At 41.2% G+C, this 60950-nt stretch overlaps 2 protein-coding genes across 9 annotated transcripts; both read right to left on the bottom strand.

Annotated features, from left to right (window-relative positions):
• Nucleotides 1-18755: 18755 nt before the first annotated feature.
• On the bottom strand, nt 18756-19902 carry gnrh3 (gonadotropin-releasing hormone 3). Of its 2 annotated transcripts, XM_015944861.3 has the most exons (4): nt 19800-19902; nt 19476-19618; nt 19171-19248; nt 18756-18875 (listed from the first exon to the last, which is right to left on the bottom strand). In XM_015944861.3, exons 2-4 carry the CDS (start codon nt 19611-19613, stop codon nt 18822-18824), a joined length of 270 nt encoding a protein of 89 aa, XP_015800347.1. In that variant the 5' UTR covers nt 19614-19618; nt 19800-19902; the 3' UTR covers nt 18756-18821. The 2 variants fall into 2 exon arrangements, with proteins under 2 accessions (XP_015800347.1, XP_054606311.1); XM_054750336.2 differs by lacking the exon at nt 19800-19902 and having other exon boundaries at nt 19476-19793.
• Nucleotides 19903-20082: 180 nt separating this feature from the next.
• LOC107375994 (protein tyrosine phosphatase receptor type E) lies at nt 20083-58446 on the bottom strand. 7 transcript variants are annotated; one of them, XM_015944858.3, is made up of 21 exons: nt 57646-58446; nt 47165-47270; nt 32592-32663; nt 31538-31939; nt 31172-31245; nt 30611-30747; nt 30386-30476; nt 30190-30266; nt 29694-29730; nt 29504-29601; nt 28875-28994; nt 27942-28105; nt 27292-27427; nt 26972-27121; nt 26499-26592; nt 26153-26229; nt 25880-26014; nt 25620-25745; nt 25335-25486; nt 22753-22888; nt 20083-22622 (listed from the first exon to the last, which is right to left on the bottom strand). In XM_015944858.3, exons 4-21 carry the CDS (start codon nt 31687-31689, stop codon nt 22548-22550), a joined length of 2031 nt encoding a protein of 676 aa, XP_015800344.3. In that variant the 5' UTR covers nt 31690-31939; nt 32592-32663; nt 47165-47270; nt 57646-58446; the 3' UTR covers nt 20083-22547. The 7 variants fall into 7 exon arrangements, with proteins under 7 accessions (XP_015800344.3, XP_015800341.1, XP_054606307.2 ...); XM_015944855.3 differs by having other exon boundaries at nt 31538-31634; XM_054750332.2 differs by lacking the exons at nt 47165-47270; nt 57646-58446 and adding an exon at nt 34038-34426 and having other exon boundaries at nt 20083-22443; nt 22522-22622; nt 31538-31634.
• Nucleotides 58447-60950: the final 2504 nt, after the last annotated feature.

Raw genomic sequence — 60950 nt, 5'->3', positions numbered from 1 at the left:
CATTGTGGCATTAACAGAGGGGTGCCAGCAGTCAGGGCTAGGGGGCCCCTAACATAAGGAGGCCCCAGGCAGCCACCGACCTTTGCCCAATGGTAAAACCGCCACTGTTTATGTGGCCCGCGAGAGATTCAAGTGTCTTTAAATAAGTCTATGCTGCTTCAAAGCGCACATTGACTATAAACTACATTTCCCATAATGCATGGTGATTGTGTTCCCAGTGCAATGACTCGCCAGTAGGTTACAGTGTATCCACTTCTGTGTTTAATTAATGCAATAAGTGAAACTAACTGTCCACACATCATCCTAAAATGTCCAGGCAGAGAAAGATTGATGCAGAAGGAAGGGTGTTTCAACAAAGATGGAACATGTTGATGCTTCAAGGAGAAAAACCGGTATGTCTTTAGCGTCCATGCTACTAGCATCAGTGTCTGCAGCGTTACCTCGTCTGCCTCGGACAAACTGAAAACACTCCTCTTACTCAGTGCCACGTTTAATCAGCAATTAGCCGACTTTGAAGCCCAGAAATGGATTTTAACAGCTCAGTAATCTGTTTGCTGTTGACATAGGAAGCGCACGACCAACTTCCAGACCAAGATGATTTAACTTCAGTTTAGCGACACTCTCTTTTTTTTGTATGACCTTCTTCAACCCCTCTCTCTTTTTTCTGCTCTCCCCACCTATTCCACCTTCCTCATGATCCACTGATTTCCCTCTTTCCTATTCACTCTCTCTCTTTCTTATCATTTTGTCTTTTAAATCCCAATTGTCTATTTTTGCTGATTTTAAATATATTTTTAAACATTTTCTAAATGCTTTTTTAATATTTTTACATACTTTGTTTTTGTGAAGCGTCTCGTGATTTTTATCTTGAGAGGCGCTATAGAAATGATATTTTCTTCTTCTTCTTCTCAAGTCACGTGACTCTGTGGCTGCTGCAGCTTTTATCCCCCTCCCCAACACAACTGCGTGATCCAGATGCTCGCCGTGTCCAGCAGCACAAACCTGTGTGAGTAACTGATTCTCACTGATGAACTCCTTCCTCAGCTCGGCCCAACCCCACAGATGCAGGTCTGGCTGGAACAGGTGAGCATCACAAGAAATCAGAGTGGAGAAAACTGGGATTGAATTATTTTGGTTTTATTAACATTTTCTGCTCCAAAGTTAGTAGGTGAGATATTGTATTTTCATTTAAAGTCCCCATGTGTGAAATCCATTGAAATGAGGATAAAAAAATTACGACTCTTTAGCGCCATGCAGTTCAGAGAAAGTATTGCAGCTACGGTCAAATTATACAGTCAAACTCATGAGTTTGACTGTATAATCAATTTCCAACCTGTCTAGTCTAACCCACACAAAACTTAAAACAAGCTACTCGACCTTTTTTAAAAAAAGTATTTATAATTATGACTGTTTATCAGCCCACCAGTTCTGAAGGAAGTAAGCTAGTTCTGTTCTTGAAGCTGTCACGATTCACACACGGAGGAGGGGTGACGTCAGCCGGGAGGTCAGGTGTTGTGAGAAATTGTGTTCCCCTGAAATATCATTCCCCCCGTGTTGGGAGAGCACACCTCTGACTATTTTCATGATATTTGTGATAAACCTTTATGGTAAAATGATGTAATGTCATGTAACAATGTTATGCTTGTGATTTTTTTAAATCTGTATTTCCTCCTAAAAACAATAAAAAAGATACAGTAAAAACTTTCTTGTTCACTCTTTTGCAGCAAGCTTATTTATCAATTAGAATGTTATGTAAAAGTATGTAACCTCACTCAGTTTAACCATCTTTTATTTGAGGTAGTTTAGTCCTCATTGTGGGCAATAAGTTCTGTGGATTTGGTAATATTTGCTCTTGACTGCCTTAAGCCGGGCGTACACTTTGCGACTTTTTCACTTTTTTGAGCCGATTTTCCAGTCGTGCGAGAATCCACGACATCGGGGCGAGTTTTGCGCCGAGCGGTCGTGTAGTGTACAGGGGGTTACGAGAGGCGATTAACACCACGTGACCAGCTGCCGATCAGCAGTCGTGAGCTCGCACGGACTTCTGGCGTGTTTAATATTTTGCTCGTCCCTCGTGAGGGTATCGCACTGTTGAAGCGGCGCTGCGAGCAGCTGCAACCCAAAAAGTATCAGAACCTCTCACGGCACATGCGTAATCCTGCATCAACGCCACTCGCTATTTCCCTAATAACACATGCTGTTCGTTTTTGTTTCTACACGTTTTTTTACTCACAAAGATTGTCAAGAAAGCGTGTTTGTTGTGTTCCTGTCAAATTAAACTGATCACAAAACACAGATTTACTTTATTTCGTTTTCCTCATCCAACCCCCATAAATCCCTGTGTGTCCTCCTGCAGCACTCCCGAAGGACAACAGGCAAGACAAGACAAAAACGTCTGACGTGTTGAGTAAAAACTGCTATTTTTAGCATATTTTTAGGTCCGACATGTTGCTACCAGACGTACAGTGTGAGCAGTCAGGTCGCATGCGAGAACTGGGTCGTACAGTGTGAGTGCCTGGCTCGTGAGATCTGCCCTGCGAGGAAGTCGTACACTTTGAGCTGAAGCTGAGTGCTACGAGTGAAAAAGTCGCACAGTGTACGCCCGGCTTAAGGGAAACAGAGAATATTTCAGGGGAACATAATTTCCCACAACACCCGTTTCACATGGATCACGGAGCGCACTGCTCAATGTAAACAAACTGGCTGCCGCTAACAGCTTATATGGATATGGAGCGATCACTGGCTGATCGTTAACTACCGCTGGTCAAGGAGTGTTGGTGAGCCAGGGACTGGATATCCAGTAAACAATGCTGACTTATACGCCAGCTAATCGTGGCTCACGGCTGGCATGGTGGAGATCGGCGTCAGGAGCTACCGAGCTACTAGTTAGCCATGCCTAAAGCCGGGGGACACGCTGTGTATGCTGCACGTAAACTCCCACGGATTACCAGCAAAAGGTGACCAAAGTCCAAAGGTAACATTTGAGAAGAAGCCCTCTGTGTCGGAGCGTCTCAGTAAGGCGTGGAGAACTACATCGCCATTAGTAGAGTGTTGTGGAGATAAAGTTAACAATGCTGATTTAGCCACTGGGTAGAGGACGAGCATGTTGGGCCAGACGGCAGGCTGCGGGAAGAGAGGGCAATTGAGTAGAAATACTTTGGAACGGACACGTTGGGACCGAATCAGGAGTTCTTGTACTAGGAAAAGAGGTGAAAAACTAGAAAACTTGAGGTGAGTCTGGGAGTCAGAGACACTAATCGGAGGCTGGCGTCCAGCTAATAGAGGGTGGGTGTCTGAACATGTGCGGCTTTCTTAATTTGGACATGATGAGGAACTGACAAATTTTATGTCTTTTAATTTAATTGTTTATTATTCAAACTAACAAATACGGCAGCGGTGTAGCTATTCTTTTCTATTTCTTAGTTGAATCACCAGACTTCATGCTTCCAGGGCACACTGCTGCCCTCTGCTGGTTCTTTCAGGTTACTGTCATAGTCCAAGGGGGTAACGTGGAGCTCGTACGTCCCTAAACAGCTACTGTATTTTAAGATGGTGGATGACCATGGAGCTTCTACCAGTCTATGAATTTCACCCTCCCACTGTCTTTTTGGGTGACCCTATGAGGAAAGTTGATCATTGAGCTGGATTGATGGTTTATCCCTTGAGGTCCATGTGGCAGGGGTGAGGTGGTGCTCATTCCTCACCCCTGCCACATGGACCTCAAGGGATAAACCATCAACCCTGCTCAATGGTCAACTTTCCTCGCGGGGTCACACCCATTAGGACAGTGGGAGGGTTAAAAATGTAAAATTTCAAGTTGAGAGGAATATTTAGAATTGATGTTGGTGAGAAATATTAGTGAAAAAGGACAAGTTTGTGAACTGGAACCACAGGATTTGATGGTAAACAGGTAAAAGTATCACACACTGTGCCTTTAAGAGAATTAAATTTTTTTTATTTATGTTGTTGGCCTGTGAAAATAAATTAAACCTACTTTAAAACAGGAAAGATTACAGATAGAAGAAGATAATAGAAATAGAATAGAAAATCCCTTCATTGTCTGTCAATGGGGAAAGCTTGGTGTCACAGCAGCAATAACATTCATTACAGGAGCAACAAAGGAGAGTAAAAAATAAAAAAATAAACAAGAAAACATAAAATAGAAACACTTAAAAAATTCTAAAGATAAAAAAATAAGAAGAAATGCTGAATATATGCAGATTTTAAGGAGTAAGATATTTAAACAAAATTGAGACATAAGTAATGAGTACCACTGATGTGTGCTTTATTTAACATCGACTAGCTCGTGTGTAATTTGGTTATTTCACATTCAGTGTTACTGCAAAACTAAGTTTGTTTCCAAAAGAAAAGGTTCAGCCACTCATATCTGTAGATAAATGAAAATGTGCACATTTGCCATTACTTAAAAAAAAAAAAAGAAGTTTGGTCCGCAACTTCGTCCCAGCCAGTTTTGGCTCAGTGTGAATTTGAGGTCAACACCCCTGGTCTAAAGCAATGCACTGATGAATAATGCAATCTTATTTAAATAAAAGTTGAAAGTAATAGTTACGTTTCTCAAAGATATCAGACTTTGCCAACAAAATCTCTGATGTTTCCATATTCAGCATTTCAAAAAATTGCAGTTGCAACTTCAGAGTGCCGGTACAGTCCCTGTTGGAATTAGCAAAGTTGAGCTTATATGCCTGGTGCTGCAGTCTGTTTCCTGCATGTTTTATATCGTGAACACAGCTGATTTGTTTAATTTAGTGATGAATCACTCCTGTAGACACTAATGAAGACTGGGGAGACATTTCAGTTGTTAGATGAAGATGTTAAAAAGACAAATGCACAGCAAGGAGATATGTTTCATCTTTGGTTTCACTCACAGAACAATATGGAGTGCAAAAAGCAAAGAAAACTGCCTTTTATCCCTTTAACAAACCACAGTTAAGAACAAAATATAATATTTTCTGCTGCTTTATTCGTGCAACAAGGCTACTATAATAAGAAATTATCTTCACATTTTACTACAGCATCGTTAAAGCGTTCGATGCACAGATTAATAAAAATGCCAGCTGTGACATTAGACGATTGGCTCAATGAAAAAAAAAAATCCGTCACAGACTCCGTGGAAACTTTCAAAGAACCCACAGTTAGTGACTTTCAAAACGTCTTTGTTATTGACAGATTTTTGCAAGTTTAGAAAAAAAGCAGACCAGACAGCCTGTCTGACAAATATGTTTTTCATCTGACAATGCTAGAATATGTCAGTAATGTCCAGGGTGTTTTTTCAAACCCTGTATAGTTAATAGTCCAAGATGAAAACCCATCCATTATCGTCCGCTCATAAGTGGTCGGGTGGCGAGAGCAGCAGCCTAAGCAGAGAGACCAAGACTTCCCTCTCCCCCAGCCACTTGGGCCAGCTTCTCTTGGGGAATCCTAAGGCGTTCCCTGGTAAGATGAGAGACATAGTCCCTCTAGAGTGTACTGGGTCTTCCTTTAGGTCTCCTCCCGGTTGGGCATGCCCGGAAAACCTCACCAGGGAGGCGTCCAGGAGGCATCCTAATCAGATGCCTGAGCCACCTCAACTGGCTCCTCTTGATAAGCCTCCCAGATGGCCAAGCTTCTCACCCTATCTCTAAGGGAGAGCCCAGCCACCCTGGGAGAAAACTTTCAGCCGCTTGAATCCGCAATCTCGTTCTTTCGGTCACTATTAGGGTAGGAATGTAGATCGACCGGTAAATCAAGAGCTTCGCCTTCCGGCTCAGCTCTTCACCACGACAGACCGGTACAACACCTGCATCACTGCAGACGCAGAATAAATCCGCCTGTCAATCTCACAATCCATCTTTCCCTCACTCATGAACAAGACTCCGAGATACTTAAACTTCTCCACTTGGATCAGGACCTCGTCCCTGACCTGGAGAAGGCATACTACCCTTTTCCAACTCAAGACCATGGTCTCGGTCGGATTTAGAGGAGCTGATTTCATCCCAGCTGCTTGAAACTTAGATGCGAACCGCTCCAGCGAATGCTGGAGATCATGTTCTGATGTTGTTGAGGCGATTTATTTTGGTGGCCTCAGTTTGAACGTTTTTTTTATCAACACAGGAACCCACCCACGGACACTCCTGACAGAGGGTGGAAAGTGGACATGTTTAGGAAAAAGAGGACATTTGGTCACCCTAGATCTGGCAGTCTTCTAGACTCAGGTTCAGGTGCATCATGGCTTTTTGTACCCAGAGTACAACTTACAAAAGATTAATTCCTCCTATGAGACCACTGCAAATGTATTAATTAAATGAGTGAACCACAACTTTAAGTTGTGTCTTTTGTGTGCACCATTTTTTTTTATCCTTTCATTCACAGAAAGTAAGGTAAACATTGTGAAATTCAAGCTTTTATTTAGAAAATGTCACTTCTGGTTTGGCCATATATTTTTAGACAGAAGAGAGATTCTAGAAGGATTATGGATGAACATATCAATTTAGCTTTTGACCTTTTGAACTGTGATTTACTGGAAATATGGAAAGTCACTTGTTAAGTTTTGATGTTCTTTTTTTTATTTGAAATGTTTTCTAGCTTGTGACTTTGTTAAAATTCATAGTTTTGTATTTACCCTTCAAAGGAGCTTCCAGAACAACGCAAAGATTTCATCTGTTGTCATAAAACAGAGTGATGCTGTGTGACAGAACAAAAATAAAAAAAATCCCATAATTTTTTTTTCGGTCATACAGTCATGAAAGACTCAAGCAATTAGTAAAAATATATTGAATTTTCTGTTTATTCTGTGCGTTTGATTGCAGAAAATTTGGCTAAAGTGAGATTGCTACCTCTCTTTTTAGTTTGCAGGCACACATTTTTACAAAATGTTGTTTGCTTAAATCACAGTGATTGTTCAGATATTTGTTCTGTACATTTTTTGCTGCCATGTATACCCATTGCTTCCATAGACACTCCAAAGGTGATAAAAAAATCATATATGCATTTCTGACATTGTTTGCTTTTTGGATTTGAATGCTTAAAACGAGACATTTCAAAACGTTTCTTATTGTGATGTCCCAATAAGGGAAATTAGCATAGAACCTTTTCTCATATATCAATGCTGAAGGAGCATCAGCTCTAATCTGAGCCCCTCAGTCCATGTAAGTTCTCTTGTTCGCTCTTCCTTCTTCCATCTCAGGAACATTGCTAAGCTGAGTCCCATTCTGTCTCGGTCTGAACTTGAGACAGTTATCCGCACCTTCATCTCCTCATGCTTAGACTACTGTAACTCTTTTCACGTGTCTGAGCAGAACCTCCCTGAACCGTCTACAGGTGGTTCAGAATGCCTGTGCTCGGCTTCTGACCAAGTCCTCCAAACACACCCACATCACCCCGCTTCTCCTCCAGCTTCACTGGCTGCCAGTCAACTTCAGGGTTCATTTCAAGATCCTGGTTCTGGTCTATAGGGCCTTACATGGACAAGCACCATCTTACATTGGTGATCTTCTTAGTCCCTACACCCCCAGCAGGTCCCTGAGGTCCAGTGATCAACGCCTACTGGTTGTGCAGCGCACCAGGCTAAAGACCAAAGGTGACAGATCATCTGCTGCTGTGGCCCCCAGACTCTGGAACTCTCTCCCCCTGAACCTGAGATCAGTGGACTCAGTGGTCTCCTTTAAAACACAGCTGAAAACTCACCTGTTCAAGCTGGTTTTGGTGTGACCTTCCTCACTACCCTCTCCTTATTCTGTTCTTTCTACCAATTCCACCTTTTCTGGGATCCACAAATTTTCCTTTTTCCTATTCATTTTCTCTCTCCTTTTCCTCACAATGTTTAATCACATATTTTTTTCATTTTAACCATGTTTTTTAATAATTAAAAAATATCATTTTTTATATTTTAACTTGTTTTTTCTTGTGAAACACTTTGTGATTTTTATCTTGAGAAGTGTTATATAAAAGATTCCCACCCAGTGATCCAAACTCATTACATCAATCAGGGAATGGGTGGGTGTGGCCATCAAGAATCTGAGATAAAATATATGTTTCTTTATTGTAAAAAAAAAAAAAGCAAGAACAAAAGCACCTACCTTTTTTATAATAATACCAAAGGTGTTACATTGTGTCAACACATTGACAAATTCTGCAGCAAAGACCCTTGTTTAGAGATCAGGTCCATAGGTTTTGGCTAGGCAAAATTTCCTGCTACGACACGAAAGTTCTTCTTAATCTAATCTAAAAAAATTAGCAACTTTTTTTTAAATAATACTTTATAAACAGGTATCAGTTTTGGATTACAGAGTCGTTCTAGCAAAAAAATCCTGAAATTCTTACTAAAGATTTCACACACCGACCTGAAAATGCTACGGCTGCTAGCCATGCAGCTAATTAGTGTTGGAAATTTAGCAGAAATTGCATAAAAGCTACGACATCTTTGATGTTAGAGTTATGTAAAGGCTAATTATTTTGCCTTATTATGACTAGCCAGTAGCTTGTCGGTTTAATAACTAATACCTGTTTCTCTAAACTGAGGCTGTTCAAAGAGTTTTCTCAAATAGGTTTTAATTTTACCCAAAATCACACCATAATGAAAGTCTATGTTAAAAATAAACAACCCACAAAATCTGAATAAACCCAATAAACGTTAAATGTTAAGCTAGTTTATGAGCAACTCTGATAATTTAAATTCCAGGGTGAGACCACACTGACATGTGGGCTTGTTTTTATGTGAGTCTGGAGCAGATATGGTGGGTAGGAAAGGGTCTGTATCAGAGGGCAGAATGAAGGAGGACATAATAAGAGAGGCACTGAAAGGGAAAGGGAAGGAAAAGTGAAGGAGGTTGGATGTAGGGTGGGGGTGTTCCTAGTAGATTACCCAGTGCACCTTGCGTAACTCTGCAGGCCCACACACTCACATCAAAGTGGTACCCCCTATCTGCCCCAGGCTTAGTTGGCCCCTGTCCACCCCCCATGTCACTCCATACATCCTCCTGTTCATGTTGAATAATTGACAGTTCTGTTTTACATGCTCAGCATTTGCCAGGACATGGAAGTGTGACTCCAAACAGGGCATGACTCTGAGAGGTGCTCTGCATTGGGCTGACTTCATTAGAAAGTGCCCTACCGATGCTCAGCACGCACCCCGAGACGAATCCCGCTGAGCATAATCCACACAGGAACTGTCTGTTGAATCAGAGAGTGGATCATCACAATAAAGACACATTTTCCATGTAGTTTTTGCTGTGCTTTTAGAAGAACCTAATTGTCCACACAGAATTGGCCACATAGAAAGACTTTCCTCTCCCAAATGAGAGTTGACAGCAGGTTTCATTTTCCACCAAGGTTTATGAAGGGAGCACCAAACTCCCTTCATTACACTTTTTCTGCTTCTTCTCTGAAGCTACGACGCAGCGTCTGGTGTGCATTTACATTCTGAATCTGCTGAACTTGTTGGACGTCACTCAAGACTGCCAGAATGGCCGTGCACAGCAAAGGACAATGACCACCATGGGTACGTGAAGGGGCTGGAGTGTTTGTGCCAAGGCAATCTCTAAAGTCAAATAAGCCATTATCAGTCTGTCAGGCTAGGTCTCATTTGAGGTCTCTTAATAACAGTTTGGTAAGGTCCCTATCAATGCTGCAGTAATTGCTTTTTACAACAGCTGCAGAGAAATGAGAGAAAAAAGAAAAAAGTGCAAGTACTGATGCAAGAGTTAGTGGGATTATAATTTATTCTTGTGTATGCACGCAAGAAAACATATCAAAGAGTTTGTGCTTTAGTGGGAGTGCAGTATTGGTATAACCCTTAAAAGTAAGGGCGTGAAAGGCCTGGCTGTTTTTGATAGTTTACCTTGACCCCTGAAGTGTGTCGCTCACACCCTTAGGGCTTGGACTGGCAAAACCTTTCTCACTCCCCCCTGGGAATGATAATCTCAACGTGGGCGTTTACCACGGACACCAGACACAACACCATTAGCTACAGCTCCACGGCTGCTCATTAGGACCTGCGATCGATATAGGCGGCCACAGAAATCGCCAGTACTGTGGAACTGGCTATCACTCTTCAGAGTTATTATTGTAAACAGCGCTGGCTGAGATTTAGGGCAGAACCCCACTTTTTTTCTGTTTCTGTTGGAAATAAAGGGTCGGGAGGGCAATAAGTGAGTGAACGTGGTCCTTCCAAGGACGTTTTATTGTATCACTTGTTCAGAAACTTTGCACCGTGTGGAGCCATTGGCTTGCTGTGAAATAAGAAACCGTCAGGAAGCATTACCGCGGACATGGCTCTGTTCTCTGGGGTTTGCAGCTTGAAGCAGAAAAATACTGACGCACAAGAAGTTCATTCATTACTGTGAAGATTCCTTCGTCGTGATGGCTCCTTTATTAGGAGTTGCAGAGATGACTGCTTCATACAAAATATAAACACGTTTACGCAAGTATATGAGGTGGTGTTGCAGAAATGAGCAAACGCAACCAAAAGCAGGCTGACCACGCTGCTTTTAGAGTCTTTCAGCATGCCGTAGCTTTAATGTTTGCTATCTCCATGACAAGATAATTTAATTCTTTTCCAATTCTTTCCCTTGAAACTTGAGGTATGGAGACATTAGTCACAGGAAATTGTAGATGAAAAGATGAAAAAAAAGAAAAGGAAAAAAAAAAAGAAGAGAAAAAGCGCCCACTAGTTTCTGGCAGAACAGAGAATAATATTGAGGCAAAATTGTGAAAATAAGAAAAAGGGGAGATGTATTGATTTTCGGTGGAGCCGAGGAAAGAAAAGAGAGGGAATAAAGAAGTGCTCTTTGGCCGATGTGTCCAAATGATGTCTCTGGGGAGGTTCTTAATGGTAGGGGGAGGGGTGGAGGGGGCTAAGGGGGTGAGGTGGGGGTGACGGGGGCAGGTGCCTACCCTGACTAAGGCATGGAACTGCCCTTAGGCTAGGGCTAATGGTATTGGCTGAGCTTACTTTAAGCAGCTCTTTCCTAATGGCCAACTATGAGTGTGCCACAGGATAGACAGGTATTGATTGTTTCAAATGCTCTTGAGTTGACAAGAACTGAAAGTCCCTCAAGCATATACAATCTTGCAGCAAATTATGTCACACGGAAAGGTGATTAAAAACAGGAGCTCGCGGCAGGAGCACTCATTAAAAGTGTATATGATATTTCTCTGGTTGTCCTTGCATCGCTCTTTTCTCCTCCTCATGTTTACTCTTTACTCTGTCAAAGTGTCTCTGGTGCTTCTGTGTGTTTTCAGATGATTTTTTTTTCTCTGACTGAGAAATTTCTGTTTATGTGCTGTGAAATCCCACTAACAACAGTCTTCAAATGCTGTTTTCCATCACGCAGAAAAGAATCATCACATTGACGGTTGAATCGTTGCATCAGGCCGAATGGTGCACATGCTGGAGTTTTGGCGTTTTGTCAGTGGTGTCATTGTTATTTGAGCCCAGTTAAATGGTCTGGTTTTATCTTAGGGGGAAAAAAAGGACAAATACAGGTGTGATTCTTTCATTCTCTGTCTTAAAAGGTGCAGAATGCAGGTTTAGGATACGGAGAACAATGCCATATATTTGCTTTGTTGTCATGCACCCCCCCCCCCCCCCCCTTCTTCATACACACATACAAAAAACGCTGTGTACAAGATTTTCTCTTATTCACAGGGGGCGCTTTCTAGACTGCTTGAGGCATCTGCTTTGATTGCATAATTCCCAGGAGATGAGCAACACAAAACAAAAATACTGACTGAATTCATACTTATAATATACCGAACAAATAACATACCAGCTCCACTCTTCAAAACCGAGGATCTCTAAAGAAAAGGAATCGGAGAGTAAATTCAAAGTTGAAAGCTCGGCTGTTTTGCAGTGAGTGTGGGGATGGGGGTGACAGATGAAACAAACTTTTTTCTTTTTTTTTCCTGACTGAGACTGCTCGGGATCCCTGAGACAAATAGGCCATAGCATTCGCATTTATGTATACTTTAACTTGAGCGGCACATATCAGAGACCATTTTAAAGCCATGACTTCTGCACATTTTGCAGAAAAAAGGGGCGTTTTTATTATGTCGGGGTTGCACAACAGGTCTCCCACGTCATCTGGTGCTCTACCAAGTGCAACATGACAATCTCAAGCAAAGTAAACAGAGTTGAAAAAAATTGAAAGTTAAATCAAATGACTGGTCCTTTTTTTCCTCAGAAGAAAAAGAAGGAAAAGATTTCTGCATCCGAATGATATGGCTGTGCTCAAAGCTCACAGTTTTCTTCTCTTTCGATTAAATGCTCTTTCTCTGGCTGTTTGTGCTTTACAGTGGAGTGTGCTACATCGCTACTTTCTTCTCTACAGGGGCCCCTGGGCTCCCCAAGCAATAGGAGTAAATTAGAGTGCACCTGTTCCAGCTCCAAGATAAGCCATCTCCAGAGGATTTCCTCTGAGTAAAATGAAGTGAGTGAAGAATAAACAGAATATCACAGCATTACTCCGCCAAGGTGAAGTTGCTGCAGCTCTGGGGACACGGTTCGTTTTGCACAACACCCAGCAAAATATCCTCTATATACCTCTGGATGTAAGACTGTAGGAATGGTCTCTGCTCACAGCGGAGAGAATAGGCGCTGCTCTTTTGTGCTCCAACCACGGCAGCGAGTCCGCTTCTCAACTGTATCTACTCACAACCTTGACTTGAAATGCTGTTATTTGTGGTCAGGGTTTTGTGGTTTGTTTCCAGCATGTTTTGACTTTGTGTCAACACATCTGCGATAGTCAAACATCAAAAACCACATACCTACCCATCCCCCCCTTTTCCCCCTCCTGATTTCTGTACTGTTGCCAAACATTTTAGAAAGTATCTAATTAAGTCCACGAGAAAACTGAAAAAAAAAAAAAACGTTCCTACGTTTCTTGCTTCCACCCGTCAGCTTACACAAGCGACTGCTTGTGTGCTTCTTGGAAGAAATAAAAGATGTAACCCCAGTGTGATGCCCAAAGACCGCTGACCATAAATGTCTAGAATGCAAAACTCACCCAGTTGGTTTACACATAAAAGGCGTGGATAATTAGAGGAAAAATGTAATTTATCATACGTTTGATAATCAGTCTGATTCGGTCTCCTATCTGCACCGGGGTATTCAAATATCTCCCCCCCTACCATTAGCACCCCACTCTGCCTCACAACAGTAGTCTGTTTTACCCTCTCTTTGTTCCCATACAACACATTATCATTATTGTAGCTAATTGCATGGTTTGCCTTGAAGTCTTGCTGGAGACTCGTGATCTGGGGTTGAAACGTGGACGGGGATTCGGTCTTCTCCACAGCTTGCTTTACTCCGCTAATTGCTGTTACCACAGGATAAGGCGTGCTCCACGCTGCGGCCAGCCGGACAAGGATGGAACGAGCAAGGGGCTGGGCTGGGTGGGGGATACTATCACACAAGGGTGGTAAGATGTGGGAGGGAGAGCAAAGGGTGGCATAACTGACGTGGGATGGGTAGGCCAGATTGGGGAGGGAAAGGGTAGCAGTTGGGGGTAAGCAGGAGGGCTGGAACCAGCGTTAGATGTATGTCAGCAGGAGTGGAGTACCCTAAAGATTACAGTTGGTTAGTGCGACCCCTCTCTGACAAGATCTGAGCCTTTTCTCCCAGCAGAGGTGGACCCTGGCATTTGGGGAAGCCAGCTATTAGCGAGGCTAATAAAGCCCGAGCTGAAAGTTTTGAACCTGCAGTGGCTTAGAGATATTGTCCTGCTGCAACCACAACGCTGAAGATTTCTTTAGACGGTCCAGAGCAACTAAACACAGTCTCTGAATAACTGTTAATAAAGCAACTAAGCCATGATGTGTTGTAAAATGCATCTTTAAGCAGACGCCCACTGCCATTTTGGAGTCTCTCCCAATAATTGCACTATTTTTTTTCTTTTACGAGCGCATCTTTTTATTAGCGTTGTTTATTAAAGAAGAGCAATTTAAAAGGCAAGTTCATTTTAGTCAGAAAATCTTACATTTTTGCGAGCTCTGATAGTTTCTAAATTCACGTGGGAACGCCAGTTTTACACCGCAGCATCAACTTCCAACTTCAAAATGAGTCACGGCTCCCTGATGGGGTTTTAGAAAAGGAAATGGAATCACACACATAACTAGCGACAAAGCCTCCATCACCTAACAAAAGCTCTCATTCCATCTCTAAGAAGTTTGGGTCTACCCCAGAAAAAAATGATAAATAACCTCCTTCTTTTGGTTTTGTTCAAAAGTTGTTTTGATGACCAAACAAATGAAACCGCGTCGTTAATGACATGTTCCATGAACTGGGGTCTTTTAGAGCAGTTTTATGTAAACGCACGGCTAAGAGGCTGATCTCCACTCCAACAAAGGAGCTCTAAAATATGAAGAGAGAAGCAACCCGAGATGAAGCTGGTGAAGAAGCAGGCGAGGAAGAGCCTATTTCCACAACACAAACAGATTTCCTGGCCTTTAGCAGTCTCTTACTGGGATACTTTGAGACATATCCATCAAAACACAGCTGTATTCATTCATATTTCATACCTCCTCCTTCTCCCAGTGCTTTAACACTGTTCTTTGATCAAAGAAGAGAAGTCGGATCACAACAGGAAGACACCCTGCCAGCCAAGAAGGAGAAGGAAGGCCAATCCACCGCTGTAACACACCGTCGTATAGAAAGATGTACACCGACTCAAATAAAAAGTAAATAAACACGATTTGGAAAAGTAAAATGTAAAATCTTGAGAATTCCATGATTTTTCACTTATATTTTTGTTTTGTTTTATTTATTTCACGCTGCGCTAAAGTTCTGCAAAATTACAAAAGTTCCACTTTTAAAGTCTAAATGTGGGAAGAATTTAGATTTTTGTATTTTTTTTCTTGTTACTTTTCACAGTTTTGCGTAATTGATTGAACTCTTTGTTGGATTTAAAAGGAATAACAGTTTCAGGAACTTAGGCGATGGGATTGCAGAGGGATTGACACGCACAGGAGGGGATTCAAAACACGCAGCTCAAGAGTGTCACCATGTGGAGACGAGAGGACATGGCAGATAAAGTGACCGAGCAGCTGTCTGCACTGATGCTTTAAACAAGAACCACACAGATCTGGAGGAGTGCTGATATTTTTCACCCATTTGAGAGATTACCAGCTAAATTTTAAGTCAACTTCTTACCCTAAACCCTTAACCTACCAATTTACCTCGCATCCACGGTGTCAGTCCCAAGACACTGCACTTCCAAAGACCCTTTTCAGAAAGGCTGAGGGAGAAAACGTGTTTGAAGACCTCCCTGACATTTAGAGTCTCTGTGAAGATGACTTTGCCTTCCACTATCGCCTGCGGGAACATAGTAAGACCCACACTTAACTTCAATTGAAATGCAGTGCCAGATTCTTCCAGGGGAAATTATCATTCTGTTCATAATAAGAGTCACAACAAGCACCTGGAAAATGACTTTATTACACTCCCTGCTTCAATAAAAGTTTCCTCTGACCCACTGGAAAACACACACGAAGCAAGGAGCATAACAGTGGTGAAATGAAAGATATCATGCATGTGATGGAGTGCTTATTTGACGGCGTGAGGATGCACAGCTGCTCTGCTTGATTGGCGTGTGTTGACGCTGCTCTGTAGCCTTGGCTGCAGGTGCTCTGAGACCCATCTCCTTCCTGGAGCTATTATCCAAATATGTTTTTTTAGTAAATGAATGGCAAAAAAAAAAAAAAGAATTAAAGTATCAAAAATGCTTCGGCCCTCATAATGGAAAGCCCTCTGAGCAAGGACATGTAACAATGGGCCATTCTCGGCTTCCTGTCCTTTCCCTCTCGATGCCAGTGGACGTGACCTCCGTGGCTTTAACAATGAGGCACCCAGCCGCATAAGCACTTGGCTTCCCTCCACAGCCGCTCCATGCAGTCAGGTTGCTTTCATCCGTGTTGTTATATTTAAGGATGACATCCTAGCCCGTCGGCCTCTACCCATTGTTTTCCCCGTGATTATTTTCTATCCGTTGTTTAGCCCCAGTTGTGGCTCTTTGATGAAAAGGTCGCCACTCAATTGGAAAACAGTCATTAAAATGCGGTTGGTACTATTCACCAGTGTGCATGGGGGAACCAACTCAACTGAGCTGGTTAATCAAAAGTTAATTATATAATTTTCATGCAGATGAGGGAAACATTCAAATGAATCCCAACTCTACAATCATTACAAAAAATAAATAAAGAAATAATTCTAAAAGGCTATAAAATGTTCAGGGACCAGGAGGCTGTAAACAATATGAAGTTTAATTTGAGGTAAACAAAGTGAATATCCACCAGGGGGTCTGGGAAGGAGAAAGTGAGGTTAAATCAAATTTGGAAACACAGATACCAGCAGGTTTTGTTGTCCTGATGTACGTGCAATTAGGCAGGTCCTTGATGAGGACACTGGGAGAGAGCGAGCTGCTTTTTACAAAAAACGCTTTCGGGGATTTTAAAGGGGAATTAATGGGATTTCGAGCTTCATGAGTAAACATTAAAGATAAAACATGAAGATGAAACACATATTTTGGGAAAGTCTCTTTTACCAAAAATATCACACATCTAAGTTTACTCTCAATATGTTTTTTTTTTTTGGTGGTACACTGAAAAAACTGAAAGGAGTTTACTTTAAAAAGTGATGACAACGAAGTGATATTTAATATATTTAAGTAAATTCTAATTTCCAAAAATGTGCGAACAGTTTAGAGAAAAAGTTTGTTAAATCTAAAAAAATAAAGAAAGTAGATGTTAAGTAAATCCACCGGTAAATATGTTTTATCTAAATTTGGTGGTTGAAATTATTTAAAGGCACACTTGGCAGTTTTGCTTGCCTTTAGCACCCCCTAGTGTCCGTTATGAATTATCTGTGGTCAAAGCAAAAGTGAAACTTATCTCCTCGCTGTGTCTTTTTAACACCTTAATCTAACAGCTGAAATGTCTCCCTAGCCTTCATTAGTGTCTACAGGAGTGATTCATCACGAATTGAAACAAAGCAGCTGTGTCAGTGATCTAAAACAAGCAGGAAACGTGCTGGAAGCAGACTACAGCGCCAGGTATGTAAGCTCAATTTTTTTCTAAGTCCAATAGGGACCAGATCGGCACTCTGAAGTTGCAAATGTGGTTTTCTGGCCACAGAAGGTGGTGAGGGTCTGAGTGGCATCTCATAAACCCTGTAAACTGTCATTTTAGCACATGCTGGCTCACGAATAGGAACCATTAGCATTATTCATGCTCAACGTAAAAAAATAATTTAATTTTAAATCTCTGTGAAAAAAACTTTGAATTCATTAAGGATCTATAAAAGAAACACTTTCATTAGCTAAATTTAACAGATTTTGGTGGCACTTGTATATTTTATTGGAATATGCTTATTTTATATGGAAATAAATAGTGTAAATTAAAATTTATGGACATCTCAAACATTTTCAGTTTAAATTAGATTGACTTAAAACAACACATACACATATTTACAGAGGAACAGTTACTATTACTTTTCTATTAGATACTAATTAACATTTTTTAATGTAGAAAATGTTCTGGAAAAACAAACACCTGAGTTTGTCAAAAAGGTGAAAGAAAACCAAACTCTTTCTAAAAAAAAGCTGCGTATTTCAATTGAAATGATCATGTTATGCAAATTCCAAGCATGAATATTAAACCAATGAGGTGAAGTATCACAAATGAACAAGTATTGTTCTGAAAGTGCACTGGAATGGGGTTTAATTTCTCCTTAATTCTATGTGCTCTTATAATGTTAACCTTTTTCCCAGTTGTGCCAGTGGGTTTGGGTTCATTGGTGTGCATTACAACCACGCTCTAACAATGCGGGGGCCTCCCAGGTGTCAGCACAGTTCATGAATCCTGGCCCCTTATGCACCAGGCGATTAGTATGGTGCTCTGTCTGTGGGGCTTTGCCAGAAAATGAGTTCTCTTTACAACATATGCCCCCTGCTGATTCTTTTCCGTTCCTGATATGAAATTCCAATTTTTATAATGAACACCAATTGCATATACAGAAAAGCAGCAGAAGACAAAAACATAAAGTCAGGCACTTAGTGTTGTTTTGCATGACTGCGGTTACCCTAAATTAGGTGGAAAGCTGCTCTGGACGTGGCGAGCTGAAATGAGATGAGTGTGTTTTGTCTGCCGTGCTAATCAGCAGTCACATTTATGAGCACAGAAACCAAGACTGTGTCGTTTTAAACATCGTATAAACACATGACTGGCGTGGCAGAAAATGAATTTTCCAAAAGTGTTGCAAATTCCATTAAGTCATTGATTTCTAATAAATTGGCTTAATCACCAGCTGTTGTCAGGCTAAGATTGTTGTGTCACAAGTTTGTCAGGCTTGTCGGTCGTGACTGCTTTACAAAGGCAATTTATTCTCCTCATAACTTATTAAATAAAATTTATAATGTAATTTTTGTGATAATGAACAGATCAAAGATGTTATTGCAACTATCGTTTAACAATAAGGTAAAATCAAAAATAGTTTATAGATGTGTTATTAATGAATCTGTAGCTTTCATAGATCATTAAAAGTGTTTATTATGCATTAAGTAAGAGTTAGGAAAGAGTTGCAACTGACCAGTTTATTGCAAAATACGGAGCATTGTTTAATTCATAATTAACATCACAGTGTTACAGATTCCCATCTATAAACTATTTATTAGCCATTTATAAGGGGAGCCTTGTGGTAAGTGTTACCAATATGATTATAAGCCAGAATTCAAAGTTTTATAGCAACTTTAAAAGAGGCAAACATGCATTTTTGTAACAGTGATTTATTGAAGTCATCAGTGTAAAATAAAACTGCCTCCTTTTCTTGCTCTTCATTGGTTCGGGAGCCTTTTCTTCCGGTCAAAATGATGAGATTCATCATAAACCTAAAAAAATAAGAATAAAGGATTAGATGACCGATATTTACATGAAGCACTTGGTTGCAAATTAAAGTTGCGACTTGTAAGATGAACACGTGAGGATCTCAGCTGCCTCCTCGCCAGTAAAATTACCCATGCACGAATTCAGTCGTGCAAAAGCAGAAAAATAAAAACAGTCATTGAGAAGTTTGTATATTGTCATTGCCACTTAGGAGCATGGTGGCGAACGTGCCATGGCTCACATTAATATTGTACGATCGGAGCAAACATCGTTGATAAATAATGTATGATAAGCACTTACATTGTATGGCCTAAGTCTCTCTTGGGTTTGGACACTGGCTTCTTCAGGAAGAGACACTACTCCTCCTGTGCCCATCATCTAACGCAACAAGAGGCAGTCAGAAATAAAATATTATGGTCACCGTTTTTCCCTTCTTCCTTTAATATCTTAACTTATTATTTACAGCAATAAAAAAGGGAAATAAAACGCCAGAGTCAGACTTTATAAAGCCATTCCATGGAACTATTCCTATTCAAATGTGCTTTTAATTTAATAAAGTGAGCACATTTCCTGAAACTGAAACTCCTCGTAAAATAATCACTCACCCTGATGGTCGCCTCGAGCTCTCCCACACTTCTCTTTCCACCTGGTAGCCATCCGTAGGACCAGTGCTGGCACAGGGTGACCTGAACCACCAGCGCCAGCAACAACACCTGCACCATAACTCTGCTGCTTGCCTTCATTAGAGCTGCAGGGGAAGCCAAATATGTCATAAAAACAATAACGGCACACCCGACTCCTTCACAGCGCCACAGCTCGCAGATCAAGGCTGACTCTGTCGCCAAACACTAATAAACAACAGTAATTAATAAAGAGACGGAATCTAAGTTATTGAACATTTAACAAACTTCAGGGGAAGACTATCTCACCTCTGTATTTGACTTGTTAGCATGTGGCACATTAGCCAGAGGGGGATTTTATAGCTGTTGTACAAGGCTGCTGTCAGGATTATAATCCCCTCTTTGCAGGTGTGACACATTTACGGACTAATGGGACACAAAAAAACAACTAATGGAGCTGCCTAAGTGCTCAGATATGCTGACATCACCGTAAGGGTTTAGTGGCATTAAATATATATCACAAAACATCTTCTGCGGTGCACTGAATGCATCTGCGTGGAGGTGATCAGAGAAAAGAAAGACAACATTTGGATGAAATCTGACGTTTATCTCCATTTATAATTTATTGGATTCTGCTTTTAGCAAAGAGATACAAAAAAGCAGAAACATCACTGAAACAAGATGCTTTTGCATTTATTACACTGGCTGTAAGGCTTTACTGTCGTGTTTGTTATTTCTTCAGCATAAGAAAAAACTGAAGTCTCGATGAATGGATAGAATAGATATTTATGTACAACGAATAAAGAAAATATAAACCAATCTTACAAATGAATTAGAGGCACAGACACAGCAGAAATAGCTCATGAATTATCTAGATAGATGCACAAACTTGGCAAAAATAAATGACTTTGTTTATGCAGCAATGATGAAGTTTAGATATGAACATATGATATCAGTGATTTTTAAATGACTGGAAAAATGTCTATTACATGCCCTCAGAAATTACTAAGTTTAATGCATATTAAATATAAAATAATTATAATTTCCATACAAACAAAACGTTCTAGTATTGTTTACAAGATTTTTAACAAAATGATCATTTACAAACCTATATCAAACTAAAGCCATTTTATACAAATACAAGTGTTGCATGAGCATTTAACTACGGATGACAATTGGGGCCACAGAAAATAAAATACAATAGAATTTAGACTTTTTTCCTCAGAATTCTGTCTTTCTGTCAAAATGTCAGAATTTTGAGATTAAATTCAGAATTCTAATTTTTTGTCTTCAGATTTTTTTCTTTAATCTCAAAATTCTGAGGACAAAAAGTGAGAATTCTGACAATTTTCTCAGGATTCTCACTTTTTTTTCAGAATTATTAGTCAGAAATCTGAGAAAATATGTCAGAATTATTAGATTAAAGCCAGATTTTTGAGATTAAACTCAGAATTCTGAGCACAAAAAGTAAGAATTTTGAGAAACAAAACGTGAGAATTTTGACATTTTTCTCAGAATTATTAAAGGTAAAAATTCTGACATTAAAGTCAGAAATTTGAGAAAAGATGTCAGAATTTTGAAATTAAAGTCAGAATTCTCACTTTTTGTCCTCAGAATTCTGACTTTAATCTCAAAATTCTGAGGACAAAAAGTGAGAATTCTGAGAAACAAAAGCGAGAATTCTGACATTTTTCTCAGAATTCTTTTTTTCTCAGAATTATTAGTCAGAATTCTGAAAAAAGAGATAAACGCCAGACTTTTGAGATTAAAGCGATCAATCTGAGAAAAAAAAGAATTCTGACATTTTTCTCAGAATTATTAAAGCAAAAATTCTGACATTCAAGTTAGAATTTTGAGAAAAAAAAAGTCAGAATTCTGTCAGAATTCTCAGAAAAGTCAGAATTTTGTGATTAAAGAGCAAGTCACCCCCAAATAAACTTTTTTTTTGCTGAAAAACTAAATAAATGAGTGTCTAATCGTGCTGCACACACGTGTCGTCAATAATTTGGCACTTCAGTGCATCTTAGTTAAAATTTAAATATTCTGCCTAAAACTGGCAGTGTTGTGCCGTTGTCAGGTAAAAACTCTGCACTGTATTCTAATTTAAATCTGCCACCGCTATTGGCTAAGAGGTATGCTATGATGTAAACTGGTACATTATGATGTCACAGTGCTGTTGTGAGCCTGTGTGAGTGTGCATTTGTTAGCAGCTCCACCCTCTCGGTCTGCCAGGCAACAGCATTTGTTGCATTTTTCAAACATGAAGTGGGAGTGGAGTTAGACTCTGGTAGGGGTAGACTTGCTCTTTAAAGTCAGAAATCTGAGAAAAAAACTCAGGATTCTCTTTCTTCTCATATATATTTTTTTCATTTCAGTGGCCCTAATCCTTTTCCGTATTTAACTGATAAAACACACATTAAACCAACATAAAAAAACATTTTCAAAATATCTGTAATATTTAGGCAAAGATAAAGTAAACATTTGGCCTATTATCACTAAATGTGCGTCACGTTGTGACAAGTTTTTCTTGATTAGAACCATGTCTAATCAATATGGCACTGATTAATGCAATATATAAGTGGGAATGTAGAAATAGTGATAAATAAAGTTGAATGCTGAGCTTGGCTGGGGTGACACATTAGAATTCATGAATGACATTATGTTTCTGCCTGTTCTAATGTGGGTTAAATGGCTGCTGCCAAGTCAGAAACCAATCCTCTAAGTAATATTGCCACAGGCAAAAAGGGAAAGTTACTGAGGTTGAATAAAACTGCAGCAGGCAGCAGCTGTTGAGTTAATCCCAGATAGAAGAGAAGTCAAACACAACATCCAACAGAAAAAATGTAGATCATAAATATTATTTACACATTAGAAAATAAATCATTTTACCCACAAGTTACAATTCTAGTTCCGGATACAGGCTCTCCTGTGTCACACATGTCACTTCTTAGTCCTGCAATAAAGTGCAAAATGTAAAAAGCTTTAGAAAACAACATCTAGGGAAAAAATTGCATAATTTCATTTGACTGACATGTGCAGAAAACACACTGGCAGGCGTTATTTAAAGTTGGCGTAGTCGGAGAAAATGTCAATAAAATCCTGGACCACTCTGTAGCAGAAGTCATATTGCTCCTGGAATTTAAAAAGAGCAAAAAGAGAACGGCATCATCATGCAGCGGGAACTATTCCAAGGAATACAACATGAACAGGATGACAGATTTTGCACTTAAAATTAGATTTTTTTCTTTTAGCTTGCTCTCACCATAGTTTGGACCATGTGTGGTCTCTGCATTCGTAAACTCTTGACTGTCTGAAAAACATCCAGGAGGCCTTCAGCTTTCACTCTCTCCAAAATGTTGCTGAGTGCAATAAAAGTGCCGGTCCGTCCCGCTCCAGCACTACGGACAATGAGAACAGAATAATTAGTGACCACATAAAAAATGCATGAGCTAAAAGTTATTTGTAAAGCTGAGAAATATCACAGAGCTGCACCTGTAGATGGTAACCACTAGAGGTGGGTACTGGCGACTCATTACGATATATATCACAATAAAAGGGCAGGTCATACGATATGTTGCAATGCAAAAGTCCACATTATATTTTCAATTTTTCTAACATAATTCTATTGGAAAACTATTGGTGGTTCTATGGGAGGAGCCACATGGGCACTGGCCTTTGCTGAAATTTGATTGGCCCCCTGAAATGCCCCTTTCCTGTCACTTATCTGTCCTCTGCGAGATTATCAGATTATAGGTGGGTCTAATTCCAATTACAAACAGTAGGGGTGACAATGAGCCAAATAGGAATGTGTTTTTTGTTGCACCCACAAACTTTAAACTGATACTATTTGTGTTTTTAAAAAAATAAATACAATACTGAACATTTCTCAAAGGCTGTATGTTTGTATTTTGTCTAAAAATGCATGCCAAATTACATTAAAGTACTTTAAAACAGGGGATTGTGTGTAAGGATGTTGGAGTAAAGCCTAATTTATTCTTCTCCATCAGTAGGTTTGCGCACACACACACACACACACACACACACACACACACACACACACACACACACACACACACACACACACACACACACACACACACACACACACACACACACACACACACACACGTATTGATGGAAACATTTTCTTTTTATACTTCTCAGTTGGCGTGTCGGTGTTGGGAAGTATTTCTCCGCCAGGACAACGTAGGGCGCAGGGCTTTTCTGGGGTATTCTGCCACCACTGCAGTTACGTCTCTAGTGTGTTTTTGTTGTGTTTACATATTTCAGACTTTATAACCACCTCCAAACCCACATTTCATGTAATTTACTGACAGGAATAAAACATTTTCTGCGTATCTTTGAACTCCTGCACTCCTTCTGCCAGACGATCCTCAACCTGCTCCGTGTCTGTCGCTAGATATATACAGTTCTCGTTTCATTCATTGGGAGGGGGGATATTGGTACTGTTGACAAAGTTAAGGAAGCAACATCCTGACCAATCACAGGCTTGCAGTCTCTGGACATTTAGAAACTTGAGCTCTACTCCATCCTTCCTTGCGAGCCTGTTGGAGAGCCCTTGCAACAACGGAGAAGCACAAACTAGGCTTAATATTTAGTCCGTCTATAAATATTGAGGCCACTTGATTGCTGCATAGTCAGAAAAATCCTAGATCTACCACTGAACCAGATGCTACCAAGACACATTGATATCACGAGATGTCATTGTTGTATTAGGATGGAGGCCTAAAAACCTGTTGCTGCATAGCAGAAATTAAGCAAGTATTTGCATGTATTCTCTATTTCTAAAAATTAAATCATAGCTTTTAAATATCAATTCACGATTGCAAAAAAATCGCAGTATTTCAGCGCATTGAAATTTGGTAACACTTTACAATAAGAGTCCTTTGATTAATGTTACTTCATATATTAAAAAGCATTGATAAACAATTAAATAAAGTATTAAAAACTACTTAATAATGCAAAACAACCTTTTGTCCTAACCTTAAGAACACGCAATAGTTAACAGTTTTGCTGATATTAACAGATATTTCCTTACATCCCTAATAACCACCAATATAATAAAGTCTTTCACTCCAAACTGCAGCTCACCTCTCAGCACATCTGCTTTTCATTTAACCTAAAAAGTTAGCACGAGTAAAGGTGACCTTTGTGTAATGGCTCTAGTAATTATCCTCACTTAAAGAGAGGCTAATCCAAATGCTAACACTAATCAGTTTGGAAGCTCTGTGTTTGACTGAGTCAATGTTTACAATGATGGTGGGATGGAGAGGAAGAAGGAGAGGGAGAAAGGGAGGGAAGCGAGCGGGAGAGCAACATGCGATTGGGTAGAGAAAGTGTAGGGAGACGTTAGGGATTGCAGCGGGTTAGCCCCATTCCCTCGAGACGGGGGAAAAAAGCTTTAAAAAGCCCTCCTAGACAAGTGGTGATGAAGGAATAGAAGCAAGTGATGACACCATTTCCTGTCGTTAGCTCATCTTATCAGATTAATCATAGTGGGAGTCAGAGGAGATTTCACTTTGAGAGGTTTTAATTGACTGTGAATCAGTGGATTGGATCAATCCCATCGGGGCATGCTGCTTTAGAATCACTTCACCTGAAGCTAGGTTCTGATCAAAGCTTTCACAGCTAAGTCTTTATAAGGGATCACATAAGTGGTTTAGGCGTAGAATGCTGGCTCTGCTGAGGAAACATACTTTTTATTGTAACAGGAAAGGAAAATGTAAGTATAAGTATAAATTACTTACAGACTGAGGTGATCGGGTAATAAATAATAGTTTTCATGTGATAAAGCTGCAGAAAAGTCAATGTGAAGGTGCTCACCTGCAGTGTACAACTATTGGACGGTTTCCAGACTGCTGCTGATGCCTCTGCACGGCGGCGATGATGTCAATCATCCCTCTTCCTTCCGCGGGTGTTCCGATCTCAGGCCATCCGTGGAAGTGGATGTGGCGAACGTGCTGTGACTGCTTTTCCTGAACAGATGAGCAAATCGAAGCGTTTTCACCAGGGGCATGGGGATTTATGAGTAAAAAAAAATCTGAAATGTGTCCAAAAAACAGGTATGATTTACGAAAAACCTATCCTGTGATTTTAAACTTGACGTACTAGTTTTTTGGTGAGAACCAGGTCTCTGCGAGTGAAGGGTTCACAGCGTGCATCTCCAGTCAGCTCCACTGTGTAATCTCCAAATGTCATACTGCCCTCTGATGGCCAGTACTGGAAACACTTTTCCTAATTGGAGGGTTGAAATGGAAAAATAAAATGGCAGAAATTAGGAAAATGATTTAAAAGTGAAGCAGATAAAAAATAAATTGGTTCATAAATGTGATGATTTGCACATCGGTTTAACTTGACAAGAGAAATACCTGCTCCCTCTCTTTGAGCTCGGTGAGCATAACGATTGAATGACACCTCCACTCCCACACCATCCTCCAGAAGTCCTCCACCGTGTGAGACAGAGGGCCCTGGGTCGCGATAAAATAGTCCTTCTGCCTGTAGCCCTGTAGGGCAGATCGTCCAGTAAACAATGTCGAAGAGTGCAGCAAACATTATATTTTGCATTGTTTGTGAAGACAACAATGAGCTTTATTTATACTTCTATGGGAAATCTATGGAGGAGGTCGTGTAGGAGAGCTCACATCAATAAAGGAGGCATTGATGTAGTCGGTGAACTCCAGTCCTCTTTTCACTGACAGTATTACTCGGTTGAAATCATCTGCAAAAGGGAGAAACGACAAGAAACTGTCCATATGAGGCTCCTAATACAATAAAAAGTTAGAAACGTCTTACAGCAAAAGGAATTCTAAGCAAACTCAAACGTGCAACGTCGTATTTCACCTGTCCTCATCGTTAAATACACAAGCAAACTTTAAACATCATTAAATAAAAAACAGGATTTCCAAATATGGTGTCAATAAAGTCCCACACGGTGTGGTGCTTTGATGTCAGTTATGATGTATTGTGGTGCAGATGAGTAGTCCTTACAGGGAATAATCTGAAGAACCCGGTTCTTTCTCATGTTGGCAGGAAGGTTCCCGGTCCTCATGTTCTCCTTCATTATGCGAACGTTGGTCAGCTTCTGGAGGGAGAAGACACAAGCGCGGTGGTACAGAAGTTTGTTTTAATCAGCAAAATGCAACTTTAAAAAAACACGTTAAAATCCAGAAGCAGCTGTCACAGACGAAATATTTCCTGTGAGGTCGGAAGAAGAAAAAGGCGTTGGAAGGACTCTGCAGCCAAATTGCGTGCAATTTTCCTCAAAGTTAAATCAAATTCCATGTGACAGATGGTGGTGTCTTATAAAGTTTCAGCTGATCCAAAGCATTGTTATTTATGTTTCTACTGCCAAAAGCGTCACCCTGGGCACACTTTCCATGATAAGACAGTGCAAGGCATGCCGTGATGGGGACGATTCATTCCTGCACGAAATGTTTAAGAGGGAGCTTCTTCCTTCGTACCCTGAATTCCTCCTCCAGGCCCAGCCTGTCGTGGGGGGCCCTGGTGTTGTGAAGCCTTTGCAGGTGGCCCTCCAGAGAGCACACATCTAGCTCTGTGTCTCCATACAGATAGTATTCCAGCAGAGCCTGGTAGATGAAGGAGTACTGCATCTGAGGAAGAACAGAAAAGGCACATCATCGAAGTAGATTTACTTTGCCAAACTATTTTCTTTCTGTTTTAATTTTTTCTGCCACCACCATCCAAGACCTGCTTGTTTACCAGAGCTGCGAGTTGAGCTGTCAGTTGAGTGCACAGCAGGTCAGGAAGGGTCAGGACTTACATCTGTCTGGATTAGTTGACAGCGCTGTTCTCGTATTCTGCTCACAAAGCCGAAGACATCCACTCGCTGGTCTGTGTGCATCATGTCGATCATGCTGTCAATGACAATGAACGTTCCGGTCCTCCCGACTCCGGCACTGTGGGAACACAAACAAGGGAGAATCTCCCATAGGTACACAGTTCCTGCTGGGGGCAACAGACACATACTGCAGAAAGCAAATCAAACATGTCATATTGTCTTAGTTTCTTAGTTGTTCAGTCACATTCTACCTTTGACAAAGTGGTCGATTGTGAGCGACAACAAGCTCATGTAGTGCCGAAACACACCCTAACAGATTTATAAGGGTCATTTTAGCAAACGGCACCGCTGGGAGCTCAGAGCCTGGAGCCCACAGCGGAGTGTTGGGCTTCAGTGGTGAGCGAGCCTCATTCAGAAACAACAACCCCTCTCCCCGAGCACCTGTTGTAGCAGTTGCTGTGGTCAGCTGCAGGTTTCTTTGCTGAACAAACGCATTACTGTGGAGGTTTGTTCTGAAGTTTAAAGCACCAAGTTCTCCCTCTTAAAACATTTCAGAGGTTAATTTACCCGATTAAGTGCAAATTTGTCTGAGTTCTCCCTCTTTTTGTTGTTTTTCTTGCTGCAGATTTTACCTGCAGTGCACAACGACAGGTCCGGCGTAGCAGGGATTGACAGCTTTGACCTTCTTGAGGAATTTCAGCATGCCGATGGGTGTGAACGGCACCCCGAAGTCTGGCCAGCTGGTGAAGTGGAGCTGAGTGACCAGGCGAGGAGCTCTGAGTCCATCGGCACCCTGCTGTGGAGCAAAAACACGCAATTCTCAGCTTAGATAAAACTGTGAGGAAACACAACCGTTAACCATTAAAACAAAACAGTTGATTGTATTTCTTTCATTAAAAACACTGGTTTGCGTTCGCGTCTCTCTCATGAGAGACTCTTTTGACTCTCCTGAACACTCGGTTGCATGTATTTTTATAGCTATGCGTAAAAGCACCCAGTCTGTCAGTTTTTACAGAGGAGCTACCGTGCAGTCATGTTTTTTTTCTCCTGTACTTGTCTGACTTCAGATGGCGAAGGAACAAAGTGAATTTTGAAATCTGAAAGCTTCGCAGCATACCAAGCTGACATCCAACTTGGCGATCAAAAAGGAAAAGAAAAACACACTTTGCGTGCATACATTTTCAGGGATCAAATAATGATAAACTCAGAACATTACCATGTTTACCGGGAATTTAAATACACCTGCATAATGAAAATGAATGCAGCGCCTATGATTTGCATTATTTAACCTAGTACTGTCTTTGCAGGCTTGCTCTTCTTTGCTCATCAAGTTTTGCAGAAGTTCGCTAAAATGTTCTCATTTTCCCACAAGTAAACAAATCTAGAACACAAATAAATTACCGGTTGAAGGCATTCTTTTTACAACCTTTTTCCCCCTTTTTCATCGTAAAACACAAAGAAAAAAAGATGTTTTTAAACTGAGAAACTCTTTTTAAACACGATTCACCTGCTCATAATGAGCGTTCATCCATAATTTATGAACTTAATATTTTGAACACACTTACATATTGAACGCAGAACTTTCTAACAGTGTAGTCCACCAGCACCGTGATGTCCTCCACCGCCACTCGGACATTCCCATACATCCAGCAGCCTTTTTCCGGCCAGTACTGGCAACATTTCTCCTGGTTTGGCCATCACAACAACAAGCAGTTATTTTTTTATTTTACTTTTCTGCAGCACACCATGCAACAGCTGACATCACCCAGATGCATGCTTCCACACATGCAAGGAGACATTTTTGCATTTCATGTGTGCATCTCACAATCCAATTTAAAAGGCAATCACAGAGACTTTGTGTGACTCTGACAGTCAATAAGGTCTTCACAGTGACGTTTCAACCCATTAACTAGATTCTCTAATTATCATGAAGCCTCTTAGGATCTTATCAACGATTATTCCATCATTGATCCCCACCGCTTCTATTCTGCCCCATCAAACTTGCTTTTGAGCACTCAATTATCCCTTTGAGGCAGGATTTAATGCAATGCTTAGTAAGCTGCCGGGGTTACATGTTGCATGGATTCTTGGTTAGGAGAGGGGTCAAATAAATTATGCTCATGACTTTGAGAACACCAAAGCTTTTCACCAACTGTGCGTTGCTTTGAAGCAAATCGGTAAAAGGATGAAATACCTCTTTCCTTTCTTTTAGATTCGTCAGCATAACTATAGTTGCTGTTTTCTGTTCCCAAATCATCCGCCAGAAGTCGGCTACCGTCTCAGGCTTTGGGCCTTAAACACAACAAAGAGGAGTGTTTTTAAAATCATGTCTTAAAAACGGTCAAACACTCAACTGGTTGCTTGTAATTGGATGGTTCTTTTACCTTGAGCTGCAATGAATTTGTTCTTCTCCTTATACCCCTGTGGAATAAATGAATTAAGTCCAAACAGGTCAGGAGAAGAATCCTCATCATTAAAGAGAAAGTCACCCCTTACCAGTCTTACTCCACTCCCACTTCCTGTTAGAAAAATGCAACAAATGCTGTTGCCTGGCAGACCGAGAGGGCGGAGTTGCTAACAAATCCACACACACACAGGCTCACGACAGCATTGTGACATCATCATGTACCAGCTAATGTCATAGTGTACCTATTAGCTAATAGCCATGGCAGATTGAAGTTATTTTGCAGCGCAGAGTTTTTTACCTGAAGACACTGACATTTTAGGCAGAATATAAAAATTTTAACTAAGATGAACTAAAGTACCAAACTACACATGTTTACAGCACAACCAGACCCTCATTTATATAGTTTATCAGCAAAAGGAAGTTGACTTGGGGGTGACTTGCTCTTTAGGATTTTAGTTGCTATCAACACTTACATCTATGTAGGAAGCATTTATGTAGTCTGAGCACAGGTGTCCATCAATATGACTCAGAACCACACGAGAGTGATCGTCTGAAACAAGAAAAACAGTAAAAAAGTTGTTTTCCTTCATATCTTAATATAAATCCAGCTCCCTCATGATGTAGTTACCAATAAACCAAACAGAGAAGATACGGTGCATCCCGACTCACATGGTAAAATGTTCGGGTATCTGTTTTTCTCTCTGTTGTGCTCTCTGCTCGCCTCCTCAAAGGACCCATGATGGTAGTAACATGGCAGAGACTACAAAGGAAGAATCCAATCCTCATGTGAGAAAAACGGTACAAAGCCTTCTAAAACATTTTATTGCCCTTTCTTTTTCCTTTTTGTTGTACGTTTGCAGGACAAACATCTTCGTCCACACCGGCTCCACTTACGTTGAACTCCTCTCTGAAGAGCTTGCCGTCGTCGGCGGAGCGTATGCGGTACTCCTCCTCCATCAAGTCTAGGGGGATTGGGAAGTACCTCTTGGATGGCGAGGGAGATCTTGGGAGGAGGACCACTGTTTGCTCTCCTGTGTTGAAAAGGGATATACGGTGGTCAGAGAGCAAACACCTCCCACTGGAGAACATTACAGACTCTCACAGCGCCCACAAAAACAAGCCTGATGACCATTAAGATCTCCTACCTCTGTGGCTACATGACAGACATGATTTCTGGAGTCATAAACTTGGTGCACAAAACTATCTCAGCTCAGAATCTGGCATTTCCGTGCATTTATTCTCCACTTGAAGACTAAGTTTATGTGGCTCCCTGTGTGTGCTGTGAAATCTGAGTCGTCCCCAGCCTTTGCAGCTCCAGATCACCTGCAGGCTTCTCTTGTTCATAAAGAGCTTCAATGTACAAGTCAAATAAATAAAAAAAAGGAAATAAAATGGAAAAATGCAGCGTTAGATTTTCATGCTCGTGTGGTTATTTTGAGTGCAGCACATGAGTACCTTGTTCCTCCAAGAAGCCATTCGGGATCTTTTTATCCACGGATGTAATAAGAGCCTTTTTGTGGTTTTTGAACCTACAATAATGACAAAATAATTCATTATACAGAAAAATACTTTTTCTTAGAGCAGGAATATAAAACACATTCCAAAACTAGCATTGACCATCTCAGAGAGGTGAAGCTGTTCCTCCTCATGCTGTCGAAAGCATGGCCCGATCTGACCCAGCTGCTTTTGTTTGCTGTCTTACTTAAAGTGCAGCTGTTTACCCATAAGTCCTTGCTCACCATCTGTTTGGAGAACCACCCCCCCACCCAGGCACATTCCCTCCCAGGGAGCGATTATGACACAGACAGCAGATTTCTTCACCTTAGACAGTAAACTGTCAGCAGGACCACGATGATCAGAAGGAGGGAGATGATCAGCGTGGAGGGCAGCACATGAGCACCCTGCTGGGTGGGGTTCTCTGCAACAAGACGCAGGAAATTAGGACTTTTATACTTCATATTTAATGTTTTCATTTATTTTCTTTGTTCAAAATCATTTGTACACAAGTTTTGTCATCTTACAATCAAAATATAAACTGTTGTTTTTAAAACTAAAAAGAAAGAGGCAAGTCTGAATGGTGAATCTCTAAAATCTACAAATGTTATAAAAGTTTTTTGAATTAGGTGCACGTAACTTCTTCTTGTTTTGCTTTTTTTAACTTTTGATTGTTCCGACATGCCAGTTTGCCTCTTCGCCTTTGGGGACAAACGTCGGCTGTGTCTCCTGTTGCAGAGACAAACAACTGATTTTAGAGGTCATCCGTGGATTTCCGTAACAGAATAAAGTCTGGTTGTTGTGCAGGGTTACGGTGCTGTGTTTTGTGTCTTGAAATGTAAATGAATAACTAAAGTAAGTGGATATTGATGGTGTTATAAGAAAACACTGTTGACTCGTGTAATCGTTAGGGGGAAAGTGAATCGTATTTAGACCTATTGGTTTTGTGGAATATTTTGATCTGTTTAAAAACATGTTTTAGAGAATTAAAAAAAAACTTCTTTCTAATTCCAGCAAAGTTATGTTGCCTTTCTACAACACTCTATTTTTTCCAGTTTAAGCCTAATTCCAGTTTTGTTTGGAAAGAGAAGAAGCCTACACATAATGAACACTTTTACACATTGTACTTGTTTAAGATTTCTTTAAAAGTGGTGTTTATTTAAAATAAAATAAAACATTAATCAATTTAATGAGTCAATTGCCTTCCTTGAGTCAAGAATATTTCAGTTTTACTGCATGTTGATAAAACTGTAAATAGCAATAGAAAGTAAATTAATCACATAGGTGTGAAATTAAACATTCTGCTATAACTGGTGAGTCAAACCAATGAAATAATAAAGAAAAACACAATTAGAGAAAACGACGAGGTCTGATGTTTTACCTGCCGTTTGGTTGTCATGAGAAGAAACGTTCGCCGTTGCAGTGATTCCAACCAGAAACACCAGCATTGTCACTGTGGATTGGAAACAAGAAAAGTCAGGACAAAATAAACCCATGTGTGTAATTCTACTTAGTGTCCACTAGACGGAGCCCCACTGATATGAAAGGGTCTCCCTGCAGCGTGCAGGGATGAGAGCAGTGCTTTGATGTGGCTGGAGAGTGATGTAAGTGAGTTCCTCTGCAGAGCGGCTGCTGCCCTTGTGGGAAATCTGGTTGTAGTCTCGTTCTGTCAGGCTGACATGAAAGTTCAGCATCAAATAACCTAAAAAGCAGACATCAGACCAGCGAGGAGGCTTTAACCCACAGGTGACAGTAACCGTATCCTCTGTGGACCCCGTGGAGCTGAACTTGAGCAGTGTTTGTTAGAAGTCGTCTCATTTTGCCGTGTTGCTCTTTGATGTTCTGCACTGTGTGACGTGGCAGAGCAAGCACAGGTGACTAGATGTGAACAGTGAAGGTTTTATTCATTCAAATGAACCCCAGTGGCCTTTTTGAGATATATGTGTGTGTGTGTGTGTGTGTGTATATATATAAACATAATTTAGTAATTTATTTCTGTAATTTAACACATGAAAGTTCCTTTTAATGATTTCCCAGAATCCACCACTGATCATTCTGAGGACTTCCCTAGCACTATGCAACAATCAAACAGAATCTGACATGTTATTTCTGTGTCTTTTCATCCCTAAAGCAGAACAGATCTCTGTGCTCACACCCATTTTCTCAGTTTCTCCCTGTCGTTTCTGTGAGACGATGAGAAATCAGTGAATAAATTGGGAAAATGTGGCAGATCTGCTGAAAAGATTTTGATTGAGTAAAAGAGAGATGTCCTAATTTATCCTCTGTTCTAAGTAGCCTCCTCGTTATAGAGGACAGATGACTCGATGGAATAATTCATTGTGTCAATTTACTTCTTGAAGAAATGGGTCATTTGGGGATCTAATTTGTGATGTTTAAGAGGATTTTACTAAATGCTTTTGCAGAGAATAGGACTCTAACGATGTTCTAAAAGACAAAAATTATGTTAAAACTCAGAACAACAAATGAGCAGCTTTTAGTTTTTCATTTTATACAGTTGTTTTCTGCAGAAATGCGCTCAACTAATGCTTCTGCAAGCCCGAAACACGCTCTCACATCTATTTATTATCCACAGGATCTCATCCAAAAGGCACTACTTTGTGCAAACACACAACAAACACCTCCTGTTTTGCACATCACATATTTTCACGCTAGGATGTACAGTATGTCCCACAGCCAAAGGCTATGTGTTGCATATGTGCCTCATTCTGTTGGAGGAATTAATTCTCCCCCCAGTGTTAACAAGCTCACAGTGCCAGCACCTGTTTCCTACAACCCTCCCCCTTCCTCCCCCAAACGGACAACTCACATCCACTCCAGTCCTCCAGTCCAGTGCACAGCTCCCTGCAGCAAGGCGTGCTACATGTATGGGTCACTGCACGAGCCACAGCATATCTGTCATTTCCTGGCAGCCACGGACATTTAGTCCGGACATGTGTAGAAATGTACCATGCACTCTGCATCTTCTGATGATATTGTCGAGTTAAAAATTGATAAAGCAAAAGTGCACAGCATCTTTTCTGCTGCTTCATCTTCTGTGGCTAAGGAGGGGAGAAAAGAGGAAGAGGAACATAGTTTGACGGGTTGATAAAAAGCTGAAATGTGTCTCATGACTCATTTGATGAGGAAGCAACAGTAGACATCTTCATGCAATCAGAGGCAGCACACCGTAGCGTGACTTCTTAAAAAAACATGCATATACTTCAAAAGATAGTTATTCTCATGAACATTGGTTTCTGACTAAAAGTTCTGTAATAATCTTGTTACCTTTGTTATCAGCAACAAAATAGAACTTCAGGGATTATTTCTCTCATAATAAAATAATTTTGGCAGATTACACAATGCAGTGAAAGTGTTTAATTTTTTTTATTAATATTAAAGTTTTCAGATCAGCAATTTAAAATTCAGTTTCAGACTAATGTGTCCTGAAAAACACAAAGAACACGTGTTTATCAAAGGGACATAGCTATCCATATCACCTTATTTGCAAAAGTAAATCATAAATTTAATTGATACTAGCAGCAAAAATTCTGTTACATGAGTGCACCTTTGCAGCAAGACAATCGAACAGCCACTAGCAAGCAGTGGCATTCGAGGTTGTCAGAAAAGAAAATTTTTGAACTAGGAGGCCAATTTCGGTATCGTAGTGCCATCATTTGGCAGCCAGCAGTCAAATGACAGATTGTCACAATCTCAAAACTGCAACAGTTCTGTCTTTTGTCAAAGTTTTTTTTGGCCCTCTGGGGCCCCTTGTTGACTGGGAGGGCACAAGCAATTGCCTACCCTGCCTGTCGGTCTGTACCATTCAGTCAGCTTCTGAAAAGCTCAATGAAGAAAGAAAAAGAACAAGTAGAAAGTCTTGGAGTGGCCCGTTCAAGGCCCTTGCTTGCAAACTGGCTTCAGTGGTTGTTGAACTAAAATCAAGGTGAACATCAGCGCACCTTACACTCTTTTAAGGGAGCTTAAGGAGGCTGCAAAATCACAGACTGATGGTGACCTGGCTTTGTTGCTACAGAACTTGTAGGTAATAATATTGTTTGTCTAACATTGTGAAAATGAAAACTTTCTGGCTTATTTAGAATCAGTTGGCTCGTGTTAGCGTTGGATCGTATTAGCATTAGCTCGTTGTTAGCGCTAGTTACAGCAGGCAGAGTAGTATATGACTGTTGCAATTCCACTTTCAACATGAATGAGATCCTTTATCAGGCAGGAAAACTCTTCTCTCTTACTGAATCGATACAGTTACGCAAAAATGAATGGGCCAAACTTCCTGCAGAGTGTCGTGAGAAACTCATTACCAGTTTTTACAGACGCATGACTGCAGTTGTTGTTAGGCCTAGGGATCTGTAACTTTTTCATATGTAGGATGGTTTGGGTAGCTTTTGTCACATTTCTGTTTAACATTGACTTTTTTGCTTTTCTGAATCATTTCAGAATGACAAAAAAGCAAAAACTGAAAAAATCTAAAACGAGAAAAACACTTTTTCAGCTGCGTTGTATGTGTCCTGAGTCATTGCATTAACTATAAATATGCTCTATCCTTACATGTGGTAGTATTCAAGGGCGCAGATAGGATTTTCAAACTGGGGGGGGTGGGGTGGGGGGGGACAAAGTCCAGTGCACCCTCCGCATACACACACACACGCATGCACGTACACATATACAAACAATTGCAAGAGCCTTAACTAGAGCTCAGTCAGTTTGTGTAATTTCATCCAATGGTTTACAAAACAACTAACACTTTAATATACGTGTTTGAAGCCACTGCACACTGGAACGCTGGCAACAAAGCTCTGCCTGATCAACTTTATCCAAGTCAGTCATTTGTTATTCTCCCAATCAATTACAAACCAAAACCTCATGCTTTATGCAAAACGTATCGTTATCAAAATTTCTGACCCTTATCGAGATAGTTTTTCCCATAAATTTGATAATAAACAATGAATAGATGTGTGTAGGTTAGCAACGTTTCTGTCCCTTTAAGAAGCTGTCCCAGTTGAGTCACCTAAAACTGTGACTCAATGTAATACGTGTCGCAGCCCCATCTAGTGGACAACTTTTGTTTCTGTGCATACCTGTAGTTATTGTCCATTTATCGTTATCGAGGTGAAATCCTCAGTATATCGTGATAATGATTTTAGGCCATATCACCCAGCCCTACAGTCTTTACAGAAAACATAAAAAGCCCAATGTAAAAAAAAAAAAAAAAACTGCAAATAAATTATAATAAAAAAACGATATTAGCAGTGGTTCCCAAACTTTTCAGCTTCTGACCAACAGATGTTCCTTCTTAATATTACGTTATTTAGAAATTTTCATTATATTTGGAAAGTTTTAATTTATCTATACATGTATAAAGCTCTTTTTAAATGTTATATTTTACGTTTATTGTTATGATTATGTGGCACACTTTGACTTTCATATCTAACGCATCGGCATCTGCCCCTTTTTATGGCTTATTTTTTACATTGTTGCTACGTCTGTCATGTTTGCAGTGTTTTTACCATCATTTCCACATCCATCATGTCCCAGAGAAGGTTAAACAAACATCAAACCCAACATTTGGAGCTTGTAAACTCCACACACCTCTCATGCTGCACCAGCTGTCTGATGCTGCAGCAGCGTCCATCTGTCCGGCTGGATGAGGGAATTTCTTCATCAGAGTCAATATTCTGCTTCCTAATCGGAGTGAGTCATTACCAGACAATGTGATCAGTCAACAAGGACCAGACCTGCCGGCAATTGTAAGTTTCATCCTTACAGTATTATTTCTTCCTTACAATAATATTTGCCCTCTTCATGCTGCGCGCATCTCCTCTTCTCCCCGACTGGGAGCCTCTCGGCGGGAGGCATTTTTCAAACTCAAAACTCCCAAACTTTGCTCACCTTGAAGGTTACACATCTCCACTATCTTCTGGTGTAAAGTAGTAACTTCATGAGGGATCATACATGTAGCTGTGACTTGTTAAAGTCAGCGATGACGCTTGTCATAATATTGCGACTTTGGTGCTTTTAACGAGTAAGTCCCAACACTGACAACAGTGTACTGAAACTATAACCAACATGCATAAACTGACAGATCGGTCCCGCCTACTTACACCGTGTCTTTTAAAAAAATGCAGTAATTGTTGCTTCATCCTGCGTCCTAGCAGCAACCACTTTGGTGCTTCTGGAGTCTGTGTTTGCTTACGTCATGCTGCATTCAGTGTAATTGGAAAAAAGGAGCTTCAAGCACTTAACCACCGATTTTGTTTTCTTTCTTGCCTTATAGGTGGAGGGGAAGGATCGGAGTCAACGTGAAATGGGGGGGGTGGGGGGAGCACAGATCCCCCTCGTCCCCCACCCCATCTGCGCACCTGGTGGTATTTCAGCTTTATATCCTCGAAAACTTGTTGGACCACAGGTAATGCATCATTTTATTCTCAGCCACTATTATTTTTATTCCTCCCAAATAAAATAGTTGCAGCTGCTTTAACCCCCACCACCTCCTAAAAGCTGCAGTGATAGGTCAAACCTCAGGTGGTCACGGATTATTTACCATTCATGCAGTTTGTGTGAGCAGTGACATGAGTCAAATGTAATTTGGTGACAGCGTATCAAATGTGTAGCAGCCCTGTGAGCCTGAGCTAAATGATTTACACCATAAATCTGTCAAAGCCGAACTGAACTGCACCAGACCGTCCTTCAGCAGCTTCATCGTCGACACTCACGTGGAGCTGGACACAATCATGAATCACAGAAACACCAACAGCAAAATAATAAAAAATGAGTTCTTCTGTCTGCAGACCTGAAGCCTGTTCACTTGTTTTTATTATGTCATGTCTGGTGAGTTTTAAAGAGACAATGTGTAGTTTTTACCATTAATTTCTGGAAATATCCATCAAAATGTTGTTGAAAATGAATGAAATGATGCCCAGTTGTTGAAAAATATTGGTGGCTTCATAACATATAACCAGAGGTGGAAAGTAACGAATTACATTTACTCACGTTACTGTAATTTAGTAGCTTTTTAGTATATTTATACTTTTTAAGTCATTTTTAAAAGCTCTTCTTTTACTTTTACTCAAGTAAGTTTTTAAAAAAGAATTGTAATTCGCTACATTTTAAATAATATCTGTTACTGAGCACAAACAAATTATAGGCTTAATAAATTAAAAATATTACGTGTAGCAGCGTCGGAACAGAAAGAGGCACCTGCATGAGCGCCGTGTCTAAACCGTGGGGGTGTGGGTGTACACTTCTGCTCCAAAACATCAGTTCAGTCCCTCTGATCCACTTGCTGTTTACCTCCTCTCTCCCTCCTCTCCTGTGGGTTGGAACCCGCACCTTTGCGCACCGGTGTGACGTCATCACAATTCCACTCGGTTCGGTAGCCAGACTCGGTTCCGTGTTTGAAATGTGTTTCCCTACCGCTCGGCACGGCAGCATCAAAATAACGTTTAGCACTCAAAACAAGCGGATTCTCAGCGCTCTGCTCATAAAACAAAAGACCTGCAGGCCTCTGTGAGTTAAAACATCCTGATATTGTTCAGGTGTAAAAATTGAGCTCCATCCCTTTGCTTGAACTCAGAAGTTGCTTCTTGATGCCACAGATATGTGATGATTTAGCTTGTTTTTTTATTTTACTCCAGAATAAGAGATTAAATTATTACTAAAGCAGTTCAGTGTAGTTAAATTAGTCATTCAAAAGATTCTAACATGCTGCAGTGTGTGTGTGTGTGTGTGTGTGTGTGTGTGTGTGTGTGTGTGTGTGTGTGTGTGTGTGTGTGTGTGTGTGTGTGTGTGTGTGTGTGTGTGTGTGTGTGTGTGTTACACATATAGAACTGCATGAGACAGCATGGTTTCATCAAACCCATGCATCCTATATCTTGGCTGAAGTAATGGCTCAGGAAAATAACTTATAAATAATGATGTCTCTGCAGTGTTTATGATCATGTTTTATCTTATATTGTACCTATCTTTGGTCTGGGAGGTGTAACTTATCATGATACAAGCCTTCTAAAACATGTTAAAGTGTTACAAGAGGAGATAAATGCATGAATTTAAAGTTCATGTTTGGAGACCAACCTTCACAGTTTGGAGGTTCACGCTGGTGAGGAGACACCATTAGTTCTAGTAACACCTGGGCTCCCAAGGCCTATTATGAAAGGATGGACGTTACGGGACCCTTGAGGATTCCAGTTGGATGATTGGAGGATTATTTAGGAGGATTGGAATGAACAAACTGATTTCAGTGGTGAAGGGTTAAATGAGAGAGTGAACCCACTACCAAGGATGAACTCTGCTAACTTTAAAAGTCAGAGAGGAGCTCTAGGATGGACACGGATAAAGGAACTGTAATGTAGAGGTAAAGTAGGGCAGGGCCATCGTTAGCAGCTGTCATACGGTCCATTTGAAATGTTTGAATTTCATTTAGCTTGTCATGTGACAGGTTAGAGCACAGTCTCATGTCAGAGTTTTTCATGAAAACATTGAGATACCTCACATACAGGGAGTGCAGAATTATTAGGCAAGTTGTATTTTTGAGGAATAATTGTATTATTGAACAACAACCATGTTCTCAATGAACCCAAAAAACTCATTAATATCAAAGCTGAATGTTTTTGGAAGTAGTTTTTAGTTTGTTTTTAGTTTTAGCTATTTTAGGGGGATATCTGTGTGTGCAGGTGACTATTACTGTGTATAATTATTAGGCAACTTAACAAAAAACAAATATATACCCATTTCAATTATTTATTTTTACCAGTGAAACCAATATATCATCTCCACATTCACAAATATACATTTCTGACATTCAAAAACAATACAAAAGCAAATCAGCAACCAATATAGCCACCTTTCTTTGCAAGGACACTCAAAAGCCTGCCATCCATGGATTCTGTCAGTGTTTTGATCTGTTCACCATCAACATTGCGTGCAGCAGCAACCACAGCCTCCCAGACACTGTTCAGAGAGGTGTACTGTTTTCCCTCCTTGTAAATCTCACATTTGATGATGGACCACAGGTTCTCAATGGGGTTCAGATCAGGTGAACAAGGAGGCCATGTCATTAGTTTTTCTTCTTTTAGACCCTTTCTTGCCAGCCACGCTGTGGAGTACTTGGACGCGTGTGACGGAGCATTGTCCTGCATGAAAATCATGTTTTTCTTGAAGGATGCAGACTTCTTCCTGTACCACTGCTTGAAGAAGGTGTCTTCCAGAAACTGGCAGTAGGACTGGGAGTTGAGCTTGACTCCATCCTCAACCCGAAAAGGCCCCACAAGCTCATCTTTGATGACACCAGCCCAAACCAGTACTCCACCTCCACCTTGCTGGCGTCTGAGTCGGACTGGAGCTCTCTGCCCTTTACCAATCCAGCCACGGGCCCATCCATCTGGCCCATCAAGACTCACTCTCATTTCATCAGTCCATAAAACCTTAGAAAAATCAGTCTTGAGATATTTCTTGGCCCACTCTTGACGTTTCAGCTTGTGTGTCTTGTTCAGTGGTGGTCGTCTTTCAGCCTTTCTTACCTTGGCCATGTCTCTGAGTATTGCACACCTTGTGCTTTTGGGCACTCCAGTGATGTTGCAGCTCTGAAATATGGCCAAACTGGTGGCAAGTGGCATCTTGGCAGCTGTACGCTTGACTTTTCTCAGTTCATGGGCAGTTATTTTGCGCCTTGGTTTGTCCACACGCTTCTTGCGACCCTGTTGACTATTTTGAATGAAACGCTTGATTGTTCGATGATCACGCTTCAGAAGCTTTGCAATTTTAAGACTGCTGCATCCCTCTGCAAGATATCTCACTATTTTTGACTTTTCTGAGCCTGTCAAGTCCTTCTTTTGACCCATTTTGCCAAAGGAAAGGAAGTAGCCTAATAATTTTGCACACCTGATATAGGTGTTGATGTCATTAGACCACACCCCTTCTCATTACAGAGATGTACATCACCTAATATGCTTAATTGGTAGTAGGCTTTCAAGCCTATACAGCTTGGAGTAAGACAACATGCATGAAGAGGATGATGTGGACAAAATACTCATTTGCCTAATAATTCTGCACTCCCTGATGGCATCTAAAAATCAACATTTTTTCTTTTTTCAAAATAAAGAATAATTTTAATCCCAATTGAAACGTACAAGCCTAGAAAAACCTCGTTCAATCAATGTGCACGCCTTGTTCTCACTGACTGGCTAGAAATCCCTCCATCAAACTGTGTGTGTGTGTGTGTGCGCACGTACACACACACGAGCGTGTTGTGAAATGGTGTTGTGATTTTGCACTGATGTAGCCATCTTTATGCCGTCAAAAATGTAACTAAGTAACTTTTACTTTGAGTACATTTTATTTATGATCTTTTTACTTGAGTAAAAATTTAGGCAAGTACTTTGACTTGTACTTGAGTAAAAAATTATCAAAGTATTGGTACTCGTAATTAAGTATGAAATTGTAGTAATCTTTCCACCTCTGCATATAACCATAATAATCAGCTCTAAACTACATGGGAGCAGGTCTAAGTCTTTGGGCGATGCCATATTAGATGTCATGCTTCTTTCTACGGGAGCCTGTGAGGACAAAATGAATTTTCTGATTCGTCACAAACGATTACAAAACTTTCATCAATCTTAAATTTTGTTGTTTTACACATTTATCTCATCACTTGTTGCCAGTGATGAAAGGGAGTCTGATGTGCTTTTTTATTTAGCTAAAGTTTGCATCCCAAGGGCTTTTCGACCCTAATGGGCATCTGTTGGTAAGGTCTTACTCCAACACAAAAATACTGCTCACTTGCACTGATTTAGGTATCTACTGCCCCCTATTGCCAGGAAAAAATAAACACTGTGACTTTAAGCATGGTTGTTAGGAATAAAGCCAGCATCACAGCTCAGGGTTGGCCTCTTGACCTCAGTTAAACAGCTCTCATCGAAAATTAATCATGAGCAGGAATTTCTGGGAGACTTAAGCTGAATATGTAAGAGCAGAAAAGGCGTCTAATTTCTCTGAATCATGTCATTAAAAAGTAAAGCATCTTGAATTCCAGTAAGAGACCGGCAGCTCAAACCGTAAGATCTCCAAACTACCTTTTAATTCTATGAGGCACGAAGGTCAATACTCTTAGACTCTGTACACATGCAGCCCAGTATCCCTCAAAATGAAGATATTTTTCTGTGGTTTGGCCTTTCTATTGAAAGTAAAGGCAAACGCCACCAACGAGGATTCTTTCAGACACTGGAGATATGCAAATTCTCTGTGGTCAGTCTTTGCTTGTGGACATAGACAACCGGGGTTTTGGCAATGTGACTGCCAGTGAGAAAGATGCTCTGATGTCAGATGAACCGTGTTGACACCCAGTTATTTAAAATAGGAATCACTGAAGAGCACAGGTAAAGGATGTTGTTAAGGATGTGGAATGATTTTTTTCCAGAAAAGACATAGACAATTTGGCGAACTACTGCCACCTACAGGCATGCCCAGGGCCGGCGTTAGGCCTGGCTACTTGGGCTGAAGCCCCGGATGTTTTATGAAAAACCCTGGATCTAAATCGCGGAAGTAACATGCAGTACCAAAGTCCAACAGAGAGGGAGCAGCTGGCAATAGTTTGTATACAGCCTGCCTGAGCCTCCACCACTGAAGAAGAAGCCCTTCAGCAGCCGGCTTCTTCTACACTCTGCCTGAAACGCATGAGTGAAGATGGACATAAGGACGTTTTTTAGACAAAAAGTACAGAACTCCAGCTTTGATGAGACTGGTGTTGACTCAGGTTTGTGAGTCTTATTTGAAAATGTTTGTTGTGCTGCTGGTTTGACTAAAGTTAGCTTAGCTTACTATCAGGTAAAGTTGATGGAGAAAGAAAGGGAATATTTACTATCATCTCACACTAAACACTAACAGGAACAATACTCTGCCCTGAAAATGCTTAACATGTAGCTTCAGATTAAAAATTATGTGGTATAATACAAATATATATGACTAGTGCGTGTCACGTGTGTGCGCGCACGTGTGTGTGTTAAGCCCCGGATCTTCTTCAGTCCTAAATCCGCCCCTGGGCATGCCTATGAATGAGCTTCATAATGCACTGGATTATTTCACTCAAAATGAGATGATGTGGGACAAAGTTTGATTAATTTTTTTCTAAATGGGTGGGGACAGACATTTGGTTTTACACAAACTCCGGTTACTTGTGAGCATTTGTCTCTTTCGCACAGAGTTGTTCTAGGACAGTGGTTCCCAAACTTATTTAGCCGTGCACCCCCTTCTATGTCCCGACCATGTCGACGCACCCCCCAGCCCCACATCAGGGCATGGCTATACATATATATATATATATATATATATATATATATATATATATATATATATATATATATATATATATATATATATATATGAATATATATATATATATATTCATATATATATATATATATATATATATATATATACATATATATATATATATACACATATATATATATATACATATATATATATATATACATATATATATATATATATATATATATATATATATATATATATATATATATATATATATGAATATATATATATATCAGACGTCACGCTAAACCAGGGGTCGGCAACCTGTTCCCATCAAAGAGCCATTATTACCCATTTCTCACAATAAAGAAAACACTGGGAGCCACAGCAGCCGCGGTGTTGTGGGCGGGGCCTACCCTCAGACAGCAGAGCGCTGCTTTAACCAATCACAACAGGTGACAGCAGCCAGTACCGGTCGCTCGTGTACGTCAAAGTTATCTTTCATAAGACGATAATCAATAAAACGATTTATATAAAATGGATCCAGAAGTTGTAGCCCGTCTCTGCCTACAATATTTTGATATTTTTCACCCTGTTGGTGGTTTTACTGAGCAGGTGCCACTTTTGTCATACGTTTCTTTTTAAAACATCTTTAGACTGTTCAGAATACAAATCCAGGCTCTGTCACGTTTGATTGTTGTAATTAAACTTTGTTGGTGGGGAAGGTCAGAAAAGGATCAGATCATTTTGTTTTTCCCTCATTTACAGTGACGGAGATAACGGCGCAGTGCGCCTGGCTCTGGTGTTAATCAAGTTTAATTATATCTATTTGCAACAATTTTCACAAGAAAACAGAACAGTTAAAAGCAGGGCTTGTGTTGTGTTGACCGGACAGTTCACGTATTTGACCGTTTATTTTGACGGAGAAAGAATAGAAAGAATTACCCCGACGCATGCAGACGAACTGACATTTTATTCGTCATGCACATCGCAGATGTAGCTAAATCACTCAAGAAAAGATCTCCATCTGAACATCTGAGCTGGACACTGCTCAGCGCAGCTTGCTGTCAGCGCGTACTACATAAGGTACACAGCGAGCTGAAGATGTGGAGAGGGGCTTGGAGGGCGTCGCAGAACCAGAGCGCATGCGGGAAGATTCCTCCGACTGAAGCGAGACTTGTCACTTAGAAAATGTTCCTGATTATGAAACTTTGGCTGAATAGTGCTTGTTCCTGTCTCCAATGTGGCATCGCATCCAGGAGCCGTCTGAGGAGAGTCCCAGAATCTCACATCCTCGTCAGCTCAGAATGCGCCTATATGATTACGCACAAGCGTGACGCGTCGACCCGGTCAAAGACCGGGTTGGACCTGTTCAGGTTTACGCAGACAATCTTTACATTTAGAATTAGCTTACAGATGTAAAATTAATGCAGTCAAATGTAAAGCTTTTTTTTTTAATATCCAGTCATTATTTTACAAGCACAGAGAGCCGCATCAGATGGATGGAAGAGCCGTATGCGGCTCCAGAGCCGCGGATTGCCGGCCCCCTGAGCTAGGGCATATGCGGAGGACACACACACACACACACACACACACACACACACACACACACACACATACACATACACATACACATACACATACACATACACACACACACACACACACACACACACACACACACACACACACACACACACACACACATAAGCAAAATATACTTGTTTTCAATTACATTTATTGGGCCCACTGACTTTTTCTTAGGCCCACCCACAAATGAGTGTCTGGCTACGCTAATGGTGACTTTTGACAGACTTCTCTGAGCTCCGCAGCCATCACACTTTTCACCTCCGGGGGTGCGCGCACCACACTTAGGGAATCCCTAGGAACTAAGTTCTTAGAACCATTCTGTTAGTTCCTATAACTACCTGTCCCAGGGGAACCTTTTGAGATTGCATTCACACAGCGCTCAGGGGACCTTTTAGAGGCGGATGTGACAAAACTGCTTGCGACAGTGACATGTTAATTAGGTGCCGGGAAAAAAATTGAGAAAAAACAACACCATCAAGCTAAGCTAATGTGGAGAGCTAGCAGTCAACTGTGCTCATTACCTGCTTGATGGGAATACTTTTGATGAGCGATCAAATCGCAAGTGTCACGTCGAGGCCGCTAGAGCACGCAAAAATAGCTGGGAAGTGGAGAACCCAGCTGCGAGTGATGCTCCGTTTCATGGCGGGAAAAAGGGAAACAGCGCCGCAGATAAACCAGAAAATGTGTACGTTAAACCTATTAAACACGCACTTATTGTATGCATTTGTATGTATATTTGTGTGATTATACATTTTAAATGGAATTCTAGTGTTTCCATTGAGCAGATTACATTAAGTGAATAATTCAAATTACATTTTAACTTGTGTTCTGTTTGCATTCTTGGAAGTTATTGCAACTCGTGGACAGGTGGAAAAGGGTTGTTTCATGTTTTACTGATGAGAATTTTCTTGCAAATTCATGCATTCTTGCCATGATCCAGTCCTGCTCTGTTGTTGTGCACATGTGCAACTCCACCTCTGGCCCCGCCCACCCATGGGCTGTCTCACCTGATTTCACCTTTCTCTAAAAATCTGTTAATTGATCTTTTAAGAAAGTCCAATTTCAAATAATTAAAATACAGTGCAAACTCAAATATGAAAGTACAGAATTGTACCTTTAAACAAACATTCTGTAATTTACACACTGATCAAAAAAGGAAAAAGTGGAATGATTGGGACTCATGTGATGCCTAATTACCTTCAGGTTTTGACCTGCAATAAGAGAAGGAATGCCGAGTGGAAAGATGATTGCATAAAGAACAACTTGTGTAACGCATTTTGAAAAAAGTGTCTGTACTTCCTGGGCTATTTGCTTCGTGAGGAGGTTAAAGAATGTCCCCAAGCTACGAGGGCATGAATATCAAACAAATAGCCGCCTTCAGACACACATCAGACTCTACACAGATCAATGTGACTTTAAAAATCCACATTCTGTAAATATATGACATGTATTGTCCCCAAGAAAGATGAAAATGTGTTTTTGTCCCTTTGTTTCCTTGGCACAGATGAACAAAGGCATCAGGGTGGAATATAAATAAAAAAATACCAGACACAGCTACCACTTCAACTGTCAAGCAGCAAATAAAAGAATGGGAGAAAACACAAACACACGCCGGCAAAGTGTGGCAGCAAGAGTGATGGGAGGAAGGAAGAGACACGAGATGAGAGAGAAGAGAAAGGAAGCAGGAGGAGATAAATGTCAAGATTCTGGGGTTGGAGATAACACCATAGCATCACTGATTCAATTTTTTGTCAAATGCATCTACTGTATATGTGTGGCTAAAAAAACAACTTTTTCTAAATTATATTCAGTTATTTCTAAGAGTTGCAGGAAAACATCATGTTGCAATTTCTCAGAACCTAAAATTAGCTTTTAGATCCATATGGTCTCAATGAGAGAGGAGGCGCTCGTGATTTTAGGGTTTAAGTCATCGTCTGAACTTTCCTCTGACTTCCACGTAAACAGCTGGTCTAGTTGAGATGGATAAACTTAAACCGTAAATCTAAGACTCATTACTTACAACATGCAATTTCAGCTGCTTCTTTATTTTTTTTTTATTTTGGTCCAACTCTGAATCCTACTCACATCCTTTGAGACATCAGCTACAGAAGAAGAGATGTAAGCTAGGAAGTTGATCGAGGTTTTTCTTTAAAGCTTCAAACTGATGGACGTGCAGGCAAATGACATCAACCTGAAAAAAAGCAAGAAAATGGACATTTATAAGTTAGTTAAGTACATTTTAAGTGCATTATTAGAATGGATCCAAGTGTGCAAAAAAACTCAGTAAATAGACAAATGCACAAAAACACAATAGGGATCTTTGTAACTTACTGATATGCTTAATATTCATAGTCTGCAGCAATTAATTAATTAATGCTCATGATATATTTCCTATTTAGTGTTGGTGCTTAGCCCAAAGGCTTGATCACGGCTGAAAGCAAAGAAGAAGTGAGTAATACCAGACTCAGTTGGATTACCACACCAGTCCGAGCTGCACTGAAGCTCACAAAAAGGGAAATAAATGAAACAAGTTTGGAAAACACCTCTTTTTTTCAACACTGTACAAGCTGGACTCAACTTTTCCAACTGTTTAAAAGCTGTTGGCAGTATGATACTCATGTTCGTAATAAAAAGGCACTCCTTCATAACTGAAAGCTGTGAAACAGCTCATAATCTACCTGAAAACTCGGTTCTGAATCTCAAAAGAGTGGTTGACTCATTTATTCAATACATTTGCAATGGTCTCTGGTAGGAATGAATGCCTTGTATGTCGTTCTCAGGGGAACCAATATACTGGTGGACCATTTCTCAGATCTTAAAGTTTTCCACATCACAGCTGAGCTTCAGACGCCAGGTTTGGAGTCTTATTTTCTGATATTTTGACATCTCGTCTCGGGTTGGATAACAGCAACGCGACTCTACCACTGACTTGCAGCTATAGGCTATACCAAATGTGTCTCAGTGTAAAATAACCATAACCATTTTATCTCCACAAATAACAAATGCCTGGAGGAGCTTTTGCCATGTGGTGAAGTTGCTAATGCTAACAGTTAGCTTAAACTAGCAGAGACATTCTCTGCTGTTTCCTGGATGCCAAACCAACAACAGCCTTCCCCATCGTGAGTCAAGATGGGTGAGTCCATGAACATTAAGTGACTGTGTAACATAGATCTGTCAGGCTTATCAAATCTCACCGTCTATTTTCTATCAGAAGCTAATGCAGGAGACAGGTGTGGGAGACTATTTTCTTGTTTAGCCTTTATATAAATCTCAGAGTTACTGATTATAATCAGAAAAGGCATTAAAAAATGATTTTTCAGTTACCCACACCTTTAAATATTTTACCTTCTAACAATGGTAGCTTGTATTTAAATGGGAAATTACTCAATGCAAATGGCTGGGTTCCTTATATAGGAAACCTTTTACTGATTGGCTTAATGAACTGACCTGTATCGAATTGTTTACTTTGCAAAGAGCCTTGAGTCGACTTGTCGTGATTTTGTGCTATAAAAATAAACTGAATTCAATTGAAACTGTAACATAGATTATATAAATAAAGTTACAAACAAAAGTTAAAATTCAAATAATTGAAGACTCAAATTAAGTTTTGATAAAAGGACGAACAGTACTTCTGAGTGATAAAATGCTCATGAAATACGTATGTGGAGTAGCCAGTTAGGTAGGGTTTAATGTTGCAAATCTGCAACGCCTGCCTCCAGAGGGTTAAAATTATAAATGAACACACCCACTCACTCATTCTCTATGTAATTCGTTCCATCGTCACTTGGGTTGCTGCGAGCTGGTGCAGATCTCCAGCAGTCATTGGGTGAGAGGTGGAGGACAGTCTAGACAGGTCACCAGTCCATCACAGGGCCACATACTGATAAATCATCAGTCACACACTCACTCAATTTAGAGTCGACCTGACATGCATGTCTTTGATCTGTGGGAAAAAGCCACGCATGTGTGGGGAGAACATGCTAACTCCAGGGATGTGAAACTGCAACCTTCTGGTTGCAAGGCAACAGTGCCACCATGCAGCCCATAAATACAGCACAATTAAACAAAAAGAATAAAGGCTTCTTTCTTTTTTTCTTGTTTTTTTTTTGTATAATTCAACATATTTGAACAAATGTCAAAATAAAAGTCCTATAGGTTACAAAAAAGGCCATTAATCTTCCTTTCCTTGGATTATTTTATGAAACTTTTATGATAGCATCTTCAGCTTTTCACGTTTTCCTCCTTTCAGTTCTGCAAATCCATTGCAAAAAGAGGACGCAACCACTTCCTCCATGTGTCACTCCACCCCATTTACTAACACAGCAAACATGGAGGTAATTAAAGTTGCATGAAGGTGCAGTCATCGCCCAGCACTCTGTGGCTCAATCACAACTTCATCCCAAACCAGGCAACGCCGAATCCTGCAGCTCAGCACAGCAGTCTGTTCTCAGTGATTCTGATCGGTGTATGCATGGACAAAATATTAACATCATATTATTAATGCCAGTCTAACTCAGAATCCATGAAACAATGGAAAACCCCGTAAACACTAACCTTTATTTGTGATGTAGGCAGTGAGAATGATCGTTCTATTTGGAGATTGTTTGATTGAGTTTATTGCGTAATTAACCCCAAACTTTGACTCTGGTTTAGTTTTTGCAGGACTCAGCGACTCCCTGCTGAGAAACCGCCTGATCAACAAATAAAATCTGTTAGATTTTACAAGATGTAATAAAAAGACATCAAACCGAAAAGCTGAAACAATAGTCCCTTCAGGCAGCTTCACACCCACGTGCGAGCAGGTCCAGAGCCTGAAACACTCACACAGTAAAATGAGAAGCTGCTCTTCTGGGAAATAGAGGAATATTATTATCATTTTCACAGCCGTATCAGGGGATGAGAAAGTAATCTCTAGCCTCCGGTTTGAGGACTCTGAAAATGACACTTCTGGGACACAATATAGGTGAAACCAGGGACAGGAGATGATAATCATTGCAATTACAGCGTCAGTCGTTCAGCTGCAGCTCAGCCAAGGATAACAAGTAAGCTCCTTTCCTGGGATTCACTTTGAATGGTTTCAAGTGTAAAACACACACACACACACACACACACACACACACACACACACACACACACACACAATTAGCATCTGCAGGGATGAAGGTTAAGGACACTGTTTTAAACTATTCAAAGAAAAACTTGCTGTCCAAAGAGACATTTGTACTTTTTCCTACTCAGCAAGATCATGCAGCTCTTGCTAAAACACACATTTGTTTTTAGACCACAATACTGCCGAGTGAATACTTAAAAGCTTCCTGTTCTCATGTAGCAGAGCTGCATCAGGTTTGCAGACCAACAAGCAGACACGAGAGAAGAAACCACCAAGAGAACCAAGTCAAAATGTACATCTAGTGGTTTTCTACACTGGATGCAAATAAGCATAACTAGAAACTAAACACTTGAGTAGGTTTTAGGTAGCTCTTTGAACAGCTTCATTTTGGAGAAACATATTAGTTTTGGTTGAACAGATGCTGTGTTAGCAGCTTATTTATTTAAAAAATATCTGTGGTTTGTGGGTGTTTTATTTAAAGATGTGGTTCTCTGAAAAAAAAAAACATCCTGCACCTATGCCCTGCATTACCTTGTGGTAGAAAATAGATGGTGAGACGAATTTGAAAATCATGACAGATCTACATTACACTGTCACTTAACATTCATGGGCTCACGACGGGGGAAGCTGTTTTTGGTTTAGCGTCCGGGAAACAGCACAGAACATCTCAGCTGGTGGAGGCTAAACGTTAGCATTAGCAACTCCACCACACAGCAGAACACCTCCATGCACCATCCAAACATCAATGTTGAAGAGCAAACAGAGTCAGTGGTAGAGTTGTGTTGCTGTTACTCAGTCTGAGGCGAGATGTCCAAATATCAGGAAATAAGACTAAATCCTGCCTTCAGAAACTACCTTCTCCTCCAGCTGATTTGTATTTCTTGAAAAAGGCACATTTGAGCTTTTTCTCCCAGAATACAACTTACAAGGTATTCATTCCTACTAGAGACCACTGCAAATGTATGATTAAAACAGGGAACTGCATCTTTAAAGGGATACTAGGCAGTTTGGGCTTGCTTTCAGCACCCCCTAGTCCCCGTTCAGTAGAACCAAAAGTGAAACTTCTCACCTCGTTGTACATTTGTCCAACTAGGACTGCACTCCAAAGTTGCAAATGCGGTATTCTGGTGGTGGGGGGTCTGAGTAACATTTCATTAACCCTGTATAGGGTCATTTTAGCACATACTGGCTCAAGAAAAGGATGTGGAAATATGAAAAAGTTGCATTGATGCCCTTAAATAACCTTTTAAATAGGATTTACATTACATGTATGAGGTTACTTGCAGGATAAGTTAGCTTTTGAGTTAGCTACTGTGGCTTTTCTAGCTAAAGTTTGTGAAAGATCTTCCAGAATAAGCAGAAAATATAAAATGTATGACCGTATAAAGGTTATTGTGATATCTTGGGAGAAGAACCAGTGTATTCTCCAGTAATTCAGTTACTGTCGAACATTTATTCTGCTGCTTTCACAGGGAACTCACCATACAACAACTACGCTTCTTCCTCTGGTCTACCTAGAGGTCACAAAGAATTAACCGGCACAACAATGCTCCCCCTAGTGGCTCTTAGCCACAAAACACTTTTTAGACACTTTACTACATCCCCCTCCCCCTGACAAAATCAGTTAGAAATCAACCCGGTAAGGAGGATAAAAGTCACAACAAAAACAATCCTTACTCCTTAAGGTGACCAACTAGACTACCAGGTGAAATTTTACTCTGTTACCTTCGTATATCTACATAACCAAAACAAGAAAGAAAATTATTTTTTTTTTTTTTCACTCCCGGCTAAACAAAGTCATTTAAGAGAGCAGGAGCCTTCCTGCCCCTCTGTGACCTCCTCATCAGAGGCTCTTCACTCCTTGGTGCAATCTCCACGTTTTCTTGTTGTGATCCCCAAGCAGTAGCCTCCTCTGGCTCAGCGTGGACCAGTTGCTCACTGTTGCCCTGGGAGACAGCTTCAAGTTCTGGCGTTCCCTGCCGTTGTTCTTTTGAAGATGTCATTGCAGCGTCCACATATCTCTGACGCACCTGATCAATATGTCTTCTCACTCTTTGTCCATTACTAAGTGTTCCTTGGCATGAAACTGGACCAGTTTTTGTTGAAACCACTCCCGGTATCCAGGCAGGACCAGAGCTGAAGTTCTTTGTGAGAACAAAGTCCCCCTCATCTAGACTCCTGGCCTTAGAATGAAGATCATGATAATGCTTCTGCTCCATCTGTTTACTGATCACCTGACTCTTGAAGTCTGGGTGTATCAAATCCAGCGTAGATCTGAGTTTCCTTCCACACAAGAGTTCTGCTGGAGATTTCCTGGTAGTAGACTGTGGGGTTATTCAATAGCCAAAAAGAGCTCTGGCCATCTTGGTTTCCACTGACTCCCCCACTCTTTTCTTCATCAGACTTTAGAAAGTCTGCACAGCTCTCTCAGCTAACCCATTTGAGGCAGCATGGTACAGCGCTATTTTTCTATGCCGAATTCTGTTCTTCAGGGTGAACTCGTGGAACTCTTCACTTGTAAAACACGTACCATTATCCGACACGAGGACTTCTAGTAGTCCATAACAACTGAAGGTCTCCCTTAGACACCTGATGGTTGTGGCAGATGTGGAGTTGTTCACCGTGTGTGCTTCAATCCACTTGGAAAAAGCATCCACTTGAGTCAGGAACATTTTGTCCATGAAGGGGCCTGCATAATCAATGTGGATTATTTGCCGAGGTTGAGCAGGAACCTCCCATGGATGTGACGGAGCCACTGCCGGATTATTCCTATTTTCCTGACAAATGGTACAGGTCTTTACTAGCATCTCCACCTCTTTATCCATGTTTGGCCACCACATGTAGCTGCGTGCCAATCCTTTCCTTCTTGTTATTCCGGGATGGGTGTGATGAAGTTGTAGTAGTGCTGCACGGCCCTGTGGGGGAATAATTACTCTTCCTCCCCACAATATACAACCCTCCTGAGTGCTGAGCTCATCGTTTCTTTGGAAATAGGGTGTCAATGCCGACTCCGCCACTGCTCTGGGCCACCCTCTTAGTATGAACTCCCGCACCCAGCTCATGACTGGATCCTTGTCTGTCCCTTCTTTTATCTGGGCTGCACTCACCAGAGGAACATCAGTGTCCTGGAACATCAACATGCGCTCCTCTTCTCCTGTGGTTTCCTTAGTTTCTTCCTCCCTTGGAGATAACGGCAACCTGCTCAAGGCATCTGCATTGCCATGGTCTTTACCCACTTTGTACACGATGGTATGGTCGTAAGCTCCCAGGGTCACTGCCCACCTCTGAATACGTGGTGAAGCCATCTGTGGCATTGCCCTCATTTCATTAAATAAAGAAATCAGTGGCTGATGGTCAGTGACGATGGTGAACTGATGTCCATCGACGTTCTTGTGGAACCTCTTCACGCCAAATACCACAGCTAGGCCATCTTTGTCCAACTGTGAGTAATTATTTCCCGCTGTCGTGAGTGTCTTTGAGACAAACCCTATGGGTTGTTCTGACCCATCCGGCATTCCATGAGAAAGCACTGCCCCTATTCCATAAGGTGAGGCATCACAGGCCAAGAGGAGAGGCTTGCTGCTGTCAAAATGTACTAACACATGTCCATTTCTCTTCCTTCCTCAGCAACCCATGCAATGGTGCCAGTCGACTTGAGAGGTTTGGCAGGAACTTATGATAGTAGTTTTAACAGTCCCAAATAGGCTTTCAGCTCTGTGACGTTACGTGGTGGTGGAGCGTTTGCTATGGCGTCGACTTTCTCTTGGAGTGGATGTAGTCCGGTGGCATTTATTCTGTGCCACAACAATGTCACTTCCTGAGCCACAAACTCACACTTGCTTCTCTTCAGTCTCAGTCCTCCTTTTTCCAATCTTTCCAGGACTTCCTCCAGGTTCCTTAGATGTTCTTGTTCATCTCTCCCTGAAACCAAAATGTCATCCAGGTACACTGCCACATTTGGCACTCCCCTCAAGATGTTCTCCATGGTTCTTTGGAAGATAGCCGGACTGGATGCTACTCCAAATGGCAGGCGGGTATAAGTGTATAACGCCTTGTGTGTGTTCACTGTGACATATTTCCTGGATTCTTCATGCAACACCACCTGCTGATAAGCATGGCTCATATCCAGTTTGGTAAAAAACTTTCCTCCAGACAGTTGAGCGAGAAAATCCTCCACTTTAGGAATCAGATATTGCTCTAACTTGGCCACTCTGTTGACGGTCAGCTTATAATCTCCACAGAGTCTGATGGATCCATCTGGTTTTTGAACAGGAACTACTGGAGCAGCCCACTCTGCAAACTGCACTGGTTCAATAATCTGTTCATCCAGCAGTCTTTGAATCTCTCTCTCCACTCGCGGTTTCACTGTGTAGGGTACTGGTCTGGGTTTATAAAAACGCGGTTGAGCTTCAGTGTCCACATAAATGCTGGCTTTCATGCCCTCCAGCTTTCCCAGCCCCTCCTTAAAAACCTCTGAATGGCTTTCCAGCACCTCTGTTTTTGGTGTCAGGCTAACCTGGTTAACCAGCTGATTAGCCATGTCCAGTTGCTGCAGCCAGCTGCGTCCCGACAAATTTGGTCCCATGCCTTCTACTATCACTATGGGAAGTTGTCCTTTTGTTTTCTCTTGTTGCACCTCCACTTCTGCCATCCCCAGAACTTCCAACGTCTCCCCAGTGTACGTTTTCAGCGTCAGTGGGCATGTGTTGAGTTCTGATACGGCTGTTTTTATCCATAGCTGCTTATATTGTTGTTCACTTATTATTGTGACCCCACAGCCTGTGTCCCCTTCAAATGTCACATCTATTCCATTTATCTTCACCTTGCGAAGAATGGGAGCAACCTTAGGTAAGTCTTGTGACATATTATAAATGGTATTTATTCCCTCTGTGTCCTCTGTCACTCTGCTCCCCCCCTCTCAGCATGTGAGCTCTCCCTTCTTTATGTGAGTCCCTCTTGCTGTTCTTTAGGCCCCCATGCACCCCCTTGTGGCTCACCTGCGGCAACATCTTTGATCGGCAGGCTCTTTTAATATGACCCCGTTTCCCACATTTATGACACAGCTCAGAAGCGAACTTGCATTCAGCTGCTACGGGCTGACCATTGCACCTATAACAGCTGAGAACCTTCCGCTGGGCCTTCTCCATGGCTAGCCTGTGCACCGCCTGGCCCCCGTATGAATGAGAAGCTGCCGGAAGATCCTCCAACAAAGTCCTCCTCAAATCTTTGACATCTTTAGAAGCAGACTCCATAGCTTGGCACAACTTAAGAGCCTTTTCAAACGTCAGGTCGGCTTCTGACAACAGCCTTCTTTGCATCCTGTCATCCTGAACACCACACACCAGTCTGTCTCTGAGCATCTGCGGCAAAACGTCTCCATATTCACAGTGTTGAGCCAGCCTCCTCAACTCAGCCACATATTCAGCCACAGTTTCTCCGGTCTTTTGCATTCTGGAGTTGAATTCAAATCTCTGCACAATCTGGCTTGGCTTGGGGCTGAAATGAGTCTGGAGTATTTGTATGAGCTCATCATAAGTTTTGTCTTTCTGCGTTTCCGGGCTTAACAAGCTCCTCAGCAAGCTGTATGTAGCCGAACCCACTCCACTTAACAAAACAGCTTTCTTTTCATCAGCGTCATCTATCTCATTTGCCTCGAAAAAAACCTCCAGCATCTCGCTGTATTGCTCCCAAGACTGGGATTCTCTGGCAAAAGGACTCACCGTTCCTATCACAGCCACCATTGTTTTTTCCCTTTGTTTTTTCTTTCTTTCTTTCTTTCTTTCTTTCTTTCTTTCTTTCTTTCTTTCACTTTTTCCCCCCTGAAGCAGCTCCTCTGGTCGCCAACACTTCCTTGCCCCGCCGCGCCTCGAAGCTCCGCTGTTTCTTCCCAGCTGATGTTTCTTTATCCTCTTCGCCAATTTATGTGATATCTTGGGAGAAGAACCAGCACATACTCCAGTAATTAAGTTACTGTCAAACCTTTATTCTGCTGCTTTCACAGGGAACTCACCATACAACAACTACACTTCTTCCTCTGGTCTACCTAGAGGTCATATAACTAACCGGCACAACAATGCTCCCCCTAGTGGCTCTTAGCCACAAAACACTTTTAAGACACTTTACTACAGTTATAATATAGTATTTGCATAAACTACTAAAATGTGATTGAGATATAGGCACCGACTGGCTGTCTGTTAGCTTTTCTGGTTGATCAATACAAATCTTTATTGTTCCAAAAGCTATTTGCAACACATCAATAGTTCAAAGAAGCACACCATAAGATCTGAACTTTAATCACTTTATGCTTGATGCTGTTGTAAATGGATGAAACACGACCGGCATAAGACACACAGCAAAGTCTACACCCATTCAGATGTCAATAAGCTCTTGCATCAGCAGACGTCTGCCACATCATCAGTGATCCTAACCCAATATCCAACATGACTTCATGGAAAGGCAACACTTTGTTGAAGCTGCAAAAACATGCAGCTTTTCTTTGAACCACCCCCACCCTGTAAAACACAAAGAGCCACACAGAGCCCCCACATAGAGGGCTGTGGAGTGCTTCTAAATTATCCTACATGTGCATCTGTGACTCTCAGCTGGCAGAGTATGTACTCAGTTGTGTCTCTTTAGGTAACAGGCTCCAGCTAAACCCACATGCAAATCAGAGAGTGCACCACTTTCAGCATGTTTCTCACCTTGTGATGCTGAAAGCCACCCATGAAGAATTAGATTTGTGCTTAACTAGAGCATGTGAATTCCCAGAGTGGGAATACAACGGATGTGTGCTTCCTGACCCAATATTCTGAAGTAATTCCAAAATTAACATCAGTTTTTTAGGCCATTTATTGAGGAGACAGGAAGTTGTGTTATTGTGAAATAGGTTATTGTTATTTACCTCAGAGACACATGTGATATTGTCTTTGTAAAAACGTACATTTTATTTATGAAAAGTGAATTACATGAGAGTATGTTTGTGTTTGCATTACAATGACACAATGTTAGCTTGTTTCCATAATGGGAGACATCGTGCACACAGCATCCAGCTCTGCAGAGGACACCAGCCCACAGGCCGCCTACTGCTGAGATACTCCATGCTTTTTGTGTCCTGATGAGCACTGTTCTCCCAGCGCCCGCTGGAATGTTATTATGATAGAAAAGCAGCAGATTCTGGTAAATCCCCTCTCTGTGTACATGGATCTCTGCGCATCAAGCTGGAGGTCTTCGGGCGCTGTGCTCCACTAACCCATATTTACTGAAACCCTGTTGGCCATGCTGAATTAGATAGAGTAAATGTCCGATCCCCGTGACCTGCATGCGCTTTTCTTTCTTAGGCGTTGCGACAGCGTTTTCTGGTAAATGCGTAAAGATCACGCTTATTGCGTTAGAGCTGCTTTTTAAAAATACACGAATTATTGAGAAATACAGAGCTTCTGTTTTGTCCGCATCTTACCGTATAGCTGCCGATGATATCCTCTCACGGCGGCTGCTGATGTCGGATTTAATGTTGTTCTTTTCTGTCTGACGCTTGTTTCTCCTTTTTTATCATTTTTGGAGAATCACAGTGAGCGCAAAAAGCTGTCGTGTTGTCTGACCGGAGCCGAGGAATGCGTTTAGGTTTCCCTGGTGATCATGTTTCCAGCGGATCTCTCAGAGGATGCGCGTCCCCTCCTGCCTGCTGGAGCTAGGCCGCGCTATGGCAGAGGAGACCCTCCCTCCCCCGGGCGCAGAGCGGTATCAGGTGGACGCTCAGCATCCTTCACATTCCAGCATCACTGAACGATAAAGGGCACGTGCACAGAAAAGACTGTTCTTGTTCTCCACCATTTTTTAAAGGTTGGTATTTAAACATGATGTTTATTCAATAAAGAAATGGTTTAGGTTTCCTGTGGTGCTGCTCTGGGGACTGATTTAAATTGAAAGCTGCTTTTGGTGTAAACATTTGTAGTGTTTTTATTCTCTCTCTCTTTCTCTCTCTCTGGCGGTATGTACAAAGTTTAGTGCTGAACAAAAAAGTGGTCAAAGGGTTTGACCTGGTAGTCGTTTTCCAAAGCAGGCTGAGCCACCTGCTGGTTGTTATTGACCTGCATGATGCCTTCAGGGGCACCCAACATGCAGGCTATTAGTAAAAGTGAGAATTATATCAGGCAGGAAGTGAAATATGAAACCCATCATTTAAATAATAGTCAACCGATACCATTTTTTTTCAAACACAACGTTTGACAACAATTAGAAGAATTTTGGCTGCATTTGAGAAAAAAAACATAAAATCAATGCAATGTGATTATTCATGTATTAGTGTAATGCTGTAAGTTGCTGATAAACAGGGGAGGCTCTAGAGGTGCGGGGTGGGGGGTGTCATCTGCTCTGTTGCATCTGATTCACATGGAGTATAGAACGCAGGGCTTGAGTCACTAGGGAGTTAAAGGGAGCCCAGCTCCCCTGAAAGAGCGATAGGCTCCCCCAGATGCACTTAACTGATACCAAGGAGTCAGAACGACCCAGTGATGACACAATGCCTTTTTGATGTGTATCAATATACCTATTCTGAAATACGTGGTACTAAGGAGTCACATGTTTTATACACACTGGGGCAATTTCAAATTTTAGTGAGTAATTACAAAAATACAAGAAGCAATTTAGTTAAAGCTACAATCTGGAATAATTGTTTTATTCAACACCACCATCTAGTGGCAAATGCATCACACCTCATGCAAATGTTTTCACTTCCTAGCGCCTCTCGTTCGTGAACACACTAGCAGACGCACAGAGCTAAAACACGTTATTTACAATTATCATTATTGTGTTATGTTGTTTATAAAAACATTTAAAAGACTTTCTTGTCCACAAGAAAAGTTGTCAACTCCACATCTGTCTAGGTATGTCCTCAATAGCTTGTGCTTGCTCTGTGACTGTCATAACGCTATTGGTTAATGCTGAATGGCGGTTGGTTCATGCTCTACGGGACGAGAGACAAGCTTAGCAAAAAATACAAATAAATAAAATACAAATTACCAACATCAAGACATTCACTTTTACTGATTTCTAAACACACACACACACACACACACACACACACACACACACACACACACACACACACACACACACACACACACACACACACACACACACACACACACACACACACACACACACACACACACACACACACACACACACACACACATACACATTAATCTCAGTCAGGGGCAAACTCCGGATTGTAGCTATAAGTTACTTTGGATTCAACAGCTTTTCAGCTAGTTTCTAAAAATAGGCACTTTAGCAAAACAAAAATGCATTATTTCCGTTATTTATCTCTGGAACAACATGAAAATATTTGTTTAAGCATCAGTTTTCGATTTCAGATAAATGCATTCTTTGGTTCCACATCTGGCGTTAGGCTAAGGTGTCACAAAAATTAATGCTTAGGCTCTGCCTTCAACAGGGGGGTCCAAGCATGCTGTCAGGGTGGCACTGACCTCTCCGGGACCACTCACCGTCTAGAACCGCCCCTGCATCATTGATCGCATTGACATTCTAGTGACAGTAAATTGTTTATAATCCAGACACACTAGCAAACTGTAATCTTCATTCTTCCTCAGAACTTTTAGTGGGTGTTGACATGGGCATGACTGACCAAGCCCACTTGTCGGGTCTGCAGCCTGACAGTCTGCAGCATCTGGACTCGCCAGGATTTTATTTGTGGACATCAGCTCTACCTTCAAAACATTCCTCCCAGACCTCCAAGACAAACTGTCCCCGATGAACCTGCCTGACCCCATCTGCAGGTGGACCACTGACTCATTGATGGACAGAAACCAGCAAGTGAGACTGGGAATGAATGTCTCTGACCTGTGGAACATCAACACTGGTTCCTCTCAGGGTTGTCTTCTCTCTCCTCTGCTCTTCTTACTGTACACCAATGGCTGCACCTCCAAAGAAGAAGAAGAAGAAGAAGAAGAAGAAGAAGAAGATATCATTTCTATAGCGCCTCTCAAGATAAAAAATCACGAGGCGCTTCACAAAAACAAAAAAATGTAAAAATATAAAAAAGAATTTAGAAAATGGTTCAAAATATATTTAAATTGAGCAAAAAATAGACAATTTTGAAAAAATGTTAAGAAAGAGCGAGAGAGTGAATGGGAACGAGGGAAATCAGTGGATCCTGAGGAAGGTGGAATAGGTGGGGAGAGCAGAATAAAGAGAGAGTGGTGAAGAAGTTCATACAAAAGTGACGTTGAACAAGTGAGTTTTCAGCTGCTTTTTAAAGGAGTCCACTGAGTCCACTGATCTCAGGCTCAGGGGGAGAGAGTTCCAGAGTCTGGGGGCCACAGCAGCAAATGATTTGTCACCTTTGGTCTTTAGCCTGGTGTGATGCACATCCAGTAGGCTTTGATCACTGGATCTCAGGGACCTGCTGGGGGTGTAGGGACTAAGAATATCACCAATGTAAGATAGTGCTTGTCCATGTAAGGCCCTGTAGACCAGAACCAGGATCTTGAAATGAACCCTGACATTGAATGGCAGCCAATGAAGCTGGAGGAGAAGCGGGGTGATGTGGGTGTGTTTGGAGGACTTGGTCAGAAGCCGAGCACAGGCATTCTGAACCACCTGTAGACGGCTCAGGGAGGTTCTGCTCAGACACGTGAAAAGAGAGTTACAGTAGTCTAAGCGTGAGGAGATGAAGGTGTGGATAACTGTCTCAAGTTCAGAGCGAGACAGAATGGGACTCAGCTTAGCAACATTCCTGAG

This window comes from Nothobranchius furzeri, chromosome 12 (assembly GCF_043380555.1).
Source record: "Nothobranchius furzeri strain GRZ-AD chromosome 12, NfurGRZ-RIMD1, whole genome shotgun sequence".
Taxonomy (NCBI): domain Eukaryota; kingdom Metazoa; phylum Chordata; class Actinopteri; order Cyprinodontiformes; family Nothobranchiidae; genus Nothobranchius; species Nothobranchius furzeri.
This window is presented reverse-complemented; position numbering and strand designations above follow the sequence as displayed.

What these genes read in the sequence shown, in the direction of transcription:
- gnrh3 (XM_054750336.2), bottom strand. Translation starts at nt 19,643, where the DNA reads ATGACATATTTGGCTTCCCCTGCAGCTCTAATGAAGGCAAGCAGCAGA. An exon ending in AGCTCGAGGCGACCATCAGG is followed by an intron (nt 19,249 to 19,475) that starts GTGAGTGATTAT and finishes TTGTTGCGTTAG; the next exon opens with ATGATGGGCACAGGAGGAGT. An exon ending in AGAGACTTAGGCCATACAAT is followed by an intron (nt 18,876 to 19,170) that starts GTAAGTGCTTAT and finishes TTATTTTTTTAG; the next exon opens with GTTTATGATGAATCTCATCA.
- LOC107375994 (XM_054750331.2), bottom strand. Translation starts at nt 34,260, where the DNA reads ATGAAGCAGCAGAAAAGATGCTGTGCACTTTTGCTTTATCAATTTTTA. An exon ending in GGTTCTTCAGATTATTCCCT is followed by an intron (nt 26,230 to 26,498) that starts GTAAGGACTACT and finishes TCCCTTTTGCAG; the next exon opens with ATGATTTCAACCGAGTAATA. An exon ending in CCAATAGTTGTACACTGCAG is followed by an intron (nt 22,889 to 25,334) that starts GTGAGCACCTTC and finishes CATTGTCCGTAG; the next exon opens with TGCTGGAGCGGGACGGACCG.